Source organism: Papaver somniferum, chromosome 8 (genome assembly GCF_003573695.1).
Source record: "Papaver somniferum cultivar HN1 chromosome 8, ASM357369v1, whole genome shotgun sequence".
Classification (NCBI taxonomy): Eukaryota; Viridiplantae; Streptophyta; class Magnoliopsida; order Ranunculales; family Papaveraceae; genus Papaver; species Papaver somniferum.
Window position 1 is genome coordinate 17,358,088 of NC_039365.1, and position 72,089 is coordinate 17,430,176.

At 39.8% G+C, this 72,089-nt stretch overlaps 4 protein-coding genes and 1 long non-coding RNA gene across 8 annotated transcripts in view; 2 read left to right on the top strand and 3 right to left on the bottom strand.

Moving 5' to 3' along the window:
• LOC113304684 (phosphatidylinositol glycan anchor biosynthesis class U protein-like) overlaps positions 1-1,642 on the top strand; it is a 6,316-nt gene extending 4,674 nt beyond the window's left edge. For both annotated transcript variants that reach the window (XM_026553823.1, XM_026553824.1), the window contains 6 exons: positions 1-97; positions 341-398; positions 491-576; positions 665-721; positions 925-1,019; positions 1,111-1,642. The exon at positions 1-97 is cut by the window's left edge and continues 72 nt beyond it. In XM_026553823.1, the coding sequence (XP_026409608.1) occupies positions 1-97; positions 341-398; positions 491-576; positions 665-721; positions 925-999 (373 nt within the window). In that variant the 3' untranslated portion in view covers positions 1,000-1,019; positions 1,111-1,642. The remainder of the gene's footprint in view (positions 98-340; positions 399-490; positions 577-664; positions 722-924; positions 1,020-1,110) is intronic.
• Positions 1,643-38,149: 36,507 nt separating this feature from the next.
• LOC113304411 lies at positions 38,150-45,019 on the bottom strand. Its single transcript, XR_003338186.1, has 7 exons — positions 44,891-45,019; positions 44,018-44,074; positions 43,639-43,747; positions 43,017-43,149; positions 42,567-42,712; positions 39,890-40,040; positions 38,150-38,692 (listed from the first exon to the last, which is right to left on the bottom strand). It is a non-coding gene; the product is annotated as an uncharacterized LOC113304411 (long non-coding RNA).
• LOC113304410 (cytochrome P450 87A3-like) lies at positions 41,973-45,178 on the top strand. Its single transcript, XM_026553514.1, has 9 exons — positions 41,973-42,737; positions 42,833-43,157; positions 43,265-43,420; positions 43,511-43,762; positions 43,857-43,946; positions 44,038-44,116; positions 44,230-44,336; positions 44,439-44,566; positions 44,656-45,178. The coding sequence occupies exons 1-9, from the start codon at positions 42,538-42,540 to the stop codon at positions 44,747-44,749; spliced, it is 1,431 nt and encodes a 476-aa protein (XP_026409299.1). The 5' UTR covers positions 41,973-42,537; the 3' UTR covers positions 44,750-45,178.
• LOC113304409 (protein HAPLESS 2-like) lies at positions 45,106-55,511 on the bottom strand. 2 transcript variants are annotated; one of them, XM_026553512.1, is made up of 17 exons: positions 55,161-55,508; positions 54,821-55,053; positions 54,676-54,715; positions 54,121-54,178; positions 53,974-54,034; positions 53,184-53,262; positions 52,868-53,002; positions 52,475-52,669; positions 48,023-48,103; positions 47,839-47,939; positions 47,189-47,306; positions 46,693-46,725; positions 46,492-46,585; positions 46,282-46,370; positions 46,051-46,163; positions 45,672-45,772; positions 45,106-45,580 (listed from the first exon to the last, which is right to left on the bottom strand). In XM_026553512.1, the coding sequence occupies exons 1-17, from the start codon at positions 55,356-55,358 to the stop codon at positions 45,213-45,215; spliced, it is 2,097 nt and encodes a 698-aa protein (XP_026409297.1). In that variant the 5' UTR covers positions 55,359-55,508; the 3' UTR covers positions 45,106-45,212. The 2 variants fall into 2 exon arrangements, with proteins under 2 accessions (XP_026409297.1, XP_026409298.1); XM_026553513.1 differs by having other exon boundaries at positions 45,423-45,548; positions 55,161-55,511.
• LOC113304408 (probable endo-1,3(4)-beta-glucanase ARB_01444) lies at positions 47,923-51,189 on the bottom strand. Of its 2 annotated transcripts, XR_003338185.1 has the most exons (3): positions 48,740-51,189; positions 48,023-48,103; positions 47,923-47,939 (listed from the first exon to the last, which is right to left on the bottom strand). XR_003338185.1 is itself a non-coding variant. In XM_026553511.1 (1 exon), the coding sequence occupies exon 1, from the start codon at positions 50,945-50,947 to the stop codon at positions 48,752-48,754; it is 2,196 nt and encodes a 731-aa protein (XP_026409296.1). In that variant the 5' UTR covers positions 50,948-51,186; the 3' UTR covers positions 48,523-48,751. The 2 variants fall into 2 exon arrangements, 1 of the variants encoding a protein (XP_026409296.1); XM_026553511.1 differs by lacking the exons at positions 47,923-47,939; positions 48,023-48,103 and having other exon boundaries at positions 48,523-51,186.
• Positions 55,512-72,089: the final 16,578 nt, after the last annotated feature.

Genomic DNA, 72,089 nt, shown 5'->3' on the forward strand with positions numbered 1-72,089 from the left:
TATGCTGTTGCCCTTGGCCATACGTCTTTGCCACCGCCCATGCTTTCTCGCCCTCATATACATTGCAATCTCATCAATGCTTAAATCTTATCCTTCGGTAAGTTTTCACTACACCTTGTTGCAAATTCTTATTTCAACCTTTTTGCTCCCTTTAAAATCCACGTTTAAAGTTAAATGGATCAAGAAGTTTCTATAATGTTCACTTGAAGAAGACATGGGAATTTGTTAGTGAACTGTTCAGTTAGAGATGTTCGCCAGTATATTATATTCCTTAGGCTAGCATTACAAGCACGCCAATTGTTTCTAATCCATTTATTTCTTTCTCATTTAAAATGTTAAGGTTGGAGACTCAGCTTTATACTTGGCTCTACTGGGATGGTTTGTCTATGAACTAGCAGGTAAAAAGTCAGTTAGTTGAATTTATAACAGTTTTTCATGGATCTGCTTTTGCGGCATCAACTATAAGTGTTCTACTTGCTACTACTCACAGAAATGCAATTCTCGTTCTTCCTTTTCTGTGGATACGTTGGAGTCACCCTGCTTAGCCCTGTGATGCATAATCTATGGATATGGAGGGTACTGCTCTTTTTCTCTTTCTCTATCTCCCTCTTTGTAGGTGAATTAGTTTCTTCACTTATGTCTTGATGATAAATATAATCTGTAGGGTACTGGAAATGCAAACTTCTATTATGCAACCGCGATGGCTTATGCTTGCTTGCAGGTATGTGGGAATCACTGATTGGTAATATGAGAAAGTATTTGAAGTCACTTGTTTATAATAAGAACATTGCAGCATCATGTTTTGTAGAGCATGAAATTTAAAATCCTACTGATTTTATCGTAACGTTTAATCAGAAGTGCACATGAGGCATGCAAGTGTTTTCATAAAACTCTACTTAACTCGTACCCTCGGCTCTGTGACAGATTATTTTGGTTGTCGAGAGTGTAAGTGCTATGCTTCAGCACGACAGAATGCTAAGGAAACAATTGACCACATGAAACCAGAGACCTGTTATGAGGTTAGTTTCAATTTGTTATCTGTCTGGATTATTTTTTAGTGCTTATTCTTTTTAGTTTCCCTGAATTGAATATCAACTGTTTTTACGACAGATAATTTTTCATTACACACAACTTCGCTTTGTGGAATTTGTCAAACAACCCACAATACTGAAAGTGTTTCTAGGTGATCCGCATTCTTTGAGTCCCACTCTGGTGAAGATCTAGATATTAACTATTTGTGGTTGGTTGGTTCGAGTAGTATCTTGAGGTTGTCTGAAGGTTGGTGGTTTAGCAACACCAAATATACAAGTATAATTATTTCTTGTTTACTGATGGAATGCAGCATTTCAATATAGTGTAATCCTAGTACTCCTGCATTGAGGATTTTCTTTTTCTTGAATAGAGTAATGGAAGTAGATGAGATTTTTGATGCGTATGTAATATACTCTGGCTGATGGCCCAGGCCCATCCGAATCACTACGTAGCGGTATTTGACTATTTGTTGGGTTGCCAACTGCCGCACTGCTGAAACCCAAACCTCATCCAGTTGGTGCTTTAAACAAATACTACTCAGCAACGGACAAAGCTACATTATACTCGTGAAATGTAGTGTGGAATTCAGCCATTGCTGTGATTCAGGTGCTGCAGTTTTTTCATTAACTTCACTTCTTTGACAAATCAGGAGTCCTTTTACACATTCTTATGCATACTCTGTACAATAAATTTCCTGTACAAAGTCAAATTGTTCAAGAAAGTAAACCAATGGACTTTTTTCCTGATTTCTTTGGCACGTCTAATGGGCCCAGTGCAAAACGTCAATATCTATTACAGTACTCCCTATCTCTGTTCTTCAAATTCATGGCAAGAAATAGACTGATGGAAGAAAAGACAGGCAAGAAACCGACCCGATGGGAATTATATAACCTGCATCAAACATTCTCCCTCACTGTACTTCGTTATTCTATAAATGGCAACTGCAGCTTTGTGACATCTTAGACAGAAAGTTAGAATCTCAGCCGTCATCCTGACAAACATACGATGCACTACATTGTACTAAGTTTTGTACGTGGAGTTTGACTACATTGTAATGATTCAATTCTTGCGGTTTTGGCTTAAACGACTTTACTCCTTTGACAAATCTAGCCTTCTTTGACATATTGGGGGTAACACTGTAACAGGCATTTTCTGATGCTTGCCATTGGGCTTGCCAACTGCAGCACTGTTGTCTTACCCCCCCAAAACCTCTTCTAACACACAAAGTCAGAAAGTTGGCGTCTCAACCGTCATCCATGACGAGCATAGAAATGAACTACATTGTACTAATGATTGCAAGTAGAAGTTGACTAAATTGTGATGATTAAGGTTTTGCAGTTTCGGCATGAAAGACTGCACTCCGTTGACATTTCAAAGAGTTGTTTAGCATTACTCTGCACAAAGTCAAAACGCTCAAGAAGGGAACCAGTGGACTTTTTGCCTGATTTCTTTCTTTGGCTGGCCCAATGAGAAATGTCAAAATGCATCATCACGCTCGATCTCTATACTTGATGTTCATGGTCCCCCTCTTTCTCTCGACACTCTGAATACTACAACGGCAGTGCTCTGGATATGCAGTTGACAGATGACATCTATGACAATTTTTTATTCCTAAACCTCTGCCTACAATCTCCAATTACTCTTTAATCATGCACTTAACGTCAAATTAACACGTGGAAACACAATTTGGCAACAATGAAAGTTGGACAGTGCCTCCAAATGAACTAAGATCGACCTCATATCCAATAATATGTATAGGATATTAGAGGATCTCATAATACTAACTGTTACTGATTACTACAAAATAAAAAGGATGGGCCGTCCAAATAAGAACTGGTTTCAATTGCTGCTGCCCACGTGAGTTGGAGTTGATTGCATGGTTACAATTAGACATCTCCCATCACAAGGTTTACAACTTGACGAATGGGGTTCAGAAGATGTTTTCAAAGGGGTATGGAGGGGTTAATGGAGATTCCAAAGGTGTCAGTCTGGTGTCTTGCATGTGGGGGTCATGTGCATTAAAACGAAGAAAAAACTTGAAGCTGAGAATATTGATATTTTAGTAATGTTATCTTAATTAATTAAGGCCTAATTCAATGTACCCATGCATGCATCGCGTGCAAGTTTAATGTTGCATTATACTCACTCGTCCTTCATGTCAAGTTTTAGTTATCTTTGTAAGCTGTAATGATATGATCCCCCGGCATATTTCTTTTGCTTGTTCTTTCAGATGCGGTTTCTCTGGGCTGATCATACGCATGTTGCGTGGATACACATATTTAGGCTTACAAATTACCCAAAACTGTTCTAGTATTAGTGCTTTACGAAGACATGACATAATTTGAAGTTTAAGTTGTAAACAAAAAAACATGTCCCAACTTTGATGGAGAAAATCAAGTTGTTGATTATGGATGCATTTTCTAGTTTTACGAGCATATCACCGAACTGATAAGTGCTCAAACCACGCTCTTTTTCATTTACTTTGTATTTCATTTACGGTTTTATCGTCCCCGAAAAAATCATCCAAATTTATTGTTAGTGGTCCCTTTAAAAAGTAATTTTATGTTCAAGGGTTATTTTTTATAAAGGCGGAATTTAGATTTTATTTGCATTATTAGATAGGCTGAATCATATTTCCAATATGAATTCATATATATATATATATATAAAAGGATGAGAAAATTTATATTAAAGAAAAAAACTGGTAAGAACACCAAAGTACAAAGAAGAAAACAAGATTACATATGCAATATCATCTCCCCAACAATGAACTTGACTAGAAGCTACAAATCTGAAAGTGTCAAAGTAAAAACTCCAAAGAACAATACTTTGCTTAATCAAAATCTTAATTTCGGCTACCTTTTTTGGTCCGGACCCCAAAACTAGGAGTAGAATCTCAGTACTTTGAAGCAAAACCTACTTTAATGGCTCATTTGCATTCAACTACTTTTTTCTAAATTCGTAACCTCATCTCGATCTTTAACTGATTTAGCTACAAGTATTTGTTTTTCTTTAACAACCTTGAAGATTACAGGAAAGAGATCCTTCAGACAACCCCTGTCAAGCTATTTATCATACCAAAACCTTATTCATTTTCCATTCTTAAGAATAAAAGAAGTACTCCCTTCGTTTCAAAGAAATAGGCTTGTTTCATGTGTAACATGAAACAAGCATATTATTTTGAAATGGAGGTAGTATGTTGTTCTATTTTAGGAACCAAATTAGCCATATTTTTCCAAAGGATCCTACATTGAGAATAGTTATCAATTTTTGGAAGAGTAATTGATTCACTGGCCTTGAACTTCTGTTGAGTTATCCTCTACCAAAGTAACTTCTTGTTTCTTTAGTATCTCCATATCCATTTCACCAACGGTGTCTTGATAGTATTTCTCAAGCTTCTAACCCCCAGAATACCACCTGATATAGAGATGCAAACATTTAACCAAATTATCCAAGCCATCTTTTTCTTTCCTTCTATTGCTCCCTATAAAAAGTTTCTCATCAGCCTTATCATCTTTTTCTCAATACAAACAGGAAAACTGAAAAGTGACAAGTAACAAATAAGGAGATATGACAAGCAATTCTTGATGAGAATTAACCTATCAGTTTTATTCAAGAAAATCTTCTTCTAAGAAGCTAGCATTCTTTCCATTTTAACAAGTACTAAGTCCCAAACAGAAGTACTTATCATATTTATGGTACACGAATAATCATGTTAGGAATAAGACAAAAGGTAAAATAAGAAAAAAACAAGAAAATTTATAGATTCTAAGTAATTTTCTTAAATAAGAGAATTGACTCCCTCTTATACGTGAGACAGAGAGTATTATGCATATTTTTGGGTTGCGTGTCGATTTTTGGACCTCGAGGGAGATTATGAATTTAGCAAATTTTGGGCCACATATAACATACTTTGGGTCACCGGTAGATTTAGGGTAACGGTAGATATTTCAAGCCTCCGAGCATATTTTGGTTTGTGATAAAAATTTAGGATCTAAGTGGTTGAAACATTATTGCAATGGGGGTTTTGGGTCTAGTGATTATCTTTGGGTGAAGATGAAAAGGAGAGGGTACCAAGTACATGGTGTAGTTTTGAAAGTGGTATATAAATGATTCGATTCTCAGGGTTATGAAGAATGATTTTTAGACTCAAATTCTAATAATAGAACTAGGAAACTCAAAACAAATATGATATCAAGATTATAAAAAGTACTGAGACTCAGGATTCTGCCATTTACCAATTAAGTGATTCAATCTAATATTCAATATTCATGCAATTCTTACGCTCAAAGTGATTCTAGTATATTGCTTGTAGTAGATTTTCGAAGTAACAATTGTAATCTCAAGTATGGAACATCAAAGTATTAAACTAAACATGATCCATCAAAATAAATCACGATCATTCAATAAAAATCAATTATTCGATATTAGTTCAATGCAAATAATCAAAAAATAAGTTACAAAAATAAATTAAAATACAAATGTATCACTTTTATTGAAACAATGGCTTCCTCCGTCGCCTAAACAATGGGGTTTAGCTCCTCATATTAGTCACTTGCTCAAAATATTGGTTCATAGTTCAAAAGTGTACAAGAAGATGAAAATCAAATAAAATAAATCGCAACGCTGTATAGGCGTTACAGATACGAGTGTTAGTTGCAAACTCGAGATAGGTGTTGCTAAAAGCCTGTAGCTATCTCTGTTAAAAAGCGACAATTTCTGCGACTGTTCTCGGTAGTCGAAGGTTCTTCGTGTTCTTCACTGCACCAGCAGAAAAAATAATCTTGCAAATCGTGATTTATTCCTCTATTCTCTTATAAACTTCACATACTTCTTGCTAAACTCGTGTCCTTCTTCTGGGACTCGAGACTTGACTCATCCTTTTATACCCCACAGATGCCTAAAAGTTTCGATTAAATTTCCTTTTCCTTTCCGTGCAAGTCACGATAATAATCTTTATGCCAATTTGATTCACGCTTATCTGGGATGTCCAAGTCTTCCCAAACTATCTATTAGATAAATACGTATCTTAGGAAACCTTATCTTCCCTTGAGTCTCACTGAAATTCCAAAAACAAAACAAACAGAACCCTTGAAAGGCTTCCTCTCTGTTTTATCAAAAACCCGATTATCCAGCCAAATTCAACCCAATCAAACACCCATACGAGCATTGTATATTCATAACAGGTCTAGCCCATGAAAATCAGCGATTGATCTCTCAAAAACTCGTCCAAAAATCGAACCCTAATTCTACTACGTTGTTGCCACTTTTCCCACCAAAAATTCTTGAGTTTGAATTTGAAGAAGAAGTTGGTTTCCCCTATCCGCTGATGGGGTCCCTTTAGTACTTGTTCATGGGTTCCTTTAGTAATTTTTTGGTGCCTTTATCAATTTTGAGCCAAGTTTTCCCAAAAATATTTATTTCCCAAAAACACCTACGCGCACATAAAATACCATAATAAGTACAAAAATGAGTACTATCAATATATAGAATTGAGATAAATCAGAAATAAAAATGTGTCTATCAAATATCCCCAAACTTATTATTTGCTAGTCATCGAGGAAATCTAATCTAAAAAATAAAATCCTAACTCACTGTCGCAAGTGTCACAATTGCACTTAGCGTGTGCAACAAGCCTTTGAACCCCTAGGTGGCCCTAGTAGCCGAGTTATAGTCTCGGGAAGTTTTACAAGAGGTGTACCCACAAAACCTTTACTCTAAGGTTGTGTCTAACCATGTCCAAGATCCAAGATACGCACTATTGAAGTGTCGTTTATGGTGCTACAGTTTGGTTGATTCCCAGAGAGTTCTTCGTTTTGCTTGGACCCAAGATGGAAGTAACCCAGGCACGCGGTTTGAAACCGCGTGTCAAAAAAGCATCACACGCGGTTCCTCAATGCGCATCAGCGAATATTCTACGGAAATATTATTTCGCACGCCGTTCCTAGCAGCGTGCCATGCTGAATCAAACTGCATATTTTATATACGCGGTTATAACTTGCGTGCCGCTTTTATATTTGTTTGACCCTTTTTTTCTACACCCAGTTTACACTCTTATGTTATACGACAAGTTATTTGCGTATACTTTCTCATATTGAGCGTTGGTTAAACATACACCATTATGAATAAATTGATATTAATCTTAGGGATACATGCTATCAAGCACCTGAAGATGAAGGTGATGACGATGGAGATGAAGATGATTATCCAGTTTACCTATGATGCTTGAAGAGTTTCACTTTTATTTTAATTGGGGGTTTGTTTGTTTCTTAAATTCACCAATGTCAGGTAGGTTTGGGTGGAAGCCAGGGAGGTTTGCCCATTATGTTACAAGGATAAGATTGGGTGTTATTGACATGCCCATTAAGTTGCCCATAAGACTGAATCTTATGGTGGACTCAATAGTTGCAAACACTCATACGACTTAACTTAAGTAGTTACCACCAGATCATCTACACACTGTTTTTGACAACCACTTAGGATAGAAATCTCTTTATCCTTATCAACACACTGTAACTACAAGATTTTGTAAGGGGGATTTCATTTATAAATTATAATAATTTTTTCCTATAAATACACTCCATCAATCACCCAGAGAAACACACCATCAAACATAAAACCATCCTTCAAATTCACCCGGTCAAAAATGAATTCTAATCGCAAGGGAAAACAAATTGTCTGTGTAGAAGCAAACCAAATTTGTCCACTATGTTTCCTTGATGACCATTCAGCCATGCAATTCCCTTGGATATGCCCACAGAGAGGTTGTACGGGCATCAAATTATTACTCGAAATGGAACCGGGAAAAAGTAGGTACCTGTGTTGCCAATTCGATAATTATCGTGAAGAAGCTCAGTGGTTGGAAGATGCAATCAAGTCCAAAGATGATAAAAAGATCAAGGAGCTCTACAAAAACTTCAAAGACAAAGGGATAATTAAGGTTGAACATGAAAAGGTGGCGTCATGCCCAGTCCCTGGATGTAAGTTTCTTATGAAACTGCATCGTTCTAGAGATGAGAACACCTTTGGTGAACATTATTGGAAATGTCCTGGGTGTAAATTGGTGGAATGGGGCGACTAAGTCTATTTTATGTTGCTCAATAATTTCTGGTGTTATATTTTGTGTTTATGATGTAATGTTTAATCCTATGTTTTATTTTGGTCAATAACACCCGGTCTGATGTAATGTTTATGTTTTATGTTTGTGTACTTTTTATATTGTTTATGTTAACATTTAGTTGAGGTTGCTTATGTTTATGTTTGTGTACTTTAGAACCTCCTTTTAAATTAGGGACAAACGAGTTGATAATGTTTTACCACACCTTCCATGAATATTTACAATTAAGTCGGTAAACTCCCCAACCACCAGATCCCAAAACCCTTGAGCGTCTTGGTTTCTTTGATGATTAACACGAACGAAACTGAAAGTAAGTTTTTTATTCCAGTCCACGTGTATGATAATAAAGCAAAAGGACAAACTGCGTAATTCAATGCCTATCTATACACTATTGACTGACATCCAAGTGATTTTATTTATCGTTTCTAGTGGTCGACAACTCAATGGGGCATGTACTGAAAACACACTGTGATGGGTCTTTCATGTTAGGTGATAATTATAGGTGTAAGATACTTCTATTACAACATGTTAATAGGTCATTGTTGTCTTAGTAATAGGGCTGTCGTTAGAACACATCTAATCGGTGGTACTGTATAACAGCCTTTAGCCGCCTACCCTTTCAAAAGTTATTTACTATTCACTAACAACCCTTACTCAAATTATAGAAATGAATCACGCTACAGAAGATGACATGGTTACTCAAAATAATGCACGACAAATGATGATAACTCATGGTGGCAAAATCTCAATATTATTAATTTATTCCTTCCGTTTAAAAATTACAATTAAACCCATCGAAGAATTTTACTATAAATTTTTGAAAAACTCCTCAACATTGAATTACCTCCGAAGGTGTAATGCTATGTAAACTCAACCACCAAATACATTTTTCAATCCCAAAGTTTGAAGTTCCATATTTTATTTCCACCACAATAATCACTCACGATGCCACGTTTTTCAATGGATGAAGATAACACTCTAGTCATAAGTTATTGTAAGGTTGCAGATATGGATCATAATACAAAAAATCCTCCAGCGGGTAGGGCGTTTTGGTTTCGAGTGAGGGAAGATTTTTTGATTCAAATTGGGAATGGAAGCATTTGGTATTCTGCCCAAAGTATCCAACACCGCGTTAGCATGCTGAAAAGGCTTTGCGGTCGTTTTAGACAGTATCGAGTTCTTGCAAATGGTAATCGTGCTCAAGCGATGGTCATGTATGAAGTGGAACTAGGGAAGCCTTTCAAACATTTCGTGGCCAATTATTTATTTGGTACTCGCATATAAAATCGAATCCTGTTCTCGTGAGATGTTTATAATGTTATGTGTGGTTAATATTGTTAGTTCGAAATCATGAGATGTCTATGATGTAATGTGTTTTCTTAATTATTGCTGTTGATGGTGGATTTTAGTTCAGGGATAAAATTGTAAAACCAATCTTTAATATGTTGACATCCTGCAAAGGGTAAAGCCGTCTGATGAGTGATGAATACTTCTTCGCTTTATTTATTCGAAGCAATTCAATAAATACACAAAATTCACCCAGAATGGTGCATGTAGCAACAATCCCAAATATTCTGTGAGTTTTAGCATTATTAATTAATGCACAGCTAGCCTAGTGTTTACTGTGTTGTTCCTAGTCGAACTCTCATTATTAGCATGACATGACGACTGAGTGTTAACTCTCAGCAGAGTAACATGAATCTCCAAGTGTCAATTTTGAGACATGCACGAAATACCCTTACAGACTACTCTTTGACAAAGAGAATTTCGAATTGATGCACTTTCAGCTCGATCGAACGCATTTAATTTCCTTAAGGAAAATCTGGACTGTCCATATCAGTCTCAGAAACGATCGCGACCACACAAGTTGCCCACGCACTTTAACAAGCCTAGCCAAACCATGGCAAGAGTAGGCGATCATCGTGATGACCACCGGAGGGCCCTCTTATGCCCTAGTCGTTCGAACATCACACGAACTCCTACCAGCATGTCAAACGCCAGCCTTATAAAAGGGTGGTTGCGCTGCTTTGGAAGAAGCTCGAGGAGCTTAGACTATTCAATGCAGTCTTAAAATCATCACGACCGTCCAACTTCACCAGCCTGGTTGGACGGCTTAGATCATCCCGTGAATGATCAGTGAAGCGCTAATGCACACATTGGCGGGCCACTATGTCCCTACTTGATCGACTTGCTCACTGCGTGGTCATAGAACCATGAACATTTGCCCAAAACATGATGGGCCTGAGGCTTTCAAGGGTCACGGAAATTCCACTAGTGTCTTATATTGATCTCAACCATCCAACTTAACCAGCATATTTGGATGGCTTAGATCGCGCCTAGGACCATCAGGGAGGTGCACATATGTTCACCGTCAGCCCAACGTGGGCCCCAAACGATCGACCTCTCCAAAGGAGAAGCATTTCTTTCCAAACTGATTGGCCAAAGTCATGCGTGCGTGACCGTTTTAAAACTCTAATTAGGGTTTGCGGCGCTGCATAACTGTCGCAGTTCGATCGTGTCCATCCATCTTCACCAGTCTAAACGGAGGGTGTAAAATATAGACCCAAGAGGTTCCAAGGATGTTGACGTGATCACCGTTGGCCCACCTATGTGTGTGACTGACCGGCCCGGGCCAACCATGCCCAAGCGCCTCGAAACGCACGCCCAAAGGTGGCATGTCACGCGGCTTCCAAATCCTTTGAGGCAATAGATTTCTATCACAAATCGATCACGACCACTCATCTTCTACAGTCAACTTGAGTGTCCTAGATCAAGCCTTCATGGGACAGAGAGGTATAGATGCGCACAACAACGGACCGTCTCCATGCACGACCAATCGGTCCCACCAAAATTGGCGTCCATGAGTAGTTTTGGTCAAGCCAAATAGGGATGCTTGCGCACTTCTGAGGAAACCTCGGATTCCATCAATGGTCGCAAATAAGTGCCACAAACCATCTGGTTCGTCCAACTTTGCTAGCTTGGTCGGACATCTTAGGTTAAGAACTAGGCGAACAATGAAACACCTCGATGATCACCGTCCGTCACTCTTCTACAAGGAGTGATCGACCAGGAGATAGCTCGCCCATGCGGGGGTCTCCAAACGATCACTCGAAGATGGTTGGGCGTGATGCTATTTTAAGACGCTTAATGCGTGACTTATTCGGTTAAGCTTTAAAACAGCGATGCTTCATACATATTGATTTTTTCAATGCATTACATGCATCTAGCACATGATATTTCATGAATATCAATTTCTCAAATAACTTAGTTATTTAACCTAATAGCATCACGTGTTATTTCTTGCGCAGGTCCCACGACTCGACCCACTCGTTCGATACATCAAACATGTCACAAACTGGGGGATACTTACTGGGGTATTGGTCTGGCGGTTTACAGCGTGCGGCGTGCAACGCGCCCATTTACAAGAACGTGTCAGGAGGTAGGGACGGTTAAGATGATGAGGGATGTGGTCTAAGACGTGATCGTGCAATCACCTACACGACCCCAATACTCCATCACTAAACTTCCTACGAGGTGAGGTTTTGCGCTCAATGACTTGTATAAATAGGTCATTCGCCTATTTCCAAAGGGAGGACGAAAAAACACAGAAAAACCAAGTGTTGTCATCCGTATCCAGAAAACATTCAGAGCTGATTGCTTACATTATTGCAAGCCAGTTCATCATTCTGATACAAGTCATAATCAACCAACACCTTCACAATCTCAACACCTTCTTCACTTCCCTCCCTAAGATCAACCCCATATCCTTCACTTTGTGACCGAAGCAAGTCTTAAAAGACCATTTATTGGTTTAGGCCAGAATTATATAGATTGATCTCTCGAATCAAAAAGCACTCTCATGCAGTGCATTTGTCTAGGGTTTAGGTTCATTTCTCATTCACACACACCCAAAATTACCAAAACCAGCAGAAATAGTTTTCACCCATAAACAATTGGCGACCATAGTGGGAGACTAATCTCTCGGTTGTGAAGTCAATTTCTTCAATACCCAATTCCGTTTGGTTGATTTAAAAATGGTTGGTCTTAGAACTCCTCCAACAACTTCAAATCTTGGTCGAAGTTTCTCTAATGGAGATACCCCTCTTCCCGACAGTATATCTGATGGTGTAACCGGAAGAATCCAAATATTTATCGAATTAGCACAAGTACAGGAGGTTCACACGAAGAACATGGACCTGATCAAAGAAGCGATAAACGGCATACTCGATCTCCTCATCAAGATGCCATCAGATGTGAGCGGTTCTCATGTCACAGAGATTTCTACACTGGGGACTGATCCTCGCAACGATCCCTCTCAATTCAATAGCTTCACTATGAACCAGAGGCCGGTGGATCAGGAAGCGGCTTCTCTAGTGGAAAGTTTATGCAAACTTTTACATCTTTCGAAGAACCAACGGGCGGAGACGTTTGCTGCAATCAACCAGATAGCCCTCGACGTGCATTTAACTCCTTTGCGCCCAGAAGATTCAAAAACATCAGAGATGTCTGTGAATAATGTTACATTTACAGAAGAAGACATGATAGCAGAGGAAGGTCACAGCCAGGCCCTACATGTTACTGCACACATCAAGGACTCGGAGTTCAAGAGGGCTCTCATCGACACGGGAGCGTTTTCGAATGTGATTAATCTCAAGACTCTCTGGACGGACAAGGTTCGCCAAGGAAAGATCGTACGACGTCCTACCATGATGACAGACTTCGAAGAAAACCAAACCAACATGTACTGGTATGTCAATCGGAATTTATCTGTAGGGCCCGTTCAGTCAAAGGTGAAATTCGGAAGTCATAGAAAAGGAGCCGGACTACCATATGATACTGGGGAGACCGTGGCTTCATGACAATAGGATTGTCCCGTCAACGTATCACCAGTGCTTGAAGACTATGCTGAATAAAGAAGTCGTTCGTATTCCTGCATCGTTGTCTCCTTACGCACCGATATGTGGAGTGGAATTATTTGAACCAAGAGAAGCTCCGCGGGAAGAAGCAGAAAAATTTCATTGCATCCCACTCCCCACGTGGGCGTTAATCCAAGACGATGACCGACTTGCATCATTGAGGGCTAAGCCCCACGATGCATCTTTGCTGACAAGACGTTCTTCTTCATCTGGTGAAGCCACGACCCACGTTCACACTAAGAGGGAGCGTACTTTTATGGCGAGCCGTGATCAGAAAGGGAAAACTGTAGATCGACGCCACTGTTAGCAATTAGCAGGGGAAACTGTTGCCCAGTCTCTCCGCCCAGTGGAATGCTGTAACAACGACGAGTCAGGGGAAGAGGTGCTAGATGCTCCACGACAGTTGCAAGACGGCACCAACTCCACGACTGATGAACTCGAAATCTTTAATATCGGGAAAGAAGAATCTCCCAGGCCTATCTCCATCAGCTCAACTTTGTCCACGGATGAACGCACGAAGCTCGTGCAACTTCTCAAAGAATACCAGGACATATTCGCTTGGACGTATGAAGAAATGCCCGGTTTAGATGAAAAATTGGTCACCCATCATCTACATGTCATACCTGGATCCAAGCCGATCAAATAGTCCCCGAGGAAATTCAGGGACGAGGTTGAAGAGAAAATCAAGACTGAGATACAAAAGTTGCTAGTTGCTGGCTTCATTAAACCTATCCATCATCCGACCTGGTTGTCTAATATGGTTCCGATATAAAAGAAGAACGGAAAAATTAGGTGCTGCGTGGATTTCAGATACTTGAACAGATGCTTCCCCAAAGACAATTTTCCCATACCTAACATTGACATGTTGGTAGATGCAACCAGCGGACACGACATGTTCTCCTTCTTATACGGATATAGCGGGTACAATCAGATAAGGATGTACGAGCATGATGCAAGTAAGACATCTTTTCGAACTCCTCTCGGAAATTTTTATTATACTGTAATGTCATTTGGTTTGAAGAATGCCGGTGCAACGTACCAACGCGCTATGAAGGAAATCTTCCACGACATGATGCATAAGCAAGTTGAAGCCTACGTGGACGATATAGTAGTCAAATCGAAAGCTCGGGTGGGTCACGCAGGAGTCTTACTGCTAGTGTTCGAAAGGTGCCGTGAATATAAATTGAAGATGAATCCTTTGAAATGCGCTTTCGGCGTTTCTTTAGGCAAGTTCCTGGGATTCCAGGTAACTGCTGAGGGGATCAAGGTGGACCCATCCAAGACCCAATCTATCCTCACAATGCCGCTTCCTCGAACTATGAAGGAGCTCCAAAGCTTCATGGGAAAGGTGAACTGCATTCGACGTTTTATACCTGGTTTGGCCCAGCTCCTTGCTTCATTCACCCCCTTGATGAAGAAATGAACGAGTTTCGTCTAGACCACACTACAACAGGAAACATTTCAGAAGATTCAACGGATATTGTCGTCTCCAGCGGTCATGAAGTCTCATGTCCAAGGAAGATCGATGTGCCTCTACACCGCCTTCAATGATACCGCCGTCGGGGCTTTGCTTGCTCAGGAGGATGATGAGGGAGTCGAACATCCCATATACTATTTCATTCGAATATTAAGAGATGCTGAACTCAGATATCCCAAAGCGGAAAAAGCATGCCTAACCCTGATTCATTCCATTCAGAAGTTCAAACATTACCTGTTGTCCAACAAGGTGGTGCTTATATCTAAATCTGATCCTGTGAAGTTTTTACTTTCAAATACGGTCTTGATGGGAAGGCCGACCAAGTGGCTTCTTCAAATGTCAGAGCTAGACATAACGTGTGTGTCACCTAGGGCTATCAAAGGACAAGCCGTTGCAGATTTACTGGCAGCATTCCCTGGAGAAGGCACTACTGCACTACACGAGGATCTCCCTGGAGAATTTCCAGAGATCTCCGTTGTCGAAGAAGATGCATGGATGATGTATTTTGATGGCTCCAACACTCCTAACAATAACACTGGAGGGGCATGCGTGGTCCTAGTGTCTCCAACTGGCGAAGTTTTCTCGCATTCCTTCAAGTTGGACTTTCAGTGCACCAACAACTCAGCAGAGTATGAAGCCCTAATCATAGGACTATCAATAGCCAAACAAGCAGGCTCCACTCGCCTAGAGATAAGAGGTGACTCTAAGTCACTGGTTAATCAGATGAATGGAGTGTATGCGTTGAAGGAGGTAACGCTGGCCCCGTATCGATCAGAGGCGCAAAGATTATTAAACTACTTTGTTGATGCAACCATAACCCATGTTGGTCGCAACAACAACATGCATGCCGATTGTTTAGCCACGCTGGCATCCAAATTACAGTTCGAAGGTTTATAAGAAACCCTGACGGTAAAGAGGAGGACGATGGAATCAACATGGCTTTCACAGTGCAAAGACACTGTGACCCGTGATTGGCGAACTCCTATCATTCAAGAACTCAACAGCTCGCTTTCTCAAGGAAAGGTCAGTCTCAAAACCCTGTAGAACTTCTTCATGCTTCATGGTATGCTATATCATCGAAACCCAGATGGCTCCCTATCAAGATGTCTCGGAGATGAAGAAACGTAGCTGCATCTTAACCGCATCCACGATGAAATTTGTGGACAAACGTTGGTAGTGGGCTATTACTGGCCAGAAATGGAAACCCAATCTCGGCTACTCCAAAAGACTTGCTCTAACTGTCAAACACCGCCACATCAATTGGATATTTTCAGCATAATTCATGATGGGGACTGGAGAGAGCCATATATTAGCTATCTCCGCGACGGAGCAACTCCTGCTAATTAAAAGGATGCTGTCAAAATGAAACAAAAGGCAAAGCATTCGTATTTCACGAAGGGATCCTGTATCGCAAAAGCTTTGGAGGGGATCTATTACGGTGCCTGGCCGAGGTAGAGATTCTAATCATGTTGAATGAAATGCATGAAGGGGAACATCAAGGGAAGAGGAAACTGTTTCTCCAGATACACGAGAAATACTATTGGCCGACCATGGAGGATGATGCGGCTGAATTTGTTCAAAGTTTCCACAAATGTCAAATTCATGGGAACCTTGTTCACGCACCTTCCACTCCTTTCCATTCGATAAGCAGTCCATGGCCATTTTATAGCTGGGGAGTTGACATTATTGGGAAGATCAATCCTCCGTCATCGAAGCATCACGAGTATATCATAACCGCGAGGGACTACAGGAGCAACGATTGCGGCTTTCATTAAAGAGTACATCATTTGTTGTTTTGGTGTGCCTAAACACATTATCACTGATAACGGAACCCCCTTCGCCAACAAGCAGGTAGGAGAGTTGCTTGAATAATATGGGATTAAACAGGTCTTCTCCACCATTTACTATCCTCAAGGAAATGGACAGGCTGAAAGCACCAACAAAACATTAATTCAGATTCTCAGTCGGACAGTACATGACAACCCCAGAGAGTGGAACGAGTAGTTACCGATGACGCTATGGGCGTGTCGGACGACACCTAGAAGTTCCATTGGGGTTTCTCCATACTCACTTTTTTACGGTGCGGACGCGTTCCTCTCAGCAGAAATCAAGGTACCGTCAGCCAGGATTGCAGCAACAAGTGGGGTCCACTGGAACAAGGCTGAAGCATCTAACTCAAGAATCGCTGAGTTAGAAACTATAGATTCCCGAAGAAGCAAGGCATAGGAACGTACTCAAGTATACAGAAATAGGATCTCCAGGGCGTATGACAAGACTGTGAAGCCACGTGTTTTTAAAGTAGGAGATCTAGTCTTGAAGACAGCCAAGCCCATCCAGCAAGACATGTCTGCGCCAAAGTTCTCTCCGAAATGGGAAGGTCCCTACGTGATTACCAAGGCTTACAATACCGGCTACTACAAGATCATTAAGGTGGATGGAAGCAAGTTGGAAGCAGTCATTGACGGAAAATGGCTCAAGGCATACCATGCTTGATCATTGTCCCGTTATTGTCCCGTGACATGACGATACTTGCATCTTTCATTACACATTTTAATTATCAAATTATTCAGAAGAAAAAAACGTTAATGAAAAAACTTCATCCATCTACCGAAAAACCAATGCAATTCATTTCTCAAGAATGTCCAAAAAAAAATGACATGGAAATTGACAATAAGGCGGCACGGCTTAGAAGAGGCCATCCAGCAGATTGTAGTTCCTTGAGAGCATCATCTTCAACCTAGTTTGGTATCTCTCCGTCCTATTTTTCAAGTTTTGAACTTCCTGTTCCACCTTCTCTGATTCCGCATTCAGGGCATTCTCCTCCTCCAAGATAGCTTTCGCAGCAGGAACTATATTCACAAGGATACCAGCTCGATAAACCTTGATGATGTCAAGACGCTGCCACAACCAGCCTACGTTGAACTCCATGGACTCGCAGGTAGATACCATGTTCTCCCACTTTTCAAGATTTGATTCAGCAATGTTGCGAATAGAGATGTTCTCCATCTCAACAATCATGAGAAGAAGGAAGTTTACCGTGGTGACCAAAGCAGATGAACAGTGCCGAACCACGTTCCTGGTTGCGATGTGGCCATACTTTCTCCATACCTTTGTGTACAAAGGCACAAACTCCTTCCGCACTAAGAATCCACCGGCAGATCGGTAGCTGGAAGATAGGAATTTCATGTGGAAATCGAATGAAAGAACCGCGTTGGGGTATTCATAAGATGAGATACCCAGATCAGCATCTTCAAGGTCCGCAAGGGTATAGTGTGTTTGAGTTTGAAGGAAGAGGACTAGTTAAGTCATCGTCGTCGATAATCATCACGCATGTTCCAGTGGGGTATCTCTGTAAAAAAGGGAGGATTATTCGCCTGATCTTGAAGAAAAAGCAATTGTTCGGAAAAGAAAAGGAAAAGAAGAACGAACCGGTATGATCTTCTTAACTCGGAGAACACGAATATAGGATTCATCATTAAGCTGATCAGGTTCACACTGAGATGCAGGTCGTGCACGTTTAGCTGAAGACCCTGGATTGTGTGAAGAAGACGATCTACTGTTGTTTGACATGATAGAGTTTCTGTAAGAAAATCCTATCGCAAAACAGTAAAAAGTGGTTCAAAATCCCTACATATACATATATATCGAAGAAACCCTAAAGGAAGACTAAAAGCGATTGCGACGAGGTATACCCGATGGATAAGGATTCAACACCGACCAAGTCGCGCTTTCTTCCTACGAGATGAGGTTTTTCGCTCAATGACTTGTATAAATAGGTCCTTCGCCTATTTCCAAAGGGAGGACGAAAAAACACATAAAAACCAAGTCTTGTCATCCGTATCCAGAAAACATCCAGAGCGGATTGCTTACATTATTGCAAGCCAGTTCATCATTCTGATACAAGTCATAATCATCCAACACCTTCACAATATCAACACCTTCTTCGCTTCCCTCCCTAAGATCAACCCCATCTCCTTCACTTTGTGACCGAAGCAAGTCTGGAACGACTATTTCTTGGTTTAGGCCATAATTGTATAGATTGATCTCTCGAATCAGAAAGCATTCCCGTGCAGTGCATTTGTTTAGGGTTTAGATTCATTTCTCATTCACACACACCCAAAATTACCAATACCAGCAGAAATCGTTTTCACCCTTAAACAATTGCAATGATGTAACTGACTACTTTTTAAATGACGACTTTTATTTTAAACATCGTAGTACATTAGAAAAATATAATTAAAAACCTAACTCACTTTCGTATGAACCACGGTTACACTTAGCACGTGTAACAAGCCGTCAAACCCCGGGGTCACCCCAGAGGACGAGTTTAGTATCGTGAGGGTTGATAATAGATTTACTCACAAAATCTACACAAACATAAATTAGAGTGTCAGTCTTCACTGGATGTAGTAGATGAATTTTCCGGTGATTCATACTCTGGGATTTTGGATACCATGAAATTATAGCTTTCATCAAATGTGAATGCTTCACCTTTTTCCTCTAAATACCCCGCTTTAACGAGTTCGTTCTACAACAACACAATGAAATATAATTATTGTTGTAATTTAAAATCAATCAGTTTAGGTTTGGACGAAAGAAATTATAAAATACTTAAAAATTATTGGGATGACATGGTAATACGACCGCCGTTGGAGATCCGTTGTTGAATAGCTATAAAATCGCAAATGGCTTTTTGGATAATCTGGTACCTATCATGAATTTGTTGAAGAATTCTTCTCTTTGGATTCCCATAATCTCGTCTATATTGGTTGTATATCTTCTCCCAAAAGGTTTCGGGCTCTAGCATTACAGGAGAGAGATCTACTACTCGAGATTCTTTGTACCATGTTTTGGTGATTTAAAAATATTCAATTGAATCAAATGATCCTATTGTTGTGTTCGTAAAAAGATTTATGAGAGGTGGTGAAATCCGTGACAAGTTTTCAAAGGTGTATGAAAATAGGTGTTTGTTGTTGGGAGATAGATACTACAATTTTCAAGGATACCAAGCACTGGTGTGTGTGAAGTAACTTTGGGTAAACCTCGATATTTATAGGATCCAAATTACTAATCTGCGTGGAAATTGTTAAAACACATCCAATTCACTTGTAAGAGAAATACTCTTTACACACCCTATTTACTTTTCACCGACAACCCTTCCTAATTTCAAATAACTTATCATGTTCATAAACGCTCTTTACTGTTTTAAACACCTCTTGAATGACAAGGAAAAACCAATCTCTTGCTAGAAGAGATGTTAGAATGACCCTTGGTTGTGTTAAATCAATATGTATATATGTTGTCAGAAACAAGTGTGGGAAACGCAAGAAAACTCTACAGATGATTTGATCACTCAAAATAATGCATCAAAAATTATGACAATTCATTATGGAAATAATTCTAGGGATAATAATAAAGACAGTTCTCAAATAATTAACCACCCACAAATCTTTTTCCAAAAGTCATTTACTGTTAACTAGGGACACTTACTATTTATCTAGCGACCCTTACTATTTATCGAAAACCCCTACATTGCATTGACACAAAATTGCGTCTTCCCAAAATATCAAAAGTCTGAAAAAAAAATGCTAGTTGTGTGGTAAAACCAAACACATGGAGTTACATGATAACATTTATTACAAAAGATATTTGTAGGACTTAAAAGTTATTCGATGTTATTCGATGTAAACCGGCGTAACTCATCCTAGAAACTTAAAATAAATTTTTTAACATACTTATTTAACAATAATTAATCTCCAAATGAAAATGAAAATAAGAGTGAGTGTTGGTTAAACATACACCATCGTGCGTTCGTACTGGTGATTTTGTTACTTCTTCCACGTGGAACTTAAACTATGGAGGAGTACAGGTTACTTTTGTAGTGATTACTACTGTGGTGAAGCTCTGGATGGTATCAACAAATGAGCGGCAACAGTTCTTGGTAGCAGATGTAATCACATGAGACTACATTTTCGTAGCAACAAAGTAGGTTGGCTGGAATTGTATGGGCATCCATGGAAGTAAAAGGATTGGCTGGACGCGTAAGCGAGCAAACTGTCCATGATCACGATTTTTGGTGAGATGGATCAAAAGGGGGTCATGACTATGAAGGTTGGATGGCTGTGATCATGATCCTTGACATGGGGAGCGTGGTGGTACGACCCTTTGCAGGAAGAAACGGCGTTGAAGCAGCTTCGGCTCTTGTAAAGGATGTTGAAACTTAAGGAGCCAAACGCTGAAGCTTCGGCTTCGGATTCTGGAGAAGCTTATGGAGAGAACGCTGAAGCGGAGTGGCTGCTTGAGCGAGCGTTGAAGCGGAGCGGCTTTCGGAGCGAACGTTGAAGCGGAGCCGCTGCTGGAGGACGTTGAAGCGGAGCGGCTACGTTAATCAGTGTGATGTCAAACTGGACACCCTTCAAGCGAACAATGGTTAGGAGTCCCCAGTTTCATCTATAAATCGTGCTTTCCAGGAGAGGTTGGGGTTTGGGAACGGCTTCTCTGGTTGGAAACAGCTGCTTTCCCGATGCAGTGCGGTTGCGGGCTGCGAATATGTCTTGACGTTGTGCCTATAGAATCTCACATAAGCGTTTCATCATAGACTGCACGATTTTGTGGGCGAAGTCCCCGTAAATCATGCAGCTCCTGAAAGGAAGAGGGTCTTTGTGAACTCAGGGGGGTTGCTGATTTGCTTTGCTTCGATTCTGGAGAAGTCGTTCCTGATCTTTAGTGTGATGAAATTAGATTGATGATTCCCTTCTGCTGGACGTTCAAAAGGCAACGCTGGAAGGATGCGAGTTGATGGCGCTGGAAAGATGCAAGTTGTTAGCGCTGGAAGGATGCAAGCTGCTGGCGCTGGAAAGATGCAAGTTGTTAGCGCTGGATCGGCTTGAAATGGGCGCTGCCTTGGTGTGAACGCTGGCTTGGATTTGGTATGGTGCGGACTGTTGGCTGGGAATGACGCGGACTGTTGGCTTGGCACGGCACTGGCTTGGCGTGGCGCGGACTTGTTCTTGCGGTCCCAGTTGCATATTTCCATACATATCTCAAATAGGAAATCATTTCCTTATTCAAATTCCAAAAGTGTTATGGGTATGAAAGGGGTTGGCTCTCCTTTTTATCTCGTATCTTTTTTCTCACGTCCTGGTGTTAGCGGTAGCGCGGTAGCAATAAAGTGGGCAAGCGTATTCCATCTATGTACTCCAGTGTTTCTCTTTCAATTTGTTTTCTTGTTTTGGGGAAAATCCTACTTCTCTTCGAATATCATTGTAGTAGCATCGGTTACATCATGAATAGTAATTGGTAATCGTTATTATGCAAAGTAGGTACGTACGGGTAGGTGACTGATTCCATGAGGAACTGGGCGTTAAGGTTTCTCTGAGATCCAAAAGTTGCAGGCCAAGGTGACCGAAGGTCCTTCTGCGGACGTGGTCAAACAACAAGAATCGGAGGTCGAAAACCTGTCCAAATAGTTGGAGATGAAACAGGCGGTCCTCCAAATGACGAAGGACGCCTTCTTCGAGAAGAGCAAAACACCGTTGAATGACTTCCTTTGAATGCACTTCTGTCTTCTGAAATTCTTCTGTTTCGTTTTTTTTTTTTTTTTTGAAGGCAAATGAAACACATGGCTTTATGGTTTTGATTTTCTGGATTTTTGGGTTGATAGACAAGTGTTACCTATGAGTCAGGTGCAAGTCCGAGTTTTGTGAGAAGCACCGCAATTGTGGAAAGTCCCCAGTCGTCCCGGAGTCACTTGATAATCGAGTCGTCAATCCCTGGGCAGATTGTTTGCTTTTAACCTCTAAGAAGTCCCCGGTCGCCCCTTGCCGTGTCATGACTGGTAATCGGGTCGTCTGGTAACTGAGTTGTCGATTCCTGAGAGGATCGTATCGGGACGTGTGGTAGCTGAGTCGTCGATCCCTGAGCGGATCGTTTGCCTCTACCGTCCTGACGTCTGTGGTCGCCAATTGTTTGAGGGTGAAAACAGTTTCTGCTTGTTTCGGTAATTTCGTGTGATGTGGGTGAGAACCAAATCTAAACCCTAAACAATGTACTTCAACGGAGTACTTTAGATTCGAGAGATCAATCTGTACAAGTCCGGCCTAAACCAAGAAATGGTCGTTCCAGACTTGCTTCGGTCACAAAGTGGAGGAGAAGGGTTGCTTTTGGGGAGGGAAGCGAAGAGAGTGTTGAGACCAGAATAGTTGATTCTGGAAGAGTAGTTGTTTTGTGACTTGTATCATAAAGTGGGAAGCTAACAGATGGGAAATCTAGCAAACGTTTTCTGAGTGTTGTATGCTCCTGACCATAACTTGTTGTTCGGTGGAATAGGTAATGCCTATTTATACAAGTCGAAGTGAAACGTACTCTGGTCTCATTAAGAAATGGAAAACGGGTGAGTAAATGGGAGGAGGTGGTAGCCGGAAACACTTGGAATTGATATTCCATAAAAGAAAGCGTTTCACCATTAGTCCATGTATTTACTAACCGCCTCATCCTTATGACACTTTCTAATAACGAGCGTAGTGTACGCCGCACGCTGTAAACCGCCAAACCAATACCCAATGAGCATCCCCCAGTTTGTGACATGTGTTGATGTCTTGAGTGTTTTCGTGGAAAACATGTAGCATGTTATTGTTTTCTGGCAAGTTGAGCTTGGGAGACTTGCCGGCTCGGTGGTGACCTTCAACGGTCGAGATTTTGCATCTTTAAAGGAAGGTAGCCGTTGATTATTGCAACCTTTCGTTTGGTAGCCAGTGGAATGAAAGTATGATCAGTATGGCTTTAATATGGCACAGGTTAGGCACGACCAAAAGTTAGGATTTTGGCTTTGTTTAGGCGCGACCAAACTAGGGCCAAAGGTTGCCATGCGTTAGCTGGTAACCCTGGACAGCTAAGATCTTCATTTTAGATGAAAAAGTGGTCGTCGATTGTTGCAGGCCTTCGTTTTGGTAGTCGCATAGGGAAGGTCGGCATGGTATGATGCGGAAAGGTGGTTGGCATGCCATTGGCACATGTGGCATGGCATGTCTTGGCGCGGTTTGGCGTGGCTAAAACTAGGGTTTTGGGCTAAAGGTTACCATGCGTTGTTTGGCGACCTTGGACGGCTAGGATTTGTATCTAGGATGGAAGGGTGGTTGTTGATCGTCGCACGCCTTCGTTTTGGTAGCCGCATGGGGAAGGCCGGCATGGTATGGCGTGGTAAGGTAGTTGGTATGTCATTGGAACATGTGGCATGGCATGCCTTGGCGCGGTTTGGCGTGGCCAAAACTAGGGGTTTTGGCCAAAGGTTACCATGCGTTGGTTGGCGACCTTGGACGGCTAGGATTTTCATCTAGGATGGAAGGGTGGCCGTTGATCGTCGCATGCCTTCGTTTTGGTATCCGCATAGGGAAGGACGACATGGTGTGGCTCGGCAAGGTGGTTGGCATGACATTGGCACATGTGGCATGACATTCCTTGGCGTGGCCAAAACTAGGGTTTTGGACCAAATGTTACCATGCATTGTTTGGCGACCTTGGACGGATAGGTCATAGGATTTTCATCCAGGATGGAAGGGTGGCCGTTGATCGTCGCACGCCTTCGTTTTGGTAGCCGCATGGAGAAGGCCGGCATGGTATGGCGCGGCAAGGTGGTTGGCATGTGGCATGGCATGCCTTGGCGCGGTTTGGCGTGGCCACAACTAGGGTTTGGGGCCAAAGGTTACCTTGGGTTGTTTGGCGACCTTGGACGGCTAGGATTTGCATCTAGGATGGAAAGGTGGTCGTTGATTGTCGCACGCCTTCGTTTTGGTAGCCGCATAGGGAAGGCCGACATGGTGGGGCCAAGGAAAATGGCGCGGATGGCTTGGCATAGTGGGGCCAAGGGTTTGGTACGGACGGCTTGACATGGTGGGGCCAAGGCAAGGTGCGGTTGGCTTTGCATGGTGGGGCCAAGGGTTTGGCATGCCATCGGCGCGTGGTGCGACTAGCATGGTTGGGGCCAAGGCAAGGCGCGGTTGGCTTGGCATGGTGGGGCCAAGGGTTTGGCATGCCATTGGCGCATGGTGCAGCTAGCATGGTTGGGTCCAAGGCAAGGTGCAGTTGGTTTGGCATGGTGGGGACAAGGGTTTGGCATGCCATTGGCGCATGGTGCGGCTAGCATGGTTGGGGCCAAGGCAAGGTGCGGTTGGCTTGGCATGGTGGGGCCAAGGTTTTGGCATGCCATTGGCGCATCGTGCGGCTAGCATGGTTGGCATGATTTGGCGCGGTAGACGTGGCTGGCATGGTTGGCATTCCTTGGCGCGGAGATGTGGCTAGCATGGTTTTCCATTGGCACAGTGGTGCGGCTGGCATGGTTGGCATGCGTTGGCGCGGAGATGTGGCTGGCATGGTTGGCATGCCTTGGCGCGGAGATGTGGCTGGCATGGTTTTCCATTGGCACAGTGGTGTGGTTGGCATGGTTGGCATGCCTTGGCGCGAAGATGTGGCTGGCATGGTTTTCCACTGGCACAGTGGTGCGGCTGGCATGGTTGGCATGCCTTGGCGCGGTAGCATGAGAATTAGGGTTTGGTATGTACGAAGATGATGTCGGTCAATACTAAGGGTTCTGCCGTGGAACATGACACATGTATAAAAAAAGGTACCATGGTAATTCTTACGTAGGTATGTTGAATGATTCAATAAATGCGCTAGTGGTTATAGTGACGTCATGTCAGATATAAGGTTTTACGATTTTAACCCTAAGCTAAAAACCACCATCAACACCTGTAAAATTTGCTGATACATGATTGCGTAATCTCCATGACTATCATCGTGGTATCGTTTAGGTTATGTCGCATCTCTCTGTCGTCGCATATATCTAACGATATTTGACTCCATATTACAGCTAAAATAAAATTTTATCAGTCACGCCATGGATTTAAAACGGTATATTGTTTCATAAATGTCGTTGGAAAATAATATAAAAGGCACATAAACATGAAATATGAAGAACATATAATATGGATAGTACGATGTCCAGCTTATATTAAGAGAAACTAAATATATCAAAAAAGAACATAATAACAAACATCTACTATACCCTTGCTAATAAACATTTGTGATAACCAATTTTACTAGACTTAGGGAAAAAACTGACTTTATGGCACAACTTCCGTATCAGCACCATCATCACCTCTCTAACCACTACCATGAACACTATCCTGCCAACTACAACCCAAGCTCATTCCTAAAAACTCACTAGAGTTTGGTAAATCACTAAAGTTTGGCGAGGCATGCGCCATTGACGGGTTGGACTATACAGGAACGTTACTCTCAACACCATAAGGGACGTATTAAGCATTGGATGCGGAGGGGTCTGCAGCCGGACGCTTGCGACGGTGTTGGGTTTCCAGTAAAGGTACACCTGAGTTATAAGTGCTGGAAAATGTTTGTTCTTCCTGACTTGAATTGAAGAGGCCGTCAGATGTTTCGGAACTACGATGCGTTGTGGGGGTGCGATACTGCGCTTGACGACGAGACTCATCGTAGATTCCCTGTCTGGTGGATTGGATCAGCCGGTAAGCCTCCCCCGCAAACCGCTGTAACTCTTCCTAAATAAATTTTAAAAAAAATTTAACTTTTTTATTTAACAATAAATAATCTCCAAATGAACTGTGTTGGGCGTTGATATCAGAAAAATTGTATGGGTTCTCTGCTAGCCTGGGGACTGCAACTAGATTTTCACCCGAATCTTTGTAGAAAGGCATGTCCCATTGTAGGTTCGGGAGTTCCGTCATGGACTGTGCTTCTTGGTCGTATGTGTATGTCTGGAATGACATGGTAGGAGGTGGGTATTGGGGCATCAAACTACGGGGTATACCAGCGTGACCAACTCTGATATCATCACGTGTGTCTATGTGAGTTGTTTTTGTCCTAAGAGCTCCCATGCTATGAGTTCTCCAAAAATGGGAATACACTTCTTCCGGGACAGGAAGGTAGTGGTCACTAATATGAAGCACTATCCTATCAGATACATCCTCCAATCTAGTGGGGTTGCATGGGACAACTATCGCACCTAACACCTGCCTCATACACCTCTCTCCCAGATAAGCATAAGCTCTTGTTCCGTCCTTAACATCCTTGAAGAAATATCTCATCTTAGACATCTCATGTGATGTTTGGAATACATCAGTGAGTTGGTGTAACTATCCCGGAACCAGGGGTCCCAAATAACCGCATCTCCCATCCTCATATATATCTGAGCGTGTGCATCGGACACAGAGTGTTTGTGAAGATCTATTTGTACCCTATTCCTAATGGTTCGACCCACCAAATAGAAGAATAACAGGGTGTGGATCAAGTTCATCATCTTTTATGTTTTCCTTCAAGACTGGTTGAAAATTACGGAAATAAAAATAATACCAGAATTCTAAGATCACCCATATCCTTCTGTTTGCACGAACTCCAGTCATCCAGATGTTTATACAAAACATCCAAAGCTGGAGTACCCCAATCATAAGACCCAGCAGCATCCAAATTACCCAACACTAGACACCATCGTTTATCTACTCTAAGACTCAAGTCTGCAAACAAAAAAGAACCAATACACTAAAGCAAGAAGATTCTAGTCAATTCATCTGCAATTTCGGTGTTAGGCTGCCCTTCCCTACTTAAAATGTAATTATCCAAGTGAGAAATGCGCATCGTACATGCCTTGGAATCATAATCTCCAGGTTTCAGACCCTGATTTTTTCTTTGTCCCATAACCTCTGACACACCCCGGAAATACTTATCATCCATAGCTTCAAGTTCTTGCGGCGTTATTGTTTCCTTTGGTAATTCTGGGACTGGCTTACCTCCTCCGACTGGAATACCAGTCAACCGGAAGAAATATAGAGGGATCAAACCTATCTCAAACTCAGGAAAGTGAAAAGTTTTAGTCTTCTTCCACCACCTCTCACATAAAGCTTCAGTTAATCCCTTATCCACATACTTAAATTTAAATTGGAATACAGACTCGAAACTACACATTTGAAGAAGTAGAACTGCACGGGGGTTGTTATGAACCACTATCGTGTATAGTTTATTTATGTTTTTCCAACTACTCCTAAAATTTACGTCTCTCTTATCAACTAAGTTCTCACATTTATGTTGTATCCGTCCGACATCTTGAGATAGTTGGGATAACTTCTCAGACCTAGACCAATCGACATGCTCCATTATCTAAAAAAAGCAAAGAGTAAGGGAACCACAATCAACATGTGAATAACAAACCATCATCCACATATATTAACCTTTGCACAATCAACATATGAATTCCCACAATCAAATTCACCTCACATTGAGGTATGCGCAATTCTCGTATGAAAACCTCCATCAAAATGATATTAACAACATCAATTCCACCCCTTTAATCTTCTAAACATCAAATCAAAAGAATACATGAGTTAATCCTTAAACTCATTGCAAGATGCTCTGATGAAAACCTCCAACAATATCATATTAACAACATCAATTTCACCCATATAATCATATCAACATCAACTAAAATGACTACATGAGTTAATCATCAAACTCTATCCCCAACGCTCAAAACAAAATTGTTGATATGCTTATCAAATTACAAATTACAAATTTCAAATTCATTATACCAAGCATAAACACAATTAAATCAATCAATAAATTTATGAATCAATCATGAATTTATGTTTCACCTAAATTAACCCCAAATACCATAAACCCTAAGTTCACATTTTACTTTTTTGAAATCAAATCAAAAATTATCCTACTGCTCAATCAACCTAATCAACATAATCCATTCAATAGCTTCGAAATCGCTCCATTATAACTAAAATCAAAAACAAAAAAATCAAACAAATCAAGAAAAAAAAATACTTTCCTAGTGTGGATTTGTTGATGAAATCGCACAAAAATACCACCAATAGTTTCCCCACGGCTTCTAGAACAAACCCTTGTAAGATTGCCGCTCCTTAAACACAAAATCGGCTTGAATCAACCCATGGGAAATGAGGTTCTACGGTTTTTGAAGAAGAAAAGAGAAAAAGAAAGAACAGAGTAGAAGGAGCACGGCGTATGTATGATTTAGGGTTTTCCAGGACACGCAGTTTGAATCCGCGTGTTGACCGGTCAACAAGGTCAATACGCTGTTAGAAACGGCGCTTTTGAGTCTTCCTATGATACGCGGTTAGAAACGGCGTGGCGTGCAGGTTTAAATTGCGTATCCACTAGGAATCTCGGATTCCCATTGCACCCGGGCGTTGTATTTTGGTGACGTGGATCCAAGAAAAAGCTTGAATCTTGGACCACGATTAGAGCCAGCCTAAACCCTATATACCTATGAAGAATTTAGGAACGAAACTGAACAATCTCCTTAGTTGGCATACTATCATTGGCTATAAGATAAAGTACCCTGATTTGAATCCAATTGGTGTACACGAGTTTGCACATAAGCGTACTAAAATTCATATATATAAGTGAGAAAACTCTACTCACATAATCGCACAATGGACATCAATATACGGAATCAAAAAAATCACACGAATATATTAAGAAGATGGATAGATAAATAGATGGTTTGCAAATGGAGATCAATGCCAAGATGAATCTTGATGGATTGAGGTACTGGTCTTAATCTTAATTCTGGTATCAACTCAGCTGGTATGTACAAGGTCCCCAACGGTTGATTTTTTTCTGAACAATAATAATTAAAAATATATATATATTTTTATTGAGAATTGACAACATGATTAAGATCTAAGCGCATGCTTCTTGTCAGCAGATTACATGGTAATTTCCATGGGTCCTGCGTTTCATCTTGCTTTGGCGACGGAGACAGGGAGAAAAAAAAACACAATAACAATAAAATAATTGGTGTTGACCTCAATCACTCTACTTCATCCTAGCGGCGACATCAACATAAAAAGTTTGCAAAAATAAAAACAGAACGTGATATGGTAACCAATCTGAGATACAATGGTAACTACCATGTATTTCTAACACCTGAGCTCTGTCCTCTTATAAGTAGACTCTTTAGTTTGGGATCCTCAACCATTACAACCAAGATATTTCCATACACTTAGATTGGTTAGTGTTATCCTTAATCGGCACAAGTTTTTAGGCTTTAGATTTTTATTTATTGCAACTAAAAGTTTCTCCCCTACCCCAAAACTTAAATCTAACATTGTCCTCAATGTTTTAAAGATGAAACTAAAATAATGAACAAGAAGAAACGGTTACCACTTGAAGAAAAGGAAATAAGGAAGGATATTACCGTGTCGTATGAGCATGGGTAACCTCCCAAGAAGTGTTAAGTTTAAAGTCTTCAGACAAACTAAGAAAGGATTAATCACCTCGTACAATCATATAACAGTAATCGGAACAACTGTGGGTCATCTGGATCAAATATTGTTATCACAAATAAAAGGAAACAGCAACAGGCCAAGAGTTGGTAAACCGAGCACACCCTTATCAAGTTTTCTGTTTAAGACACCTATATCTAGATGTGGTTCAAGTTCGATCTCTATAAAAGGGTCTAGATAAATCTTTTGGGATGGATTTCCTCATTGGAAGGATTCGAAGGTTCAGGTTGCAGAGTCTGGAAAAAATCAATTAAGAACTCATAAACACATTATAATAACCTGAATAATTGTGTATCCTCGAAGTCAATCATTTTTAACTCACACAATTGACCACAATGAAGGTGGTGGTCATTCTTAAACAAATGTATGAACTGTAATCTCCTAAAGTAATTAGACTTAGTCTCAAAACTTAATAACTGACACATTCAAAACTCATATGTTCCCATAATTGGAACAAAAATTTCGGTAGGAAAACAAAGTCAATTTTGGTATTATCACCTAGGTAAACCACACCAACCAGAGGATGAGTTTCTAACAACTGAACTTCTTAATGGACATCGTTTGGTTCAGGAAAACGTGTATGAAGATACTCTTTTAAAATGGTTGAGGCACATATGTTAAGTCCCAAGTGACAGATCTTTCTAAGAGTCAATAGTACATCACATGGAGAATGATATCCACCTCCAAAACTTAGAATTTTGGGTGTCTTTAGATAGACTGGTCATAATTTTCCTAATTTCTAGATCATCAGATTCCTGAAAATGGTTAGTTGTTTCATCTAGGTTATAATCAGGTGGTTCATCCTCTAAATGAATCTGATGCATATAAACTGTATAACTTAAACCATTAATGTCTGATATGGTCCACCCTAAGGCTTCCATATTATCTTGAAGTACGGTCACTATCCTACTTTCATGATCATTATCCAAGTCAGAAGCAACAATCACAGGTGAAGTCTCATATGAGCCTAAAAACACATACTTCAGGGTATTTGGTAGTGGTTTGAGGTCCAACTTAGGAGGATCTTCTAAAAGATGAATTAAGGTAGACTCATAAGATGTTAATTGTTCGAACCTAGTTTTCCATCTATCAGTATTTAATACGGATAGAGTTTAACAGAGCATTCACTTGTTCAATGGTGCTATCATTGTCAAAATCTTAACCAAAATGCGATAGATAACTCTCTAATGAATCTTTGGATAAGATGTTTGGTATTGACTCTTGAACTAAGGTTTCTATCATGTTCACTTCTTTAATGCACGTGTCATCTAGTTCATGAGGTAGATTACTGACATTAAAAAAATCAGCTCAATAGTCATATTGCCAAAGGATTCACAGTACTGTTTCGACAGTTAATGATCGCATTAAACATAGCTAAAAATGTGCGACCTAAAATCATAGGCATCTGGTTCTATGGCTCAGGGACAAGTTGGGTATCCAAGACAACAAAATCCACTAGATAAATAAACTTGTAGACCTCAATAAGAACATCCTCTATAACACCTCGAGGAATCTTGATAGACTTACCAGCTAACTGCAGTGTCATCTGGGTAGGTTTAATTACACCAAGTCCTAGATGTAGGTACACATGGTAAGGAAGTAAGTTCACACTAGCTCCTAAGTCAAGTAAAACTTTTTCTACCCAAAAGTTAACTCTGGTGCAAAATATGGTAGGAGAACCTGGGTCTTTGTACTTAGGAGTTGTGATGTTCTGGTTAATCGAACTTACATGACTAGATAAAAATGTTTTCTTATCTATTTTAAGTTTTATGTTTCGCATACATATATCGTTAACGAACTTGGCATAATCAGGAATTTTCCTAATTGCATCTAATAACAGAAGTTTTATGGTAAATTTCTTAAAAACCTACAGTATGTCATTAAAGTTGAATTTCTTCTTTGTTGGTACTAGTAGTTGTGAGAATGGGGCTCTAGGCACGGAATCGGGCTTATCAGTAACTGTATTTTTATCATCAGAGACTTTATCAGTCTTCTCAGCTACTGGTGGTCCATAGGGGTGAAAGACAATATGTTAACTATCGGGCATGGTTACCTTATTGTCTACCATTCTACCACTCCTAAGGGTTCTAATGTAATTCACATGACTTGATTATTTCTCACTATAAGATACTTCATGAACTCTTCTAGGATTGGGTTGTGTTTCATTAGGAAACTTACCTCTTTCTCTCAACGACTCAGCAATTTTTCCAACCCGGGTTTCCATATTTGAAATAGTTCGAGTGTTTTCTTGCAAAGTATTCCAGTTATCTTGTAGAGTTTGTTGAGAAAATTCCTGAAATGTAGTAGTGTGTTATCTAACCTAGTAAGAGATTCCTCTAATCTAGTCATCTTCTTCTCTAAATGGTTCCGAAACTGTGTTGGACCTAAAGGATTCTTAGTATAGCCAAAACCTGGGGGAATTCGGCTGTTACTAGACTGACGCTGACTTTGGCCCTTATACCAGGAAATATTAGGATGGTTTGTTTAACCAGGATTATAGGTTTCTGAATATGGGTAAAACTTCCGAGAGTTATCAAATCTAGTGTTATAGTAAAGAGCATAGGCTTGCTCTTCAAAAGTCTGTCCTTCCCAAAAAGACTTGGGATCTATTCTACCACTAGTTTCACTCAATTCTAAAGCTTCTAAAAGTTTTTTTATCCCCTACCCTATTAATGTTTATCTTACTTAGAAGAATTGTTTTCAGGGTTCCCTACTATTTTCCCATTGTTGGGATTTTCGGCGATTTCATTCAAAATGTCATCGTACCATCAACAGTTTTGTTTTCAAACCCACTTTTGCATAAAGACTCAACCATGGTTTTTGTTGGATAATCTCATAAAGGATCTTAACTAGCCTAAACTTTTCTAAACCGTGATGAGGACATTGTGATAACAAATCATTTAACCCTTCCAAATGCCTATATAAAGATTCCCCCTCTTGTTGAACAAATTTGCAAATATGTTGCATAATAGATGATGTTTTGTACCTAGGGAAAAAAACTGTAAAAAGGCAAATGTAAGTTGTTTATAAGTTACAATTGACTAAGGGAAAAAGGAAATAACCTAAGTTTTAATGCTTCATCATCTAGGTTTTTAATTCTTAGAGTACTTCCTCAAAATCCCTAACATGGAAATAGGAGTTTTCATTTTCTTTCCCTAAAAATATTGGGAGCATCAGTATGGTCTTAGATTTTAGTTCATAATTTACTTCAGTGTCAGCTAACTTGATACATGATGGACGACTAGTCATAGTAGTATTCGATAAGTTCTTAAAGTTGTCATTTCTAGCGCTATTACAGGACTAGGATTAGCCTCTTCACATAAATTCAAGTTCAGCAAAACCAAAGTTTTCAAAAACAGGGTTCTCTAGATTATCGTCTTCGAGATCCTTGTTTCCAGAAATAGAACTACTAGGTTTTTCACTAAAAAAACGACCTAGAGTGTCTCTTTAACGATTAGTGATAAGTGATTTTGACATACAATAAATTCCTAAGATGGAAGGGAACTCTAAACACAAACAAGGATGACTCAACCAAATCACTTAGAGAATCTAGAAAATAAAAAGCATGATGACTCAACTTAGATTGTTTCTAGACACATCTTTTATTCCTAAAAAGGCAACTAGGTATACTTTAGCAAACCTCTTAGAACGATCTAAATTAAAGTAAGTCGAAGAGAAGCAGGATAATCTCTAGGGAGCTTGAATAACCGTGCATCTTTAGCAAAGCTTCCCTGGGTTACAAGGCGGCTCTAATCGACTTACAATAATCTTCCTGAACTTTGAGTTAGGCTAACAATATACTCAATACAATCCTTTTGGACGACTTTCCTACAAGATTGTTACTTTATTGGTCTAGTTCTAGTCAATATTTTAAGATTGGGTTCACGTTGGGAATATTTTCCTAAGGCTGGAAAGAACAGACTGATGATGAAATCCGAACCCTTATGTTATTTGGCCAAGCCTTTCTCTTTACTAGAAAAATTAAAGTCTGTATTCAGAGCTTCAACACATATGCATACAAAAGCATCCAGTAAATTAATCTACTGACAGGGGATTCAAGTGTGGTTAGAGTTTTATCTCTCGTACCAGACGAGTGATAAACCATTAAAGTCGACTTGGGCTACCAAATCCTACGTCAGTGTACGAACCCAAGGTGCAGATACAACATCGTAATTGTCCGCCTTCTCTGTAGCAGTTTATATTTAATATTACCCTTCCATAGGATTTAAAATAAAATTTCCAAAGTCAAAAAAGTCCAAAAATAAAAGAAAAATTACTAAAAATAATTATAAACCCTAATACAGTGTTCTAAAAAAACAACATAAATAAAACCCTAAAAAAATAAAATAAAATAAAATAAAAACAACTAAAATCTTTGTCTCCTTTTCCGTTCTTTTCGCTTTGTTTATAACTCAAAGTCTTAATTAATTACCAAAACTTTTTCTTTGCTTTCTTTTCGATCCAAACCTGTAGCAAATAGACAAATACCCAAAAACATAAAATAGAAAAAAAAAAAACATACCAAAAAAAATTTAAATCCCTAAACCTAAAATTAAGTCCGTGTCAGCGACGCCAAAAGTTGGTCTAGTTTTGAAAGTGGTTTCTAAGTGATTCGATTCTCAGACTTGTGAAAGATGATTCTTAGACTCAAATAATAATAATAAAAATAGAAAATTCAAAACAAAGTTGATATCGAGATAATAAAAGGCACTGAGACTCAGGATTCCACCATTAACCAATTAAGTGATTCAATTTATTGCATGTAGTATATTTTCAAAGTAACAATTGTAAATCTGATGTATAGAACATCAAAAGTATTAAACTAAGCATGATCCATCAAAATAAATCACAATCATTTAATAAAAATCAATTATTCAATATTAGTTCAATGCATATAATGATAAAACAAATTGCAAAAATAAATTAAAATAGAAATATACCACTTTTATTCGAACAATGGCTTCCTCCGTCGCCTCAGCAATGGGGTATAGCTCCTCATATTAATCACTTGCTCAAAAAATTGGTTCATAGTTCAAGAGTGTACAAGGAGATAAAAATCAAATAAAACAGAGAAATTGCAACGTTGTATAGGCGTTACAGATACGAGTGTTGCAGAAAAATAGTTGCAACCTTTAGATAGGTGTTGCTAAAATTCTGTAGCAAACACTGTTAAAAGTGACAGTTTGTGCGACTGTTCTCAGTAGTCAAATGTTCTCTGTGTTCTTCGCTGCACCAGCTGAAACAACAACCCTGCAACTCGTGATTTTTTCCTCGGTGCTCTTCTAAACTTCGCAAAAATTCTTCTTAACTTGTGTTCTTCTTCTGGGACTTGACTCAACCTTTTATACCCCAGATAACCCTAAAATTCCGATTAAATTTATTTTTTCCTTTCCATGTAAGTCACGGCAATAATCTCTCTGCCAATTTGATTCAAGCGTTTCTAGGTTGTGCAACTCCTCCCAAACTCATCCTTTTAAAATATGTATCTTGGGCACTGAAATTCCAAAAATAAACCAGAACCCGTGAAAGTCTCCTCCTTTGTTTTATCAAAAACCCGATTATTCAGCCAAATTCAGCGCAATTAAACACCCATACTAGCGTTGTATATCCATAACAAGTTCATCCCGTGAAAATCAGCGATTGAATCTCTCAAAAATCTTCCAAAAATCGAATCCTAATTCTGCTATGTTGCTGCCACTTTTCCCTCAAAAATTTTGAATTTAAATTTGAAGAAGAAGCTAGTGTCCCCCTATCCGCTGTTGGGGTCCTTTAGCATTTTCTCATGGGTGCTTTTAATAATTTTTCGGGGGTCTTTATGACTTTTCGAGCCAATTTTTCCAAAATAATTATGTCCCCAAAACACCAACACACATAAAATACCATAATAAGTACAAAAAATAAGCACTATCAACATATAGAATTAAGATAAATGAGACATAAAAATGTGTCTATCAGTACACCACCAACTTTTTCGTTAGGCAATCTGTATGGGCAAAACCTAATACAATTGCAAGTAGACCAACTTAATGATCCTTGAAAATGAAGTTTGTGAACCTGATTGTTAAGAAGAGTACTTTAGATCCGAATAATCAATATCCAAGATCAATCTAGTCGTATCCAAATAATCCAATCAGAGTTATGTCAAGCGCGAAACTGTTATTTGTCTTTCAAGATCCGAATTCTACAACAACAAGCCTGTCACCAATGTTCCATTCGTTCATTTTTGAAAAATATTCGGTTGAGTTTAAATATAACCCAACGAAGCCATAAATTCTTGTGTCTCCACTATCTAAACACAAAAATTGATAGTATAAGCTTACAAATACTTACTAATTCATTATATATGGGTCGAATTCTTGGTGTCGAACTAGGATATGGGAAACTCATTAAACACGAATCTACATAGTTCCGCATTTTTCCCAAATGGTGCATAATTGACCAGATGGTTGACCAAATTTGCATTTTCACCAACCCGAATAATGCGCATTTTTTAGTGATCTGAATTATTACCGCTCGCCGAATTGCTAACTAGGCTAGCAACACTCTAACTCCTACGTAAATATGAGGTTCAATTGGCTTATAGCGCGTTTGGATATAAATCTGCTTCTGACTTCTGCTTCTCCAAAAATCAAAATCAGAAATAGAAGTCATAAACAAAATTATTTTGCTTCATAAAAAATGAACTTTTCGATTCTTAAAAATCGTTTTGAAATTTGACAACCAAACTGATTTTTGACTTTTCGAAAAACTTGATGTGCTATACAAACAGTCTATAAAACACCTGACACCTAATAGGATGGCTGCATTCGTGACCCGTCCATAATTGTTTTACCAGCACCATAGTGCACTTTTTTATTTAAATTCGAGGTAATTTTTGTCTCTCTCCAATCTTGTGAGTCAAAAGATTTTCTTTTAATAGAAAAGCACTTAGCACTGTATAACCATCATAGTGGCCAATAAAATATGCATCACTTTTCTGTAATTGTACGTTCACAGAATGTTCCTAATATGAACTCAATCAAAGATTAGAAACTGCCGCCATTCCTTGTTCAAAAGTCCATAACCATTTTATCTTCCAACTTATTAGAGAACTAAGCAAGATTAGATGGTATTATTATTTCCGCCGTTTAATTAAAAAACCATATTATCTCAAATTTTATCATGGTTGCCCATCCAAAAGGTACGTTGGTGTACGCGTTTTAAACCACATAACAATTCAAATTATAATTTTGGCGGTTATTAAATCAAATTAAAACTTTGTCTTTGATTTATCCATCTCAACACACTCAATCTTCGACGTGTAGTTTGTCTTTAATTGATCATTCATCAATTGATACACGATCAAGTCAAATAATAAATCAAGCAGGCCCTACGATTCGACTCCGCGTGTTCATTTTAAATATCATTTCCCTTCAATCATATAATTCTTTATATTCTTTCCAACCAAAAAAATTGATAAAACAATCTAAAACTAAATTAGCCAGCCTATCAGAGAACTGCTAATGACTCCAACAGTACAGAAGATTATACACACAAACAATTCAAATAATCTTATAAAATATTGCCTCTTGTAGATTAAGTTTTTATTCCAAGTACAACCCCACACTCTTGTGAAGTGCGTTAGACTTTAGAATCTCTGTATTTGGCATCAATATATCTGTTTTGTTTCTTTTACAAGCAACACTTTATAGTCAAACACTAGTTAGTGTAAACATCCTCTTTAATTAAGAGGTTAAACAGTTAGGTTTTAGAGACAAACCGACCTTACTAATTATAGACGATCAACTTGATGTTTAAGTAAATTTTCTTACTAGAAGTAGTAGGATACAGGTCCAAGTTGGCATAACAATTTATGATTATGACCTTTCTAGTACTACTAAGTTAGAGGGCAACTGGTAACTTCTTTAATCACAATCGCATAGTTTCAAAAAGATGTACTTGTTTATCATTTTCTCACCTTGTTTTGGACGTGTAACACGGCTAAGGTTGGAAAGAACGTTCATCAGAAGGAATTAGCATTATAGTAGCCAATAGCCATTATAGTATTGTAATGGTAGATTGTAGACAACGAAAACCAGGGTCATAATAGGCTTGTACTGCTGTAGAGTAAATGCCTTCACCGGTCACCACAGTTTACAAGCAACTTGCTTGAGCAGATCATTAAATGTTCTATTAATGTCGAATCTGATCAAACTTTTATTATTATTAGAGAGGGTACACTGAAAAGTAAAAGCTACAACTTGTATGAAATGTAAAAGAGCGTCAGAGACATTTATTTTGGAGGCCATCAGTTGGCAACTTCATGGTCCAAGAAGCAAACCAGTATATTTTTTTGCACCAAAATAACCAAATTTCTAGTTAATGGGTTATACAACCACACCAGGATGTCCTAGATTCTAGATATCCATATGCTTTGCCGTAAGACTACCTAGCTAAGACATCTGCATTACCATTACAAGTTCTTTTGAAACCCAACAAATTTAGCTAGTAGCTAGTTGCAGACTACCATACAACTTTGAGACTTCTAATAACATTAACATGACCCAGTCAGTATTTTCGTTCTATTGCAATGCTCCCGTCTCCCTTAATCCATTAAAATGACCTAAAACAAGGACAATATCCAACCTTTTTTTTTTCTTTCTGGAAATGATTAGGGGGATTCGAACTTCTGATGGTCAGGTATGAGTGCCAGCCTCTGGCCTACTCAGTTATCCAAGTTTTTTTAATCTGATTTCTTTTACCTTCCAAAAGAAGTGCATTTTTTCCAAGCAAGCTTTTTGCCTCGGCTACACTGCAGCAAGTTCCTGATGCTCCTGCAATATCCAATATGAGCCAATATACCACAAGTTTGATAGGTGCACATGCCCTTAATATTAAATTTTGTAAAATAATTATTCACCCACCTCGAAAATCCGTACCAAACACACTACTGTCTACTACTTCTAGACTAAGTTAGGTGAACTAGAACTCATTTGTCTCCTGACACAAACTAAGGTTCTCCTGAGCATAAAGCCGGATAAATTAAATCAGTATCAAATGGTAAATAAAATAACTAATCTTTACTGTCAAACTTAAGTAACCTTTAGAAGCCACCAAGTGATAAAAACTTGGAAAGGAAATTATTTCTTTTCAATTTACAAAAAGGCACTGTCGCCGCTAAACAAATCAATAGTTTATTTAGAAGGAAACAAAAGAAAAATCATGAGTCATCCTTCATCGGTTCTCGCAGGATAGCCTTAGTTTATAATTTAAGGGTCAACTGAACAAAAATTTAAATTAGTGATAATGAAATTTGGGAACTTGGAAGTACAACTAGGCAGATCACCTCGAGCTCATGAGTTGGACTAGTATTCCACTTTGGAAGTGGAAAAGAAAACAACAATGTAATTGTCAAGATAGCATGAAAAGGGGGAGCTACTGATGTGGAATTTTCCGGTTTGCTAACTCGGAATTAAATCAATTTTCAGATTATTTTATTAAAATTATCCAAATTTTCTGATTTTTTACTCTTTTGACCCCCAAACTTCCATAATAACCTAAAGAAGTATTCCAAACCATCCTTTGAGAAAATAGAGGTTATTGCCGGATAACCAAGATACAATAATCGAATTGTCTGAACTGTATATCAACTAATGTGTTTTAGCCTGAACTGTAAATATGAATCAAGCCGAATCTATACTACGAATAAATGCTAGCATAAACGCGAGTAAACATCTTTACCAACATAATTAACTAAGTTCATATTCTTACTACAGTAACTGAAGAAAAACACACGTGAAATGCACCTAAAAGATTGATGTCCAATAATTCTAAATCAAGGAGACCAGTATTAGTTGCTTAGAGGGTAAAAGGCAGGAAAAAGATGAGATTATTGTAAGATGCATGCTTTTCGTATGATGAAAAGGTCGCTTATCAAATATAAACAGAATCAACCCTCTAACTGCAGTCAAATTAAGAATAAAAATTTTATAAAAATAAATATAAAAATAAAAGAAAGAGAAGAAACTTACGCATGCTTTTGGCTCCACAATGGTGCGCCATTCTCAGTAAGATCAGTCACGAAATTGTTTATGGAATTTGGCTCAAAACTTGCTGTCTGCTTCTCCATATGTTAATACAGATATACTCTGGCAGTTTATCTGCAGTTTTTCACGCACTTCACTAAAAATTTACACAAAAAATGTAGGTGATAAGTTACTAGTTTAAGAACATTATATTATCTCCAATTCTCCACTCAATTATTATAAAGTTGACATCATGCATGACATGCAATATCCCTTTGTGAACAGTATTCTATAGTCAAGTGGAGGTAGGTCAATCCCTCCATCAGGATGCTCTAAGAGAGGGTGGATACACTGAAGGATGCTGATCACCGAAATAGATGTATATATCAAGGTACTGAACTACAAATCACTGAAACTCGGTTTTGACTCCATAAAAATTCTGCTGTCAACAAGCATCACTAGTATCCGCATAGGTGGCAAGAATACATGTATCTAGGGCTAATGAGTAACACAAAAAAGAATAACATACTCAAATTAATAGGTTGGCCAGTGCAGAACAATCAGGGTGAAGAGAGAGGGCCACCTGGAAACATAAAGGACGAATTCCAATGTTAACCTAACAATGAGAAGTACAGGATCTGTACTCAAATTCTTTAAATGCATTGCTTACCTACAGATTTTGACTTTATCGCATAACAGATTATATTAAGAGCAATATTTTAGTTAGCAGTGCAAGTTCCAATATTAGCTGTCTTCATTGTGCACCCTCCTAAGGGAACCTTTTATCAGCCTTACTAAGCACCTCAGCAATCCTTGTCATTCTAATTTAACAAAAACAAGCTAATTCAATCAAACTATAACCCTAATAGACCCTAAAGGATAACCCCAGATGAAGAAATAGATTCATCAAGCAAGGACCACATTGACAAACCAAGCAACCGAGAAACCCTCAAGGTTTGGATCCCAAAGCTTGATTCCCTTCTAAGTTTGACTGCAGTAAAATTGTAGAACACGAATTACAAAACAAGACAAAGAATTCTGGAAAGAATTGGGATCCCAATATTTGTGTTCTCTAAGTCTCCAACAAACTCACTAATTTTAGTCCAAAATCGGCTCCATCCAAGTAAGTTCCAATGGCATAACAAGAAGAGGCCTACTACTTGGGTTGTTGGACTCAAGTCTTGACCAAGACACGGTTAATCAAAAAAAACAAAACAAATACACTAGCTTAGCTAACCACTATGGAGAAAAGTTCTAAAATGAAAAATGCATGAAGAATTGTTGTAAGCACATCTTAAAGAACCTACATTTGGAATGGCTAAAGGATTTTGATGATGAAATAAAGATTTCGATACGTTCAAACAACCAAAAAGAGATCTAGGAAGATGCCTTAAAGCAACATCATGATCAGCAAGATAGATACAAGCATACAACAGTATTTAACATAGATTGGGAAGATCTCAAAAGGTTGACGAATACCGGTAATTTTAATTGATTTCTATTGATGGGTTTAGAACCTCCATCCTCTCAAATCTAGGGATTAGGTGATTGTAAACCCTTAAAAAATGTCTTATTCGTGCCTCATTGGTCTTTGGGTTAACATTGGCTCTTCTAATAGACAAAACCTGCAATGCCTTTCAAGGACACTATTGTTCTCTAAAATTCAAGGACATAAAACCGACAAGGCAGTGGGGCATATCAAGGGCAATAGAGATCTTTACATTTTTAAATAATAGAGGACGTGGGATATATGTAATCAAAGAACCAAAAAGCTGGCTTAACAACTGAAGGGAATCAGGAAGCATCGTGTGAGCTTCATTTGCTCTGGTCATGTTATGCTCAAAAAGGGACTACCCAAACTAATAATCTATTAGTAATAAAAAGTAGTCTAACCCCTTGCATAATAGCGCTAATTAATAAGAGTTCCTCCTAATATCATTGACTGTCAGTCAAAATTTATCGATAACATCCTTGAGTTCTAAAGACAGCATTACGAACTCTGAACGTCCTCAGACAAATAATGTTGCTTGAGAAGACATCATATATAATGAGGCATAGACTGTCAGTCAAAGTATCGATAACCCCGTAGCCAAATGATTCTCTATCAAAACAACCGAGCTTTCTCATAGTCAACCCAAAATAATACTGAATGGGTGGATCAGTAATCTATCACCAAGGGTCAAGGGGTTAAGATTAATTTTTGCTAATTCTAAGTGGTGTATTACAAAGATGATATTTTCCTACAAGGTGTTGACAAGTTTCTAATGGGCGGGTCAGACTAAACAACAATTTCTACACTTATCTCAACTACTTACAGCTTCAAGAACAACAACTTCCTATAAAATGAAAGTTAAATTAAAATATTATATTCTCTTCCTAGTTATGTGCTCAACATCCATGTATTTAAGCAGTTTGTGTCATAGTTCATGAGATAGACACCAGAGTACTTTTTCTTCACCTCTTTTTGTCTCTTCCCTCTATTTGGATCCAACTGACTAATTGATCCTGTCAGTCTTTCTCTCAATTGCTAATAGTTCAGTTTTTTCCCCTAATCTACAAAAACCCATTTTCAGCATTGCCTTCCTTGCTTCAATAAAAGGAAGTGGTTCTTTACTAAGATTCTATCTGAACTATATAAATCACAGACTATAGAGATGTTATCAGTAAGTTTATGCATTGGTACCTTAATTCTTATCTGCATTACTCACTGGGTCTACAGATGGAGAAATCCCAAATGCAATGGAAAACTTCCTCCTGGTTCAATGGGTATCCCACTTCTTGGCGAAAGTCTTCAGTTCTTTGCACCAAATACTTCATCTGATGTTCCTCCTTTCATCAAGAAAAGAATGAAAAGGTAAGAGAGAGAAAATATTTCCCCTTTTTCTTGTTCAAAATATATGAAATTCATAAATTTGTAATGCTCACTACTTGATGCTATGTCAATTTCAGATTTGGCCCAGTTTTTAAAACTAGCTTGGTTGGGCGATCAGTCATCGTATCAACAGACCCAGAAATAAATTACTTTATTTTCCAACAAGAAGGAAAATTATTCCAGAGTTGGTATCCTGATACTTTTACGGAGATATTTGGGAAACAGAATGTAGGATCCTTACACGGGTTCATGTACAAGTACCTGAAGAATATGGTTCTGAATCTCTTTGGTCCTGAAAGTCTAAAACAAAAGCTCCTCCCTCAGGTGGCACAGGCGGCAAGAAGCAATTTGTCTTCATGGGCTAATCAGGATAGAGTAGAAGTGAAAGAAGCCACTGCAAACGTAAATTCAAAAATCCATAATTCTGAATTTGATCAGCACCTTACCAATTACAGCATTATTCCATTCATATTTTTATAGACTGTTAACAATTCTTTGGTATTTTGCAGATGATATTTGATCTAACTGCAAAGAAGCTCATCAGTTACCAATATGATCCGACCAAGTCCTCAGAAAATCTAAGAGAAAACTTTGTCGCATTTATACAGGGATTGATTTCTTTCCCTCTAGACATTCCTGGCACCGCATACCACAAATGTTTACAGGTAATGAGAAATTTCAGATTTGCATATTTTTCATATATAAATTCATGCAAGTTGTGAATTGTTGTCTTGACTATCTATGGATTTGATCAGGGTCGGAAAAAAGCAATGAAAATGTTGAAAGATTTGCTACAAGAGAGACGAACAGCACCAAAAATTAGTCATGTGGACTTCTTTGATTATGTCCTTGAAGAACTAGATAAAGAAGGAACAGTACTAACTGAAGCAATTGCGCTGGACTTAATGTTTGTCCTTCTCTTTGCAAGCTTTGAGACTACTTCCTTAGCGATAACATTAGCCATTAAGTTACTAACGGAGAACCCTGCAGTGCTGGCAGAATTAACAGTGAGTAGTACTGATATTTAAAGTGCTCAATTTAACATATTTGAGTTACATCCCAAAGTAACAGATTCTAACATGCTTCATCAAATACTATCAGGAAGAACACGAAGAAATTATCCGGAACAGAGAAAATAAGGATTCAGAACTGACATGGCAGGAATACAAATCAATGACTTTCACAGCTAAGGTGAGTTCAGTCACTAAACCCGCTAGATGTAGGATTGCTGTTCTTACAACTACCGAGATTTTAGAACTTACCAGTTCACCAAATTTTGCAGGTAATCAATGAAACAGTGAGACTGGCGAACATTGTCCCTGCAATTTTCAGAAAATCATTAAAAGATATCCAAATTAAAGGTAAGACCTACAAAGCAGTGTGCCTTCATGGCTTTAAGTTAGCAATTAAATTGGCATAGACAATTTTAGTACCATTTCAAAACCTAAAAACGCATTCAAATGAATCATTCCAGGATACACAATACCAGCAGGCTGGGCTGTTATGGTCTGCCCTACAGCAGTGCATTTGAATCCTGACAAGTACAAAGATCCCCTTGAGTTCAATCCACGGAGATGGGATGTGAGTAATATACCACATATTTTCCTATCTTTATTGCCTGGCTACCAAACTTTTGCTTACTTTCTCCAAGGTACTCATTCACATCAAATAAATTTGTCACAGGGAGTGGAATCGAATGGAGCATCAAAACATTTCATGGCTTTTGGTGGTGGTATGAGATTTTGTGTCGGAACAGACTTCACCAAAGTTCAAATGGCTGTCTTTCTTCATTGCTTGGTTACAAAATACAGGTAATTTAACATTCTATGGATGTGTGTGTGTGTTCATGTCACAGAGACAGAGAGAGAGACGAAACTGAATTTGATGTGTGAATTTTCAGGTGGACAGCAATCAGAGGGGGGAATATTGTTCGGACCCCTGGTTTAGCATTTCCAAATGGTTTGCACATTAAGATTTCAGAGAAGGATAACTGAAAGCAGACCATAAAAAATATAAATACTGATCCAAGAACACAAAACGCTCACATGGCATGTATTACTAAAAGCCTAAATGTTCCAACTAACAGTCTCTTGACAAAATACCCAAGCTGTAAAAATATGAAGAGTCAACAATACCTTGCACGAAAGTAGAAGAAGAAACATAAGCAAGCAATTCCTGTTAAATCTTCTCAACTCAACCTCGCCTTGAGGATGTCGTCCACTCCATACGAAGTTTTGTTCTCTGATTTTCGCGTCCAAAAGTTCCATCTGAACTTACAATCTTGGCAAAATAATTAAAGCCAGGAAATGTAACACACTTAGCGCATTATAATTCAAATATATAAAATTACTGTAAATGTTCAAAAACCAATCTTTGTGAATTATTACTGTATTTCCAATTTACAATGAGAATCAGAATTAATAAAGAGCCCTTTAAATGACAGACTATAGAGCACCACTAGTAACCCATTAGGTTTTCCTGTTCTTCCTTCAGATAGGATGTGGCTCTCCTCTTACGGCCTTCATGCTTAAATTTTTGTTTATGGGGATGGTAAAGCTGATTGTCATGCTTAGATAGATAATGGTCCGGTTCTGCTTCGGGGTGCGCATGATGGTGACTGCTTCTTCGCTTATTATGTGTGCGATGACCATACTGCTTTCCTTCATGCCTACGATGTTTATGGTGTTTATGGGAACGGGCAACCTCTGTTGTATGCCTTGCATCAAAGCCATTTCCTTCATATTCAGCTTTAAAGTGATCATCCCACCAGTCATACAAAGGATCAAAGAAACCCTTTTGATGCAAAAGCCAAAGGAGGACCATCACTGTTACTCCCATTATAGTAAAATATTTGTTATTTAGTTCATCGAAAACCACCTGACTCTTATCAGTACCAGAACATTCTAAAAGAATTACCTGTTGGAACGATTGACAGAAGTAAGCCAAACAGCACCACCCAGCTCATGCATATGTATTGAATGTGGCAGCTAAAGTCAAAGAAACCTGAGCATTTACTTCTGAGCATCAGAAGAGACGATATTAATAGTCAGCAAAATTGGCACCTAAAGATATACAGCAATCATCGCAGTGTAGAGGAAATATGATGAAAAGAGTCGGATCAATTTCCAGTTCAAGTCTAACATTATAGAGATCAAGCAATAAGAGCAATAGCTTCTAAAAACCAAATCATGTCAACCAACATTATGTAAATTCAAAACAAATTACAAAGCTCAACATATATACATTTTGTAGGAAAAATAGAAATAAAACTAGTAAATCATTTTAAATAGCATACCTGCAAGTTTTTCCAGAAATGAAATCTATAACCCCATCACCTAAATTCTTCCATATGCTTCCAATAGATTTAAAAAATCCTTTTACACTACTCTTAGGTGGTACAAAAGGAGTCTGTAATATGTCAAAGAAAACACTTACCAATCAAAATGAGAAGAAATACTCTCCAGATTATTTTAGTTTACATGAAAAATGCAAAGGTTAAAGAAAATTTCCAAGCTTAGAGTCATACCTGAGACCCGTTGTCAAGAATAGTAGCTGTGGTGGTGAACTGGCACTCTGCTCTATCAACCTCATTAAAATCAGAGTCCTTCAGTATAGCTGCACACAAGAACATGCATTTAAACCACAATATAGTTTTAATGTCCCATCTCATGTTATCATGACACAAGCCACTAATAGGTTTTCATGGCTTCATTTGACTTCTGCTACATAGTTTTACCTGCACAAACATATTTTGCGGCTTGGTCTGTTGTCGGATACAGTTTAAATGAACGAACCACAACTTCCTCCGCTTTCATAATGAAGAACTGCTCCTGAAAACATAGTATATATTTGAAGTAAGTTACTATTGGACTACAATAGTAAAAATGATAGTTGCATATCATTGAGAATAGATGTGAAGGTTGAATAACAGTGGTACCTCCATGAGCGTAACACCTTTGGAGCAGTCGAACTACAAGAAACAGTTAATCCCCGTTAGAAAATTGCTTACCTGTTTTTCCAAGACGCGGAGAGTATCTAAACACATATTTAAGCTACAAGATAGTTCCAATCAAGATTTTAGTCCAAGTGACCGAAAAGATTACACCATTTATTGGTTGGGTATGTGATCACCGTCCAAAATCAAACCATATATACATGAGAAACTGCATACTAGTTCATTTTTCTAGCATATATTAACAAGTTGGGTCAGAAACTAGAAATAAAAGGTGTCTTCTGAAAAATGATCTATTATTCCCCACTAAGTAACAGAAAAACTGAATCCAACAGTTTATGAAATTATTTACCATTGTAGACACTAGGCAATCAATGATCCAAGCTATGTGGTAGTGAGATAATTCATATTCCACCGGGAAAGTATGATGAAACATTATTTACATCAGAAAGAAACATAATAGGAGCTCGAAGGAGAATACCGTTAAGCTGTATGATGCTTCCAGTTTGCCAATGTTCTTTGTTGTGACTGTAGCGACACCAAATTGAGTAAGGGCTTCAAATGTTGGGATAGTCACACTTAAGATTTTCCCAGGACTCCTGCAGAGAAAATATTGATTGTCAAAATAAATTCCACCTAACAATCATAATAATTATGAGTGTATTACTACTTAGTGCTGACATTGTTGAAAGATGGACCAGGAAGGGTGTATCCTATAGCTGGTATGTCGTCTTAAACCATAACAGGATGAGGAATCCTTATGGACAGTCTAAATCTACTTGGTCTACTACATGTCTCTCATGCTAGTAATAAACAACTTAGCTAATGGGTGCTCCAAAGTACAAGTTCTACCAAAGGAAGAAAGATACGACGGCTGACCTCCTCATCTAGTTAACCTCATACCTTGTAAAGGGGGAAAAGGAACTACTAGACTATGCCAAAACATACACATAAAATCCAAAAGGTTAGCATTTCAATCTTTTAAAGACTCGATGCATAAGAAATCCAGCAAGAGAAAATCACAATCTTCCATAAAGTCAACTTTCCTGGATAAGGTGCAAACTGTCACAAATGAAACAGCAGTTTTTGTAATAGTATAATAAAATCCATAAATGTTAGATACAGAAAAACCTTTGGTACACGTATTCTATATCATCAGCGCTCAGTTCTATTAAGATGTTTGTATTAAGGACTTCTGTGATCCCTATAGAAAACGAATGTGTTCCTGCGTCCTGCACAATTGCAACTAGGTATTAAGTGAACAGCACTCTGGTCAAAGAAAAAAAAGAAGCATCTTACGAAGTAATATACATACTGGATGCTGGTTTATCCTCTCAAACCTTCCTTCAATTCCATACAGAGGCAACTGACTCCTACTTATGCGGTTCCGGTCAGCCTAGTTACACAAAAGAAACAATGCATAATTTGAAAAATTGGCACCACATCATAGATAAGCAAGCATAATCACTAGGCATGTAGAAATAAGAGAAGATATAAACAGCCTAATTACATAAGAAGGCTCGCCAAACTTGAATCAGTATTAATTCCACTTTAAAATATAATTTAAACGAGTACATTTCTAGTTTCTTAACCAATTTATATGGTTACAACACTTTCAGACTAACAGCGATACATCCATTCGTAACTTTACATTTCATCTCTATAGTGAAAAGGTTAACACACAATAACAATATCAATTTCGTAAGGATGTCCTGAAAACTTTGTAGATGAAATACATCAGAAAATTTTCAGTTCACCCGAGAAAGAAAAATGCAACTCAATGGTATTTAACAAGAATATCAGGAGAACAGGAAGTAGCGATCAAACAAAACCTGAACTTCATTCTTTCATTTAAATTATACATAAGCTTTGTTTCAGTATTGAACTCATCCCCTTAAGTCACTTAAGGAGTTAATCATAGAATCTCTTCTCATCAACAACATGAAAGAAATCAAACGCAAAAGTTTATTCAAATAATCAAACCATCACCAGATATTTAGCACAAAAGAAATGAACAATGACATAGAACTACCATGATCAGCAATCAGTGATTATAATGCTGAAACCAGCAGTATTTTTCTCCACCTCCATATCCATCATCATCTTCTTCACTTCTACTGTGAATCCACCATAACAAATTGGAAAGTGAATTCCCATCATCATGTCCTGTTAAGCTTCTTATCTTCCCCAAAGCACTTTCCTTATCATACAATCCTTCCAATGCATATGTAAATCCTTTCCAGCCTTCTCCGACACCTTCTCTCGACAGTGCAGGCAGAGTCCATTTTACCAATTCTCTTGCAAAACCTAAATCGGAAAACAAAATCTCAGTAATTGGCAACAATGGAAGCAACTGAATTCCCAATCTACATTCTCTCCATTCAGGTGGAGCGAACCAAAGTCCACTGTCTCTCTTATTAGCCCATAAAACACCCACAACTCTATTTTCTTTACTAAATTCATCTTCATAAATTCCTTCTCCTTCTTTTACATGCCACCATGTTTGTGCTGCTTGCATCTCCAACGCAGCTAAGGTCGAACCAGTAGCTACTAGATGAGTATCACCGTAGCTTAAACCCATCAATGCGGCTGAATAATAGGCATTAACAGCTTCGCTAGTACTTTCTTGATTCCTCCCATCAGCAAATTCAGTTAATCCTCCTGCCCATGAATGCAGCTTCCACAGATCAAAATTCCTTAGCCTAGGGTAATTCGAATTTGCTTTTCTACCCAAATTCATAAAATCTGCCATTAGAGAATAAGCTTGAGGTCTGTACTTTCTTCCCCAAGCAGGATCAAGTTTTCCAAGGACAGCAATGACATAAAGAAAGTGACCAAGATGGTAGTGGTGATCATTATAAATTCCAAACCCGAAATCTCCCCCAGAGTCAACTGAACCTAGCTTGGTTATAATCCCACCCCATTTTGAATCAAACAAGAATCCATTTCCATTAAAATTCCCATCTAACCAAGGTTCAGTTGATTGTTTTAAAAACTTAACAATCTCAGGAATTACATCCGGGAAACAAACTTCTTCAGCAATCAATGCTAATCTAGCAGCTCTTGCAATTGCTTTCCCATAAAAGTAAGATGAATTGGTAGCTATAGGAGTAGAACTCAAACCTTTAACATCATTGATTAAGGCAGAAACGATTTCAGGGAAAGACTCTTCCTTAACACCTCTAATTGAATGCCAAGTTACAGAAATTGGATGGGTTTTCAAAACCCACTTACTACCAACAACTCCTACAAGATCACCATCCATACTTTTGTACTTCAAATCATTCAAAACAGTAACACTACAATCATCAGCCGACAATAGACGCAAATGAAGAGGATGAGCAAGTAACAACACATCTCCCCAATCCCATTCTTTCTTCTCCCATTTGTATTCCAAACAAAAGGGTTTAGTAAAAACAGCATCACCAGAAACTGGGTAAGAACGACTATACCGATCAAGTGTGTTTTCGAAACTAGGGTCAGGCACAACTGCAAACCTAATTACTCCAGAGAATCCATTAGAGGTAAGAACATTACCATTTTGTGTAAGAACAATAGCAGATGATGAATAACAAACCCATGTTTGATTGTTATTGAGCTTAATTGTGTATTTATCTCTTGAACTATTCAATGAAATAGATAGAATTGCATGAATTGTTGAGATTGAAATACGAGTATTATTACTAACAGAACAAGTCAAATACGGACTTCCTCTAACAAGATAAAACCGTAAACCAGAAGGAAGATCTAATGTAACACTAAGATCACTGAAATCAGATATCACATGATCATTATTACCAGAGTTGTTCTCAGCAGCTGAGATTGTAAGATCAGGAACAAATACTTGGTAGATAAAAGCCGCAGAAATGAAACGAGATGGATAAGAGCAAGATAAAGTAGACGATGAAGATTTGATTGAATATGGATGTATGTATTCAGGTTGATCACCATTTTTCAGAGCGAAATTCTGGAAGAAAGAGTTTGTGGGAAGCGGTGAAGAGAGTAGATGAGGAGAGAAAAAACGAGATGGATCTGGAATTACAGTTGATTGAGCATTCGGAAACAAAAACGGAACGAATGGTGCTCTGTGAGGCATAGTGATTGAATCAACAGGTTCAGGAGGAGATGGAGATTCAGTAGGAGGAAGAGGTTCTTGGGGTTTTGAAGGTCTTTGGGGCTGCTTTTTAAAGGGTTTAGTGATTATAGTTGTGATTTTTCTTTTAAACTTTTTTAATACCATTATTTATAGTATATATATCTAATTAAGGAAAATAGAAATTATTGGGGGAAATTAGTTGGAGATATTGATGACGCGGTTTGGAAACGTGAGGAGTTGTTGACCATAAAAATATGAGTTTTCCTAGCAAATCATGAGAAAATGAGGTTTGAAGTAAACTTAATAATGAAGAGATGTACCCCAATTTGGGGATAAGACTAAATTGAAGTTGATTTTTCAAAATTAGATAAGATTGGATTATGTTGTAAAGAAAGTAAAAAAAATTGATTGGATTGAAAGCTGTGGCTTATGGAAATGAGAATTGTGTTTGGGGTTTGGAAGAGATATAGGAGTATATGATTTTGGATGGGAGTTGAGTGAGGGAAAGGGCAATGGAATTGAAGTGATGGGGAAGAAATGAAAGGAATCATCATTAGATCAATTTTAAGTTGCGTTTTCATTTTTAAGATTTGTATGAATACTAGTTGTGTTTGGTGTTCAATTAAATCGTATAATTTGGTTGATTAGTAGAAATAGTATCAGTAGGAAGATGGTGTTGGTTGAATAGATTGCAAGGGAAGTAGTAGGGGAATTTGGTTTTTTATAGACTTTTAGTTGAGTTTTAGTATACATGGATTTACAAGATATGTAATGTAGGGTCTGTGGATGCAAAATAGCTTGAGTGAAGGAGTTAGTATGAAAATGATTTTTCTAAGGTGTTACGAAAGAATTTGAGTACTGAGTAGTGTTTAAATGCACATTAAGAAATAACTTTTCTATTTAATTAATAATCCGAAGTTAGTTTAGAAATATATTTTTATTTTGCTAGTGACTTCTTATCGACTTCTACTTGTGATTGGCAAACAAGTTGTAAGATATTTTTAGGTGCATAATAGCATCTCTAGTAGTGTCAAAAAAAACCATGGTTGGACAACAAAATTAGACATTCTCTAACCAAAATGGGCAAACAGTATGTGCAAAAATCTGCTAACTATAAAAGCCATCACTTACCTATGAACTGAAGGCCACAACTGTATCGGCCTCCCTATGGCTCTAAAATTGTTCACTTCATCTCAGAAGAAGTCAAAAAATCAAAAGCCAACACTTGACCATCACATCACAACTACAAAATCACACATGCACATTTATCTTACCTTTCAACAAATGTTGACAAAAGTCAACGCTCATATTACTCCCTCACTCAACACCTACGATCCAAGCGAGTCAGAGTAAAATTTCAAAACCAAGGTAGGGGCGATTCATATAATTTTTTCCCACTTAATTCTCCATCACCATCAATCTCATGACTGACGTACGGTATGTTGAAAGCTTAAGAAAAACCTGGTTTTTGTTTGACTAATATCATTTCTTACTTCAATATTAGTAGAATCTAACCTTGGATGTTAATCAAAAATCTAAAAAACGAGTAGATTTTACTTCAATTTCCAACTTTTGTGTTGCATTGAAACATGTTATATCAAGTAAAACACAGTTTAACATTGCGGAATTGTATCTAAAGTTCAAAACAAGATTCCAGTTTAAAAGACTAACCTCCCAAAAGTTCCAAAGTTGATTGTGCAAGCAACTCCACAGTGGGGAACTGCAGAAGTTAGGCTGCCCATTGTAAGCTTCATAACTGACTCCAATTTTGTTGCACTCCAGACCATCTAATGTAAACCTTACTCTCTCCAGCAGCATCCACTTAGAAAAACTTGTCCCAAGGTTTTCTGGCTGTCCAGGGGCACCCTTCAAAAAAAATATGAATATTTCAGACTAACTTGAGCAAACCACAAGAGCATGTAATAATGTAGTGGGAACAACATAAGTATGGAAATTTCACTGCAAAATAAACAGAAAGTAAAGAAGGAAGGGAATGTACAGTTGTCCACTCATAGTAAGACTAATCAATTCGTTGTTCAAATATGTATACTTAATCAAGCATACCTGTCTCGGCATTACGAGATAAAAATCCTCGAATGATGGAATACTTGTGTAGCCAGCAAAATCACCAATAAGGCTAACTCTTAGAAAGTTATCACCAGATGACATTGTTCTGTTATCCGGACCAACAACCACCTCCTACAAGTGAATCCAAGGATGAACAAATTAACACTACATCATGTACCTCTTAGTGCTACTTAAAAAAGAACAAAATTTACAAACTATTATTCTTGCTTAGAAACAGTTAGACATGTATGAGTAGGCACAACATGTAGAGCCACAGAAACAAATGAATGTGAAATCGCTGGAATCAACATACTAATAGTTTAGATCCTTTTTTTACTTCAACTTGAACACTAAATCCAAGAGATCGCTGTCCGATACCGAAAACGTGAAACCTGTTGATGGCAAAAAGAGATATCAATACATCATTTTCTGATGCAATTACAAAGTAGAGTATCTGAAAAAGAAAAGGAGTGCTAATCAACAGCATCAAGTAATAATTGAAGGCAGGGATTCAAAGTAGATTCTGTCAGATGACTAAGTTGAACTGTATGGCCTGACTAAAATTTGTTGCTAGCAACGCCTGACTTGGTAAAATCCTATCACGGGATTATATAGAAAGGGAGATTGCAAAAAGAAGTCAATGCCTCTCCTGTCCTGTAGAAAGCAACTATATTTCCACCAAACACTCAATTTACAAAGAACAAATCTGTGACCAGCTACAATCAGACCAGCAGAAAGGTATGACCAGGGATAATTAATTGAGAAAAAAAAAATTGTTTTCTTGGCAGAGCACAGACCATGACCTTTTACTATTGGCAGTTTAGTTCATTTTCGCAAGCTATCACGGAAAAGCAACAATGTGAAAAGTTCATAGGCAAGAAATACCAATAGGAAATGATGTTTCTTTAGCACACGTCCCTCCCCTTTATATCCCAAATATGAACCGAATGAGAATGAAATGTCATAAAAGAAGAGGTACAAGGAATAATAACAAGGTCTGTTGTAGAATGATGGCCGCATTTTCACATTCTATACCACATGAGACTCTGGGTATAGATACTAAAAATTGTAAAAACAGTACAAGGTTAAACTGATAGCCATACCAATCACCTGGAAAACGAAGACAATGTGCAGTGTTGGCCTTCCCTTTCACCAACTTAGAAACTATCAAATCAACAACAGAATCATCAAACATAAAAGTCAAATCAAGCCAAGATCAACTAAAATCGTACTAGAAACTAATCACTTACAGATATCTCCACACGATGAAGGCACGCGTCGTTGCATCCCACAAGGGCAACATGTTGGCTTTACACAAGTAGATAAACAATGCAATATCAGTGCCAAATAGAATACATGAAGTATGTAAAAGAGATTATCACAGGTACGGCGCGCAATATTTGAATACTGCTGCAGTGGATAGAAAACACAAATACAAAAGATGCTATAGGATCGCTACAAAACAGAATCATCTAGAGGCAAAGCAGCATACACCGCTGCTTTGGCATCCACACAGCCAGTTCATTATTTTTCCCAACAGCCAGTTCATTATTTTTCCCAAATATATGATATGGCAAATATAGTGTATAAGGCGTTTTTAAACTAGCACCTCAGGGAGACACTACTCATTGATACTTAACCATTAACAGTGCTAAGAGATCTTCTTAGAAAAAACTCTTTTGGTCCTTTTATCATACACTTGTTTGACATATCATTTTCAACACCACTTACAATCACTGGAGAGATTCAAAGATAGAATAAGTGGTACCAAATATGATTCACCTAACAATTCAAGATAACTTTACCTGAGTATGCTCGATAATGTGACCAGTTTCGTCTCGTAACCTGATAAAATCATTATTACAACCCATTCAAACAATGTAAAAATGAAGAAATACATTCAAACAAACACAAATCATCAAAATAAACCTAAAAAAAAACTCATCTAACCTTTCACAAACGCCGACAACATTAGCATCAGCATCTCGCATACATTTACGCGTTTTAACGAAATACTCTTCAGGTTTATAAGGAACATCTCTTATATATGTGAGCTCGTATATCGCAAAAGCAGCAGACTTCTTAACAGTCACAACAGGTGGAATTCTCACAGTTTGCATCTTCTGAGATGAATTCTCTTCTACTTCTACTATTTCTGCAACAATCGAAGCCTCTCTACCGTTCTAATCACAAAAATTTAGGCATCCAAATGTAAATAACCACTAATTCTTAATTGAAAAATTCTCAAATAACAAATAAAAAAAACGAAAGCGAAAGCGAAATCGCTTACCGATTCACTTGGAACTGCCATATTAACAACAATCTTTCGACTACAATTCAAGTTATCACCAGATTCTGAAGTTTTCTCACATTTTTCTAGTTTCGATTTTGACAGGATTTGAACTCCGAATACATAATTTAGAATGTATAGAAGAAATAACAAGTAGAAGAAGAAGATGATGAACATCTCAGATTTCTTCTTCTTCATGTTGTTTTTCCCCACCGAAGATTTTGATTGCGGAAATCTTTCTGAGTATGAGTAGAAATGAAGAGAAATCGGTGTAGATGGTGAGGGAAATAACTGTGATTGTTTTTGGCGGTTGATATTTGGAGATTTTAAAACCGCTGAAATTTTTTAAAATTGTTGAACTGGGAAGGTATTTTTTTCCTGGAAGGACAGTACAAGATTGTTCTATGCATCATTGGTCGTGATAATTTCGTAGCCTCTGGTTCTCTAGCCTCTACCAAGGTAGGGCTAGCCGGCTAGGCCACTAGGTCGTTAGGGGAACCGCGGTCTAGTATTGTGTGGATAATCTCGACCCTCACAAAACTTCCCTTCTTCCCAAACGGTGGATATGGGTAGGGTCTCGCTTATGTGTGAAAGGTGGGATAGATCGCGAGATTCAACTAGTGGTCAACTTACCATTTTCTATAGGTAACAAAAGGTGAGACTGTATTCCATAATAAAGCGTTCGATGAAAAACATATAATTGAATAAAAGAGTGTCAGTTTCCTTTAAGTGATCTTAGTAGTTGTGTGGTTAGATTTCAGAGAAGGTCCTGCAACCAAATGGCAGATAAGCTTGCTAAAACAGTTAGGTCTACTATCAGATTTCAACTTTGGTGATTCAACCTAAACTGTTAATTGATATTCTTAGTAAAAATTTGTTGTAAATGTCTGTTTTAGAATCTGTAGTTGTCCTGTTGGACTTTTTATCAATATTTCTATTTTTTTTTTCTCACAAGAAAAAATAATAAATAAATAGATCGGGATTTAGACAAATACTATTTTTTGGTGGTTAGGGGTAAGTATATTTCGGATTAGACCTCCATATCCAGTTCACTACATGACGGACTGAATGTAGAATGATCCGACAGATTTCCTTTATAATTTATATTTTAAATAGAAAAGGAAACTAAAAAACAAAAAATAAAACCGTCGAATCGGGGTATACAAGAACTAATAGGGGATTAGATAATAAAACAAATCACTAAAAAGACTGAAACTAATTAAGTGGGAGCTACGTGATAAAACAAAATATGATCATTAAGAAGTAAAATTCAAAACCCCTTAGTCATATATATTTCAAAATAACAAATCTGTTCCTGATTAATTAGCACTAATCATCGAATTAATCTAGTAAATATAATTAGATTAAAATTGTTAAGCAAATGGCACAAATTGGTGTAGTTCCCTCATTACATACCTAGAAAATGTGTTATGGTCTGGGTAGGCTTAATCGAGGATTGAAAAACGAAGTTCAAACTCCTCTCGTGGGGGTATGGATGTGGATCCAAATCCAATTAGCGTCCTTTGTACCTCTATGCTAGAAGATGACTACCACTTGGTTGGCAACTACTCTTCCGGTATTTGGAAAATTCTTCAACGACTTATGGATTTTAGGGAGACTGTGTGCACATATTTCATCATCAAACACGTGTACATAGGAACATACGTGGAGAGCATGCGGACAAAGTCATCAAAGCATGATGACATGTGCCCACAGCCAAGATGCCCATCCCGCCGACGTTGGATCTTCGCCCGAACAAATCTAAGGGCAGAAGTTAAAGGGCGTTCCGGTAACACGCTGTACTGCGGAGCACCAAATAATTCCCAAAGAGTTACTTTATCTCATCCCCAAAAGAAGCCAAGATCAACGATGGAGAGAAGATGTACTGACATGGACGCGACAGAGGCAGAAAACACTTTCCTGACACAAGCAGGCGCCTCAACTACCCGCATTAAACACTCTGAGCAGCATACGTGTCGATCAACCCGTGGAACAAATGAGGATGACTCTGCGTGATGAAGTTACGAACGAAGACCCCTGCGTGATGGACACAAAACACAAGAAGATAAGGTTCCAACGGCCTTCAGAGATGGGTCCCACACTCTAACCCTATAAATACCCCATCTCCACCAAGAGTGAGGGGATCGGAAAAACTGGGGCAGGAGGAGAGAGAGAGAAGATTGTAAGTGTAAGTTAGTCCTATACAATAGACAGACCCAAGTAAATTACAAAGTCACTCGACTATCTTTGTAAACATCAAGTACATAGTGAAACAACAACCCCGTGGATGTAGGCCTTAGTGCTGAACCACGTAAATCCCGGTCTCATTTACACTTCAGCACTTTATTTTTGTTTAACGCTTCATGAGTTTTACTTTTATGCTTCGTTTACTTTATCTCCCCTTGCGTAAACGCCACTCGCAGTATTCTTAGATGAGGCTATGATAAACCCGAAGGTTTTGAGCCAAGGAATCAGTGCCATGGTACTGTCAGCACGAGTTGGCAACTAGAGTTTGAATGTTGTTTGTGAACATGCAGACGCCTGCGTGATTTACGTGTTCACAATTTGGCGCTAGAAACATGGACTTCGTCCCGGTAAAAGATTTATCTCATCCTGTGATTTCATAATTAAATTAGCGTAAGATTGCTCTGCTTCATTATCTTTAACAGTATTTATCTTTTGTTAACTTTTGCCATGTTCAAAAACGCACCCGTTGTCTTCGGTACTACCGACAGTATTGTCATTTACTGGTTAAAAGATTTATTTCCTAGATCCACGGATCTACATTTTTCTAGATCTCGTACGGACCTATCTTTCCGTTGGGTTTTTCGTAAGATTTCAAAGGATTTGCGTGCAGTTTTAAAAGGGGTTTTCTCGCGTTTCCTCATACTTTCAATGAATCCGCACTTTTAATAAGAGTTTAATCCATATACTTCAACTCATGCTTGAATCAAATGGGCTTACCTAAGAATTCTCTGTGGCCCTCGGGCAGTCTTTCCCTGTCGTGGAATTAGGAATTTTCGCAAACTAACCCGATCCGCACGGACATTTCTGTTTCCCGCTGTTTGAAATTTCCTTGTGCAGAAAGATGCAAGAAGTAGGAAAATCCAGAGCCACGTCGAAGGAAGCACCAAGGACAACCCCGGTCATCACCCGGAGCAAGCAGAAAGGAGACAAAACCAAAATGACCAGTCAGAGACAGGACACTGCGGAAATCACTTCGCCTATGAATGCTAATTCCGTTGCAGCCGCGGCCCTCAGAGCAGCAGCAACAAAATATAATACGACAGTGGCAGTCCCGAAGACTACGGAAGCCGTGAAAACTCTTGTTACGAATCAATTTCACCAACCAAAAGAAAGAATGGATGAATCCAGAACGTAGCCACCCGCGCATCCGCCAACCTTCGGAATGCCATCAACCAATGAGCTGAATCAAACTGTGCAGGTGGCTCTAACACCGCAGATGGGCACTCCGCCCGATCTGGGAATGCCAACAATCGGAGCTGAACTCCCCCGCTTTTAGTACAAACCCTAGAAGAAGGCGGCACGGTGGCCGTAGTAGCACGAGCTGGGACTCCCAATCAAGGGTCGAACCAATCAGACCGATTGATGGTCGAACTTGAAGAATTGAAGAAAAGCCAAAAGGTTTACGCGGATGCTGTGGATTTGTTGGCCAGAGAAAACCAGGATTTAAAAGATCGGATATCCTTAAGCACGAAGACGAGCCAACAACTCGATGAAGCAAATTCAAAGGCACCCGAACCAAACCGAGACCGAAGAGTCATCGTAGCAGCCAATGGAAACGCGGCCAGAGGAAGTAGCGCATCCGACCCGGATTATAACGATGGAGAGTCAAGCTATCACAAGCAGAGGAACGTAGGACATAACCGCGCGATGGAAGAGTTGCGTGATGAAATGATGGCAGAGATCAGGCAATTAAAAAGTAGACAAGGTGGATGAAGGTTAGAAGAAGTCATGAGAGAGGCTAACTCCACACCCTTAACTCATCGCCTGGCCAACACCCCTATTCCACTCAAATGCCCTGTCCCGACATTCGAATGCTATGACGGATCCAGCGATCCCGCTGCACACATTCGGTATTATAACCGTGTACTGGCTAGATGGAGCCAGAATGACGCAGTACTCTGTAGATACTTCCCATCGAGTCTGAAGGGATCGGCATTGTCTTGGTTTGATAATCTGCCGCCAAACTCCATCCACTCCTATGACCAACTCGCAGAAAAGTTCTTAAGAACTTACATGTACAACAAGGCTGTTAATACTGGAATGGATAAGCTCTTTTCACTGGCAATCGGCTATAAGGAAACCACGAGGGAATACACCAACAGATGGCATAAGGTCTGCCAAGCCATATGAAGTGTGGACCCGGTGGTGAGTATCAACTGCTACAAGTGGGGATTAGACCGAATGAGTCCACTCTTTGTTGAGATTCATGGAAGCGTGCCCAAGACAGAGGGGGATCTTCGAATAATTATTGAAAAACACGCTCGTCTTGAAGAAATCCAGCGTGAAAACCCGAGGGCGTACCCACAGAGAACTCACCGTACAAATTCCGCAGAACAAACCACTGGAACCAAAAGGAATTGCTCGGTGGAACGACCCCACGAAGATAGGAAAGAACGAAGAGACGAAGATCAAGTTTTCACAAAGCTCAATGCTAGCTATGCTCGGATCCTGCGGGAGGTCAAAGGAAGGGAAAATCTGGAATGGCCATGGTCTAAGGGAAAACAACCCCCAAGAACTGAGAAATCCAAAGATTACTGTGAATACCACTTTTTTAACGGGCACCAGACCGAAAAATGTAAAAACCTCAAAATAATGATCCAAAAATTGATTGATGCGGGCGAGCTCAAACATTACATACGGAAGGATGTCGCAGAGGATAGATCTTAACGAACCAAGCCAGTCCAACTTCCAGAAGGGAACCGCACAATCAACACCATCTCGTGTTCTGAAACCACAGGGCCCTCACTTACAGCACAGATAGGAAAGAGGTTACGGAGCAGTTCGAGGACCGATGCGAATTGTATAAGATCGATGGGATAGACGCGGACGAACATGAAGAGTGGATGGACTCACCTATTACCTTCGATGCTGAAGACATCGACGAAGATATGGAAGACCATAACGACCCCCTGGTCCTCACACTACCCGTGGCTGGATGTAACCTTAAAAAGATCCTCATAGACGGGGGGAGCTCAGTGAACGTTCTATTCTACGATGCATTCAAACGAATGAAGCTCCATGAAGAACAGCTAATGACCTCTTATTACACCATCTACGGATTTAATGGAGCACCCACGAAGCCCTTGGGAGACATCGTGTTGCAGGTTGACGCGGACCCATGAAAGTAGAAACACGGTTCAGCGTAGTGGACGCCCCGTCCCCCTACAATGCCATCAGGGGGTGGCGGAAACGTACTACCAATATCTCAGATTCCCTACACCTGAGGGAGTAATGGAAATCAAGGGAGATCGGGTCTCTGCAAGAGAGTGCCAAGCCACTCAGGATCGCATCAACAACGAACAAGAAAAGCAACACAAAACCCGAAGGCTTAAAAATAAAGAAGCTGCGAAAGAGAAGGCCATAGACCAGTTCCTCAAAGAAACTACAGGAAGGGATTTGACCAAAGATGATAATGTCCGGAACACAGAGACAAGTACTTCAGCAGCCAACGCTGGACAGAAACATACCAAGTAGCAATTAAAGAACGCCCCAGTCCTCGGGGATCCAAAGCCGGTTTTCATGCCAGTAGAGCCCGTAAAAGAAATCAACATAGGAACGAAGGAAAACCCGAAGATGATCAAAGTAGGGACCATAATGGACGAAAAGAGAGAAGATTCCCTGACCAAGTTACTTAAAGAATACGCAGATGTATTCGCCTGGAAATTAGGAGATATGCCTGGGATTGACCCAAAAATAATCCAACATGAGAGGCGCATCAAACTAGGCACGCCACCTTTCAGACAGAAGATAAGAAAAGTCGCGCCGGAATATCACAAGGCAGTGGAAAAAGAACTTCGAAAACTACTAGACGCAGGTTTCATCAAGGAGGTCAAGTACCCTACGTGGATCTCCAATATGGTCGTTGTTCCTAAGAAAAATGGGGGGGTTAGGATATGCATCGATTTCACTAACCTCAACAAAGCATGTCCAAAGGATAGCTATCCATTGCCAAGCATAGACCAGCTGGTAGAAGCAGTAGAAGGATATGAAGAACTGTCATTCATGGATGGACATTCTGGCTACAACCAAGTGGCCCTGGAAGAAGAGGATCAGCCACACACAGCATTCTACACACCACATGGTCTTTATTGCTACACTAGAATGCCTTTCGGACTTCGAAACGCAGGGGCAACATACCAAAGAATGGTCGATGCTATTTTCAGGCCATGGATTGGAAGCACCTTAGAAGTCTACGTTGACGATATGCTCATCAAAAGCAAGCTGCGCAAAGATCACCACAAGGATCTAAGAGACATCTTCGAAGCAATGAGGAAATACCGCATGAAAGTAAATCCAGAGAAATGTACTTTCGGTGTCACCTCAGGGAAATTCCTCGGGTATTTGATAACAAAAAGGGGCATCGAGGTAGACCCAGTGAAGATTCAGGCCATAGTAGAAATGCCATCCCCAAAGAATTTAAAAGAAGTTCAGAAGCTCAATGGGTCCATAGCAGCCTTGGGCAGGTTTATTGCCCGATCTTCGGACAAATGCAGACATTTCTTCAATATTCTCAAAAAAGGGAGAAAGTTTGAATGGACGGCAGAATGCGAAGAAGCCTTCCAAAAAATCAAAGAACACCTAGCTTCGATTTCGATCCTACAGAAGACGGATCCTGATGAGGTTTTGGCATTATACATAGCAGCAACCGAAGACGCAGTCAGCGCAGTGTTGGTCAAAACCAACACGAAGATAGAACAACCTATCTATTACGTCAGTAAGACCCTCAATTCTGCGGAAAGGAACTACACAAAGATCGAACAGCTTATCCTAGCATTAGTATGGGCTACTCAAAATCTGAGAACCTACTTCCTAACTCACTTCGTCCGGGTTCCATGCAAAGCACCCCTGGAAGCAGTCCTCAAAAGCGCGGGAAAGGTGGGCAGAATATCCAAGTGGAACACCCACCTGGACCAATTCAACATCATTCATGAAATTCAACATTCTCGAAAATCCCAAGTTTTGGCGGATTTCTTAGCAAACCTCCCCCTGGACAACGACGAAGAGATTAAGGGAATACCAGAAGCCGAGGAAGAGAGCAAGGATCCAATGGATATCCTCGAACCCTCGAGTCAAAGACAATGGGAAGTCTTCGTCGACGGTTCCAAAAATAAGGAAGGAGCAGGAATAGGCATTGTCATCACCACCCCAACCGGAGAAAGGATTGTACATGCACTCAGGTTAGAATTCAAAGAGCATACCAACAACATCGTCGAATACGAGGCAATCGTACATGCCCTCCGAATAATAATAGAGATGGGAGTAGCCGACGTAAGACTAACAAGTGATTCACAGCTTGTCATACGGAAAATAGGGCTCGAGTACAACGTGTACGATGATACCCTCTCAGCTTACATGGCCTTGGTCCAAACATTGGCGTCACAAATTCCGAACATCAAGTTCCGGCACTTATGCAGAAGGGATCTCAGGCACGCAGATGCCCTGGCATATATATCATCCATGCTGAAGGACGAAAGCATCGAAGCTATTAAAATAACAAGAGTATACGAGCCTTCGATTACACCTCAATTCTCCTTCGCTACCAATCAAGATACAATGGAAGAAAATACCGAAGACCAGGTAGGAGAGGACATCCATAACGATTTTGACGAAGAAGATATCCTGTCAAGAGCAAATCAAGACGAAGACTTCAGCAACGAAGATGATTGGAGAACGGTGATCCATGCGTTTCTCGAAAAGGGAAGTTTACCCGCGGACCATAAACAGGCTAGGAAAATACTCTCCAAAGCAGGAAGATATGATCTTCGGGATGGGGTCCTGTACAAGAAATCCTTCCTCGGACCGTTACTACGTTGCTTATCTCGAAAAGAGGGGCACCGAATTCTAAATGACATCCATTATGGGGACGCAGGGAATCATAGCGGTATGAGATCACTAGCCGACAAAGCCAAAACGCAAGGATATTACTGGCCCACGATGATACAGGATGCCGCAAGAATGTCCCGACGATGCGAAGAATGTCAGCGTTTCGCCAAAATACACGCGCCAGCAACAATGTTAAATTCTGTAGATAGCCCGTGGCCATTCGCAAAATGGGGCATAGATATCGTCGGGCCTTTCATCGAAGGATCAGGGAAAAGACGATTTTTGATAGTAGCCACGGACTACTTCAGTAAATGGGTGGAAGCTAAAGCCTTAGCTAGGATCAGAGACGTGGATGTGTTTACTTTCATATTCCAGAACATCATCTGCAGGTTCGGCATACCAGCAGAAATCGTATCCGATAATGGTAAGCAATTACAAGGGAAAAACATAGACATGCTCTTCGATGCTTTCAAAATAAGGAAGAACAAATCCACCCCTATATACCCTCAAAGCAACGGACAAGCGGAAGCCACCAACAAGACCCTCGCCCTTATCCTCAAAAAACAATTAGACGAACATAAGGGGCGGTGGTGTGAACAGTTACACAATGTGTTATGGGCATACAGGACAACGCGAAGATCTGCCACTGGGGAATCCCCGTTTCTTCCACTTATGGAGCTGAAGCAGTCATCCCTACAGAGATACTCATGCCAACCACAAAGACCGAAGCGTGGGAGAAAAATCTCACAACAGACATGATGTTAGAGAGATTGGACGACCTAGAAGAAAGAAGGGAAGCAGCATTGCAGAAGATGGAAAATTACCAACGAAGACTTGCAAGGGAGTACAACAAAAAGGTAAAGCTTCGGAATTTTGTAGAGGGTATGTGTTGAGAACAATCCCACAGTATCAACGAGAGAAGAGATGGGGAAAGTTAGCACCTACGTGGGGAGGACCTTTTATAATACACGATATTGCGGGAAGCGGTTCCTACTACCTTCGTAATCTGAAAGGCGAAGTCCTCCGACATCCTTGGAATGCTAAGTGGCTCAAACCATACTTCCCATAGGGGCAACGCAGCCTTGCAACTGCGTGAAGGGTACCAGAAGAAGAAGGGAGCGTGACCACTCTACATGTTTCTATCTCTGGACGAGGAATTGCAGGCCTCAACCTATCAATCAAACAAGCTTTCTATATATCAACTAAACCTATCGACAATATTGGGGAAAGTAGTTAATCTACAATCTCTCAGGGCTCCCCCAGTGTCCATAAGTGTAAGACCAGGGGGAAGGCACCCAGCAGAAAGAGATACCCAACCAATCTTAAGGCAACGGGTCGACGGAATGGGTGTATGTAAATTTTTAACCCCATATCCTAGAACGTTGCCTCGGCCCCCACCGTCTGGGAATCCTCTGGCCAAGGGTTCGCCAGCGGGGTGACAGGTCTCAAGCCGATCACGAAGGTACCTCCCTTCGGGATCGCACCCAAACACTTAAATCCTCTTTATTTTTAGAGTCTTTCATCACAATGACTTAAAATAAAAACAAACCAATTGCAGGTATATCAAGAAAAGATCCATTTCATAAAGGATGATTACAAAAAGTGGAAGGCCAATTCAAGGAAGAATACACATCAAAAAATATTCTTTTACATGATACTAGCAAAAAATATTCCTTTTACATGATACTAGCAAAAAAATATTCCTTTTACATGATACTAGCAAAAAAATATTCTTTTTACATGATTACAAAAAGTGGAAGGATAATGATGCCGCGGTCTCTACAAAATGTTGCGGTCTCTACCTAGATGATGCCGCTCCATCAGCAGGATTGTTACGAAGACTTGAAGGGACGCTCCCGCCAGATGAGGGTCCCGAGGATCCAGGCAAGGCAGCAGGAACTGGACGACGCAGATAGTTCTTCACAAGACCATGCTCGTTCTTTAGGCCAAGTTCTATCTTCTCTAGCATCTTGTTCGTCTCCTCAGCCAATTGACACCGAGCCTTGTGCTTAATAACTGTCGTCCACTGTTGGGCTTGGGATAACAATGAAGACAGACGATTCACTTCTTTAGAAGCAACACCAACGGCCTCTTCGCGGGATGCCGCCAAACTCTTAAAATGCTTAGTCTGTTCTTCCTGCTGCGCTAAGGAAGATTGAGCCTTTTCAAGTTTTTCATTTGTAACGCGAAGTTGTCCCTCGAGTTCTGAAAAAGATAACACCAGGGAGTTAGCACAGAAAAGACACAATCACACTCGATGGAATAGGGTTACCTTCGACACAAGCAGAAGCTTATCATACTCATTAACAAACCGCATCTCGCGCTTCATCAAGATGGTCATATTCCGCGGAATAATTTCTTATAATCTAGTTGAAGGTTGGTGAGAGTAAATGACTGGCATCTAATTCTACCTGCTTCATCGAATCCATGTGACGAAGGTGGTCGACTTCTTTGTTTATCTCTGATACCCCCTTGCTCTGTACATACACACTTCAAGATTCCTCTCAGACTCAGCCTGACGAGCTACTTCAACGCGGGACGCGGCAAGGGCCTTGCTTAGAGCATCGCTTCGGCACGGGCATTGTCCCTTTCTCTGAAGACACCGCACACTATCCTCAACTCCTGGAAAAGGGAGGGATCGAGCCTTTTGTAATTCCTCTTCCAGAAGTTGTATCCTAGACTCCAACAAGAAGTACGCTCACGGGATTCCCGCAGATTATCACGTGTCCACAACAGCGTACCATTAAATAAAGCACGGTCATGGTTATACAGATTTGCATATCGACATCTGAACATGCCTTGCGCGCCATACCTCAGCCCGAGCGTCCCATTTCTTGGCTTCGCTTTTAATTTTCAACAAGCTCTTTAATACGAGATTTCTGCCGTGCCCTTTCATTCGAGCCATATCAGCTCGGGGACCACCCACTGAGATAGGTGGGGAGACTCAGACAGAACACTAAGAAGAAGGAATTATGACACTGCGAGGGAAAAAAGAGAAAAAAAGACCAAACCTGTGAAAGCTGAAACTTGGCCGCGAGTTTGCTCTAACTCGGCGCGAACAGACAAGCTCTGAACGAAGACCAGCCTCCGCTTCACCCAGCTTTTCTTTCTCTTGAGGCTTTTCTTCAGCTCTTCAATTTCCACCTCAGCCGCAGATAATTCCTTTTCTCTGTGACGAAGCTTAGCCTCGAGCTTCAGAGATTTCGCTTTGAAGAACTGATACAGCACGTGGTTACAATGCTCACTCCTCATCATCTACACATCAAGACGAAAACATTATTTACCGAATTCGATCGTCACTAGAATAGTACGAAAATTTACCTCCAAGACACGCTGCTGAGGAAAGCCATATTGATACCCGTCGGCTATGGCCATCATATCGCAACGGAAGTAGGAGGCTCGACACAAGGGTAGCTTCGGGAACACTCAAATTTCTTCCCCAGGCCTCAGATACCCGCGCCTTGGAAGACATTTCCATCATACGACGGGTATACGCATCAGAATCCTTTTCACCAGCAACAACGGGGCGGGATGAGGGACAAATAGCAGATCCTTTTTCTTGAGCCAATCCATTATGGCGCTCACCCTCAGATGTCGGCGAATGAGGAAGATCCGCGGCAGGCGAATCAATCACCGACTTCCCTTTTCTGATACGGCCCCTTCAGCACAAATGTCGGCACCAACATGCGCACCATGCTCCTCCGCGCCACCATCTGAACAGCAGCGTCTCGTTACAGCACCCCGAGACATCCCAATCATCATTGGGGGAAAGTAGAGAGAAGTCCTCAGGAAAATCGAGGGCATCATCAAGAACTCCCCTGTGGAATACATCCGTCAAAAGAAAACTCTTGAGAAAGGGTGGGGAGAGTATCGCGGCATCCCAGCAGGGACAGAAATATCACCAATAACACCGCCATCAGCTACCACGGCGTTGTTTCTCCCTTCATCACCATCATGACCCGCACAGACCTCTTCTTCGACATTGAGAGGGGAAGTACCAGTACGTTCCTCCCCATCTGTAATATCCTCATCCTCAGCAAACTCTTCGTTCACCGGACTTGTAACTTCTTCATGGCCTCAGCCTCACCCATCACAATGGTAGAAGACTGCTTCGGCTTAATCTTTTTCTTCTTCGACACCTGAAAACCAACACCACAAAAAGAATTATTTTTCCCGAACAGTTGAATTTCTAAAGAAGGAAAGCGCAGCTAGAATCCGCGTACCTGGCAGTCGAGGCACTCCTCGGTGGAAGTATAGCACCAACCTTCCTCCTCGTCTCCCTCAACGACGTCAAGGGCATAAGGAAAATTCATACCAGAGAAGTTTAACGCCAGGGACAGAAATCTCCATAACGAGCGGAGGAGATTCACGTGGCTTGCTACTCTAGTAGGACGCCAACCGGTGGACCGGGAATCCAACCGTACGCCCAGGACCAACAACTTCGATAACGGTAGCGTGCCACTCGTAGTCATGGTCGCGCTTGATCCTCTCGCGTGCCGGGAAAAGTTTCCGCTGACTAGACCCCTCCGTGCCGGGAACATACTTCAGCTTGGCATCGCTGACCTCATTTAACAGACGAATTTCGCCCAGAGGAGCAGCGAGATTCCGAAGGCTAACACTCCACGGCTTACGGTTCCTACTATTGACGTAATCACCGAAGGAGTTATTAAAATTCTCAGGAGTATACCACTCCTTCTCCGCGGGATTGGGAACGTAACAAGTCATTGTCGTCTCCCCCTTACTCCGCAGATAGCACTCCCTCAGTGCACGAAGATAATTTCCCGACAGTTGCGATACAGAACGGCTGTGAGTATTGGTGGAGGAGCCTTCACGACTAGCAAGCACATCATAGTAGAAGGAATCACCTGACTTGTACAACGGCAGCATAAGACCAGCTTCGAATGCTCCAACCGTAGTCAACAAATGAAATTCATCGAACTCATACCTTGAGATAAGCTCATAAGTAATATCATCCTCAGGGCATAGAAACGAACCTCGAAGGCTTGAAGCTCATGCTTTTCCTTGAATACTTCGAGATCAATATGCTTGAACGTTACTTTTTTCTTGCTGACCCAAACGCTGCTTATCAATGGGGCAGCCTCATCCTCCTCGGCGGGACCGGATGAACCAATGAAAGCTTCGGAAGCCTTTCTCTTCAAAGAAGGATTTTTTGAAGACTCAGCCCTCGGAACACCACCTTTGGTGTTCTTACCTTTAAAAGAACTTATACGAGGGGGCGGCAGATGACGCTCGGGCTCTACAGAACGTAAAGGAGGAACGTCAAAAGCGACAGCACGAGTCGATGGTTGCGTACTCCTAACATCATCACGAGGACGAGACACCGCGCGATCGACAACTTTTCGATACCCACAAGGATTTGTCGAAGGAACCTCTTCCCTAGAAGAGGAGGCCTTCGCCCCAGAAGAAACTCGATTTCTACGAACATCATCCTGAGACTCTCTGCGCGGAGGAGATCTCGATAGACCAGAACCAGGAGTCTGATAAGGAAGCCGCGGACGGTCAGACATGGCTGCGAAAAGATTAATCATAAACAAGTCAAAAACAAACACAAGGACATTATAAAATCAAAAAACCACATAAATAGCAATCCACAAACGATAACGCAGAAACCCTAAAATTAGCATACATGCTCGAAACTCCATAAATCCCTACCCTGAAAGGCTCAAGCAAAACAATGGCCTCCTTGATTTAAGATGAAGAATAGGGGCAAACTAGCATGCAAGCATTAAAAGAAGTTCTTCATCACAAACAAGGGACAACAGTAGCAGAAAATTACAAATCAACATAGCGTAAAACCGTGGAAACAAAGAAAAGAAAAAACTTACCAGCAAAAACAGCAGCAGAAAGAACAAATCAGAAATAAAGAGGAGGCAAGTGTGATTAATGCTAAGGCGGAGAGAATTTAAGGACTGAAGAATGAAGACTGACAGAGAATTTAAATGAAGACTGACAGAATTTAAATGAAGACTGGCAGAGAATTTAAGAGCTGAAGAACAGGGAAGGAAGAGCAAGGAATGAAGACGGAGAGAATGAAATTAATTTTTCTCTTGTCCTTAATATACTCGAAAGAAAGAGGAGGGAGTTAAGAGAGGAATGGGAAACTTTCCCATTAAATGAGCAATTGATGCACGAATAAAGAAACATGTCCAAGTATCTAGGAGAAGTTATTAGGAGAGAGGAATAATATGTAACAACTATTTTCTTCAATGCTCCCACTAAACACTCAAGCCCGAAGAAAATGGGCAAATTGTGTGCACATATTTCATCATCAAACACGTGTACATAGGAACATACGTGGAGAGCATGTGGACAAAGTCATCAAAGCATGATGACATGTGCCCACAGCCAAGATGCCCATCCCGTCGACGTTGGATCTTTGCCCGAACAAATCTAAGGGCAGAAGTTAAAGGGCGTTCCGGTAACACGCTGTACTGCGGAGCACCAAATAACTCCCAAAGAGTTACTTTATCTCATCCCCAAAAGAAGCCAAGATCAACGATGGAGAGAAGATGTACTGACATGGACGCGACAGAGGCAGAAAACACTTGCCTGACACAAACAGGCGCCTCAACTACCCGCATTAAACACTCTGAGCAGCATACGTGTCGATCAACCCGTGGAACGAACGAGAATGACTCTGCGTGATGAAGTTACGAACGAAGACCCCTGCGTGATGGACACAAAACACAAGAAGATAAGGTTCCAACGGCCTTCAGAGATGGGTCCCACACTCTAACCCTATAAATACCCCCTCTCCACCAAGAGTGAGGGGATCGGAAAAACTGGGGCAGGAGGAGAGAGAGAGAAGATTGTAAGTGTAAGTTAGTCCTATAAAATAGACAGACCCATGTAAACTACAAAGTCACTCAACTATCTTTGTAAACATCAAGTACATAGTGAAACAACAACCCCGTGGATGTAGGCCTTAGTGCTGAACCACGTAAATCCCGGTCTCATTTACACTTCAGCACTTTATTTTTGTTTAACGCTTCATGAGTTTTACTTTTATGCTTCGTTTACTTTATCTCCCCTTGCGTAAACGCCACTCGCAGTATTCTTAGATGAGGCTATGATAAACCCGAAGGTTTTGAGCCAAGGAATCAGTGCCATGGTACTGTCAGCACGAGTTGGCAACTAGAGTTTGAATGTTGTTTGTGAACATGCAGACGCCTGCGTGATTTACGTGTTCACAGAGACAGTTCACTCTGACTAGGATGACCAAATTCAATGGTGTGTGGAGAGTATCAAAGGAGTCATTAGTGTCGTAGGTACTATCTACTTCTAATGCATATATTTACCATATTTGGCATGAAAGAAATATGAGAACTTTTAATCGAAATAATATGCTTATTTCATACCATGGGAAATTTTACTCAAAATAGTATTTGTACTGGTGTTATTCTTCGTAAGATTATTGATGATGTTAGATTGTATACGGCCTCTTTCAAGGCTTGAATGCCTTGCTGCAATAAGTTATGTGCTTTGGCTGCTAAAATAACCTCGCGTTTTTAGGAGCCACTCAAAAGAATTTAGGGGCCAATAATAAAACAAAAAAGGTCACCCAAATATTTCGCGTAATTCGTAATGGCAAAATTACCCTTATATATTAGAAGGATATGATAACATTTTTATCCTCCGATTTCAATCGGAAGACAAAAATTTACCCAGACTTCCGATTGTAGTCGGTGCAGTATTAGAATGATTTCTGTTTCATTTTTTCCATTTCTTTTTCATTTTTGAGTTGTTAGAGTTATAGAGAAGAAGGTGAAGGAAAAAAGGGAAAACCCATTTTATCACTACAAAAATGGATGGATATGAAGAAGAAGGTGAGAATCATGGCGAAAACGATTTGGGATATATGTTGAATGATCCAAACTTCTGTGGACAGGAAAACCTAGAGGACCCTTTCATGGAAGAAAATGGAGAATCGCCTGATATTGAAGCTAATGATGCATGTAAAACACAGGAATTGTGTTAAGAAACTCAAATACTCGATTTGCATGCGTTTGTGTGCTTTTGTAAACAAGAAAAACCGATTATTGCATGCATTGAATGCCATGAACTACCCAGATTCGGTAGATAATTTCTCGAATAAACTTACGAATATAACACACTGAGTACCAAATAAGGGTGCACAGGAACCGAGCCGGACCGTCCCGGAACCGGTGGAACCGTACCTGTTTTTGTACCGAACCGAGGAAGGGGGTACAGGTACCGGTCCAAAAAATAGGAACCGAGGCTAGGGAGGTACATGTACTCGGCCCTACCCATATCCCGTGCCGAACTGTACCGAGTGTACCGATCATTTGTGATCGTTAGATTTCTATCTAATCTAACGGTGGTAGATATCTAGTATATATAGGAATGAAGTTAGGGTTAGAAACAGAAGTGATTCATTTTATTTTTCCTTCTTCTTCTTCGCCGCTCTCCTGTCCCGAGTCTCCTCCTCCATCACTGTGTTCATAAGAACACACGTTAAACGACACCAAATCCATCACTGTTTGTTTGATTAATTCAATAAGTTAACTAGAAGTCTATAACAGGTAACCAAAATTTCTTTGATTATGATTATTATTGTGAATCTGTGATGTTTTTATTATTTTTTTTTAATTTTTATTCTGATTATTATCTTCCTTTTGTGTGTGTGTTCAGTTAAATTTAACTGAGGAGTGAATTGGGTACCCGAAATCTCGATCTGTTTGTTCTGAATCTTCTGATTCCTTAATCATTTGATTAGGTAAGATGCAATCTAGATCTTTCATCTGTATCATTTAATTTGAGCTTCATTAGTTTGATTATAAGTTTATAACATAATGATTTACATGACCAATTCTAGGG

Bases quoted from the DNA above. Each gene is read 5' to 3' on its own strand.
- LOC113304410 (XM_026553514.1), top strand. From the start codon at position 42,538: ATGTTATCAGTAAGTTTATGCATTGGTACCTTAATTCTTATCTGCATT. The intron at 42,738-42,832 runs GTAAGAGAGAGA...TGTCAATTTCAG, and splicing joins ATCAAGAAAAGAATGAAAAG to ATTTGGCCCAGTTTTTAAAA. The intron at 43,158-43,264 runs GTAAATTCAAAA...GGTATTTTGCAG, and splicing joins TGAAAGAAGCCACTGCAAAC to ATGATATTTGATCTAACTGC.
- LOC113304408 (XM_026553511.1), bottom strand. From the start codon at position 50,947: ATGGTATTAAAAAAGTTTAAAAGAAAAATCACAACTATAATCACTAAA.
- LOC113304409 (XM_026553512.1), bottom strand. From the start codon at position 55,358: ATGAAGAAGAAGAAATCTGAGATGTTCATCATCTTCTTCTTCTACTTG. The intron at 52,670-52,867 runs GTATGCTTGATT...TTTTTTTTGAAG, and splicing joins ATCTCGTAATGCCGAGACAG to GGTGCCCCTGGACAGCCAGA. The intron at 46,726-47,188 runs GTATTCTCCTTC...TGTTTCTTGTAG, and splicing joins AAGCATCATACAGCTTAACG to TTCGACTGCTCCAAAGGTGT.